Source organism: Lactuca sativa, chromosome 2, assembly GCF_002870075.4.
Source record: "Lactuca sativa cultivar Salinas chromosome 2, Lsat_Salinas_v11, whole genome shotgun sequence".
Taxonomy (NCBI): domain Eukaryota; kingdom Viridiplantae; phylum Streptophyta; class Magnoliopsida; order Asterales; family Asteraceae; genus Lactuca; species Lactuca sativa.
This window is the reverse complement of record NC_056624.2, coordinates 68,110,942-68,183,030: the sequence shown is the minus strand read 5'-3', so window position 1 is coordinate 68,183,030 and position 72,089 is coordinate 68,110,942. Positions and strand designations below refer to the sequence as shown.

Sequence of the window (72,089 nt, the reverse complement as noted above, 5' to 3'; positions counted from 1 at the left end):
TTTTGATGACTTTCGAGTTTTTAAAAGGTAAAAAGCTAAAAAGTATTCCTAATACATTTTAAAACCATCTTTTGACAAAAAATAACAAGTCAATAAATCTTTTTATGAAAAAGACTTTTCAAGTAAAAAAGTTTAGCCAAACATACCCGAAGTCATAACTTTTGAAAAGACTTATTTTTATTCAGGGCAAAAAGTTGTTTCGAAAAAACTTTTCCATTTACCATATATTCTGGACTTTTTTTTGACTTTTTGGAAAAGGTAACAATCCAAATTCCAAAAGTTATTTTAAAAGGAAAGTCAAACACCTCCTTGGGGTCAAAAGCGTTTTTTTTTTTTTTTTTTTTTAAGACAAAATTAGACAAAACCGTAAGAATGGTCCATGTGGTATGTTCAAAATTGCCACTTTGGGCCAAACATGTTTGGACTAGCACCAATGGTCCACAAGTTTCTATTTTGTTGCCGCTATGGTCCAATTTACTTTAATTTTCTTTGTAATGATGATTTTACCCTTGGATTTTATTTTTTTAGTTTTATTTATTTATTAAATACTTTTATAATTAAAATCTCTCTCTCTCTCTCACACACACACACTCCCTCTCTCTCTCTCTCTCTCACCACGTCGTTTTTTTCAAACAAAAAATGAAAAAAAAAAATTAGTCCATGAACACTACTACTACAGAAATCAGAAATCCATGAACACCACTTCAGAAATCAAAACTCATATTCATAGTTACAATTTTCAGAAAAATAGAATATCACCACCACCATAGAAGATTTGAACCATATTCAGGGGAAATAAATCGATATCTTGCCTTTAAACACGGACAGACACATACACGAACATATCTCGTTTCATCTTCTGATCTCCAAGATGATATGATGAGGTTGTGACATCCCCAAAATCACGGCCAGAAAAGACTATTTTCATTTATGCTTTTAAAATAATTTAAGAGTAATCCTTTTGATTTAAAAGAGTTGCGGAATTTGTTCCCAAAAACAAAACGTGATAAAATCATATTTACCAAAGCATTTCATAAAGAAATGTATTTTCATTATATAATCGAAACTCGGGATGTCATGTTTCGATATAGACCATAAAGCATAAACGATAACATTACAAGTCATTCAACAAATATATACATATATAGACTTGTAAACAAAACAACTTGATGATTCATCCATCTTATGCCCTTGCGCCACTTCCTGTAATACAAATAAACTGAGTGGGTCAGGCTTGGGAGCCTGGTGAACATATAGGGTTTTCAACCCACAATAAATAATTATCTTTAATTAACCAACCAACAATAACAATAACCCAATTACCCATTCTCGTTATCCTCACTTTACATCTCTAAAACAACATCTATTATAAGGGACCTAATCTAGGAATTTCATCGGTATGGCCTTTACCGCGAGGGGTTTCCTCAGCGATAAAAGTCCTAAGGCAACCATGAGGGGGATAGAGTACACCGGTGAACACATTGTTCACAACACCTACAGGTTATGAGCCTGCTAGCGTTCCATAGGACTGTCTAGAAAGAGTCCGTGGTCGTTATCCATACTCCGCTGAATAACTAGATCAACAACAACAACAACGAGACCTCTCATCTGTTTATCACACATCAACTATATACCAATGTTCTACCCAACATTTTAGTAGATAAAAATATATATATTTTTGATGCAGGCCCTAGTGTGGAGGATCGGGCCCTTGCGTTCCTAGAGGCCCACGATCGTGTGACTAAAGGGGCTTCACGAAAATGGCCATAACTTTGGCTACGAATCTCCGTTTTGGGCCTACAACCAGTCAAATCGAAGCTTGGAGCAAGGAGCACGTCTAGATAAGTACCCGAAGGGGACTTACCCATTTTTGAGTCCATAAATCGCTTTCTAAATGGAGTTATGAGCAATTTTTGTTATTTTTCCTTAATTTTGGGTTTTGTTTTTGGGTTTGTATTTGGCCCATGGACTTTTAGGGTTTCATTTTAATTTCCTCCTAAATTAACTGTTTTTGATGTAATTTGGATGGTCAATCATCAATTTTATGAACTTTCAATTTTCTCCCAAATTCTGTGTGTTAACCCAGATTTTGAAGCCAATCCCACGGTATTCGTAGAATCAACGTGGTTTTGAAGAGATTGTCCTGGCTATTCTTTTAGAATCAACAGGTTCATTCTTGGTTATCTTTGTGTTGTTTTTTTGCGCTGCATCAGTTGGTATCAGAGCCGAATTCCTTGTTCAAAATGCCTCCGAGGAGAAACAGGACGCCCGCTAATGTTCATGAGCAAGAACTAGAAGAACGTATTATGGCACGAATGGAGGAGAGGATGGATCAAATGGTTGACCAACTGACTGATAGGATGGTCGAACTGATGAATCGAGGAGGGCAAAGGTCTCGAACACATTCTCAAGTGGAAGATGGTGAATTTGGGAACCCGTTCGGCGGCAGTGACGGTTCATATTCTGAAGATGATCTAGAAAGGCGGCCAAGGCGTGATCATAGAGGTGACAATAGGCGTTGGGAGGCCGGAATGAGAATTGATATCCCAGAATTCGACGGGGTCAGTTTGAATCCAGAGGGGTTCATCGACTGGTTGGCTACTGTTGAGGAAGTTTTTGAGTTCAAAGAAGTCCCTGAAAACAAAAGAGTGTCATTGATTGCTACCAGGCTACGTGGTAGGGCATCTGCATGGTGGCAACAACTGAAACTGACACGAGACAGGCTCGGAAAGTCAAAGGTCGTGACTTGGAGGAAGATGAAGAAGTGTTTACGATCCAACTTCCTACCCCATAATTTTCAAAGGTTGATGTACCAACGGTTGCAAAATCTGAAACAGGGTGCCAAATCAGTTGACGATTACACAACTGAGTTCTACCAATTGATTGCCCGAAACGATATCCAGGAGACAGAGGAACAACTCGTTGCTCGATATATTGGGGGTCTACGGGTCCAAATCATGGACTCTGTAAATATGTTTGACCCGGTATCTATTTCTGAAGCGCACCAACGGGCGTTGGCTTTTGAGAAACAAAGTCGTCGGGTGGGCGGTTCGTCTTCAACTGCCAATATTGGAGGAAGTCCCGGGACGGGTGGTATGGTACCCCGTGTTGTTCCTAATCAACAAAGACCGACATCTAACAGTGTTGGACCAAACCCTAGGACAACTGTTAGTAGCAGCTTGAAGTGTTTTAGTTGTGGGGAGACAGGTCACCGACAATCAGAGTGCAAGAAGGTCGGAAAACGTCATTTGTTTGCTGAGCAAGATGATTGGCAAAATGATGATGCCGGTGAAAATTACGAAGATCCCCCTATCTATGACGAAGAGCATCAATGCGAGGAGGAAGTTGTAACTGGAGATGTGGGGGTAAATTTGGTGGTAAGGCGGTCTTGTTTTACACCAAAAGTTGTTGGTGATGATTGGCTCAAACACAACATCTTTCAGTCGACATGTACTATTTTGGGAAAGGTTTGTACTTTTGTTATTGATTCAGGAAGTTGTGATAACCTTATATCTGAAGAAGCAGTTCAAAAGTTGGCTTTGAAAACAGAAAATCGCCCTAAGCCTTACAAGCTACAGTGGCTTAAGAAGGGTGGCGAGGTCACTGTATCTAAACGAGCCCTTGTTCATTTTTCTGTTGGTACCACGTATAAAGATGATGTGTGGTGTGATGTGGTTGCTATGGATGCATGTCATTTATTGTTGGGCAGACCTTGGGAGTATGATCGTAACATAGATCATAACGGGCGGACTAACACTTACAGTTTCTTGTTTGGTGGTGTGAAGATAACATTGGTTCCCAGTAAGCCAAATGAGCCAGTTCCGAGAACTTCGGGTACTCTACTAACCCTTAATCAGTTTGAAGACGAGTTGGAGGCGGAAGGTGAAATTTTTGTGTTGCTCGGGAAGGAAGTCGCTAAGGAGGTTGAAATTCCTGAGGCTATGGTCCCTCTGCTCAAGGAATTCGCTGATGTTTTCCCTAATGAATTACCTGATGGTTTGCCACCTTTACGTGATATCCAACATCATATTGATTTACAACCTGGAGCTCAGTTGCCTAATAGGCCACATTACAGAATGAGTCCCGGAGAGCATGAGGAGTTGCGACGACAGGTGGAGGATTTGATTTCAAAAGGTCATGTTCGAGAGAGCATGAGCCCGTGTGCTGTTCCTGCTTTGTTGACTCCTAAAAAGGATGGTACTTGGCGTATGTGTGTTGATAGTCGCGCCATCAACAAGATCACGGTGAGGTATAGATTTCCAATTCCTCGACTTGATGACCTACTTGACCAGATTAGTGGTGCCTCTATCTTTACGAAACTGGACTTGAAGAGCGGGTACTATCAGATTCGACTTAGGCCTGGGGATGAGTGGAAGACTGCCTTCAAGACTCGTGAAGGATTGTATGAGTGGTTGGTGATGCCTTTCGGTTTATCAAACGCTCCTAGTACATTTATGCGTGTGATGAACCAGTTGTTCAGGCCCTTTATTGGTAAATTTGTAGTCGTTTATTTTGATGACATACTTATTTACAGTGCTACTTTTGGTGAGCATGTCAACCATGTGAGGCAGGTTTTGACTGTACTTCGACGGGATAGTTTGTACGCAGCTATGAAGAAATGTGTGTTTATGGTTCCTAAAGTCTTGTTCTTGGGGTACGTTGTTTCTGGGGAAGGAATACAGGTGGACGAGTCTAAAGTAGAAGCTGTCAGACAATGGCCAAGTCCAACTACCATCACTGAAGTTTGAAGCTTTCATGGCCTTGCTTCATTCTATAGGAGGTTTATTCCAAACTTTAGTTCTATTATGGCACCGGTGACTGATTGTATGAAAGGGAAGACCTTTACTTGGACCGAAGCAGCAGAATCAGCTTTCCAATTAGTAAAAGAGAAGCTTACTACATCACCGATTCTTGTATTGCCAGACTTTTCTCAAGTGTTTGAATTACACACGGATGCTTCCAAGGTTGGGATTGGAGCAGTTCTAAGTCAAGGAGGACGACCGGTTGCCTATTTTAGTGAGAAGTTGACGGGGCCAAAGCTGCGTTATAGCACTTATGATGTTGAGTTCTATGCAGTCGTCCAAGCTGTAAAGCATTGGCGCCATTATCTATTTCATAAGGAATTTGTTTTGTTCACAGATCATGATTCATTAAGACATATTCGCAGTCAAGATAAGGTGTCACACAAACATGGGAGGTGGATGTCGTTCTTGGAAAAATTCACTTTCGTGGTTAAACACAAGTCTGGGATGTCAAATCGGGTGGCTGATGCATTGAGTCGGAGGAGTAATTTGCTAGTTTCCATGAGGGTTGGTGTGCCGGGGATGGATGTCCTCATGGAGCAGCTAACGGTTGATCCTTATTTTTCTGTTGTTCTGCAGGGTATACAATCTGGACAGATGTCTGATTTTCTACTGCATGAAGGTTTTCTTTTCAAAGGCAATCAATTGTGCATCCCTGATTCAAGTCTCCGCCTTCAAATCATTAGGGAGCTGCATGGTGAAGGGCATGTCGGCCGAGATCGCACTTTACAGTTGGTACAATCATCTTATTTTTGGCCTACAATGCGCAAAGAGGTGGATAGATATGTTAAACGGTGTCGAATCTGTCAGGTGTCAAAGGGCACATCTACCAATGCAGGACTCTATATGCCTTTGCCTATTCCATCACAACCTTGGGTAGACATCAGTATGGATTTTGTGTTGGGTTTACCACGTACTCAACGGGGAAATGATTCAATATTTGTGGTTGTTGATCGTTTTTCTAAGATGGTGCACTTTATTCCATGCAAAAAGACGACGGATGCAGTTAATGTGGCCCAGTTATTCTTTCGAGACGTCTACCGTTTGCATGGATTACCGTCTTCTATTGTATCAGATCGAGACACTAGGTTTTTGAGTCATTTTTGGCGTAGCCTATGGAAAATGGTGAACACTCAGCTCAATTTTAGTAGTGCATATCATCCTCAAACGGATGGCCAAACAGAGGTTGTCAATCGATCCCTTGGTAATATTTTGCGGTGTTTAGTGGGTGATCATGTGAAGACCTGGGATCAGAAGCTTTGTCAAGCTGAGTTTGCTCATAATCATGCTATCAACCGAAGTACTGGATATAGTCCATTCCAGGTGGTCTATTCTGTTCAGCCACGGGGACCACTTGATTTGATGTCACTGCCTGTTTCTAGGGTAGTTCCAAAGAAAGTGCAGGATTTTGTTGGAGGACTACATGATGTTCATAGGGCTGTTCATGACAACTTGGTCCGAGCTAACTCCAAGTACAAGCAAGATGCAGATAAAAAACGCAGACAAGTTGATTTTGAAGTAGGTGACTTTGTTTGGGCTGTTTTGACTAAAGATCGTTTTTCGATTGGTGAGTACAACAAGCTATCAGCTAAGAAGATTGGACCAGTGGAGATTGTGGAGAAGATTAATTCTAATGCTTACCGTCTACAGTTGCCAAGCCACATTCGTTGTTCCGATGTATTCAATGTAAAGCATTTGCTTCCTTATTATGGGGATTCTTCTGATGATGACCATGGTGCACATTCGAGGTCGAATTTTGTCTACCCGGGAGGGGATGATGCAGGCCCTAGTGTGGAGGATCGGGCCCTTGCGTTCCTAGAGGCCCACGATCGTGTGACTAAAGGGGCTTCACGAAAATGGCCATAACTTTGGCTACGAATCTCCGTTTTGGGCCTACAACCAGTCAAATCGAAGCTTGGAGCAAGGAGCACGTCTAGATAAGTACCCGAAGGGGACTTACCCATTTTTGAGTCCATAAATCGCTTTCTAAATGGAGTTATGAGCAATTTTTGTTATTTTTCCTTAATTTTTGGGTTTTGTTTTTGGGTTTGTATTTGGCCCATGGACTTTTAGGGTTTCATTTTAATTTCCTCCTAAATTAACTGTTTTTGATGTCATTTGGATGGTCAATCATCAATTTTATGAACTTTCAATTTTCTCCCAAATTCTGTGTGTTAACCCAGATTTTGAAGCCAATCCCACGGTATTCGTAGAATCAACGTGGTTTTGAAGAGATTGTCCTGGCTATTCTTTTAGAATCAACAGGTTCATTCTTGGTTATCTTTGTGTTGTTTTTTTGCGCTGCATCAATTTTATACATAGTTTAAAACCTGTATAGCATGTTCATCCAATACATATTCCACATAACAGATGAGGCACATACACATAACACGTATCTCATAGAGAATATATCATATCTATGAGTTAGAAGAAAGTGAATATACATTCACACATATAATCAACAAAATATACACATAACACGTATTTTGTACCAAATACTTCATAATTATGTGATAGAAGAAAGTAACTACACACTCACTTGATCAGAAGATGATCGGACGAAGTCGTATTCTTCGGTAGATCTGGAAGATCTTCACAAAAACCGGGCTCCTCGTGGGCAGAGCTTTGGCTCGGGAATCTCACTTCTCGGGATCTTCGGGGCTTCGGGACTTGCTTCGGGGTTCGGGAATGATACCGGGGCTTCAGGATATTTCTTGCACGAAAAACGGTGCAAAAACGCGAGAGAAAGGGAAGAAATGAGCAAAGAACTCGGCTGCCCTCGACATCCTTTTATAGGGGGCTGAAACCCGAATTACGCTGGGAGTAATTCTATGTTACGTTGGGCGTTAGGGGATAAGACCGCTGACTCCCCTCCCTTTGGATAATATCCGAGATTTAAATTTAAATTTAATATTTTATTTATTTAATAAACTTCAAAAATTCATGTCTCCCTCATACGAACTTCATTTTCGATGTTCTTTATATCCCCGCGTAGGTGAGACTACACTCTACAACTTTCGTTTAGACTCAGTCGGCTAATTTGGAATTTATTTTTTTATTATTTATTTTTAGTAGGCCGGGACAGGAAAACTCAGTTATAAATTCATAACTTCTTCATCCGACGTCTGTTTTTGCCTATCTTTTTATCGTTTCACTACATTTAATGAGATCTTCGATTCTCGTTTAGATTGTTTCGGCTAAAATCCGCTCGGTCTTAAATCGAGTATTCGGGCTGCATACTGCTAAGTCGAAACTTAGAAAAATCATAACTTCCTCATACGAAGTCAGATTTGGGCGTTCTTTTTATGCACGCTCTCGGTTTAACGAACTCTACGACTTTCATTTAGATCACTAAGGATAAATATCTCTCTAACATAAATTTCACTTTTTACGTCATTCAGCGTTGCCGGTTCTGTCGTGAAACTTCGACAAATCATAACTTCTTCGTTATAACTCGGATTTCGGCATTATTTATATATTTGGAAACCTCATTTCAACTACTACAACATTATCTATAGATATCGAGCTTATCTAAAATTTCATTTTGATGCTTATTTTTATTCTTAATTCAATTAAGTCACACAGTTAAGCACAAAACACATAATACTCAAATAATACACTTATATTATTTGAAAACGGGTTACAAAGGTTAACCTAGACTATTATATCAACATTAATGACAAGCCCAGAAACACAGGCATTAAAATTCTCTCCACCTTAGAATGATTCCGTCCCCGGAATCACACATCAACAAACAAATGCGGGTAGCCACTCATCATGTCACTCTCCGTCTCCCAGGTGAGATTTGGCCCATTCGTGTGTTTCCATCAGACAAGCATTAACTCGACCATCTTGCGTCGCAACTTCTTAGTCTTTCGGTCAACGATTGCCTCTGGTTCTTCAATCAACCTTTTGTTCTCATCGATTCTCAACTCCGAAAGTGGAATCATGTCGGGAACTTCTCCCGTGAACTTCCTCAAATAACACACATGGAAAGTGTTATGAATTCCATTAAGTTCTTCTAGTAGTTCGAGCTTGTAAGCTTGGTTCCCAATCCTCTGAAGAACTTTAAACGGTCCAATAAACCTTGGACTTAATTTTCCCCTTTTTCCAAATCTTATAAGTCCCTTCCACGGCGAGACTTTAAGAAAAACCGAATCTCCAACTTCAAAAGTCATCGGTCTTTGCTTGTTGTCAGCATAGCTCTTTTGACGATCCTGAGCTGCTAACATTCTCTCCCTAATTATTTTCAACTTTTTAGTAGTTTGATGAACTATCTCGGGTCCCATAAACTTCTTTTCCCCAGCCTCAAGCCAACAAGACGGCGTACGACACTTCTGTCCGTACAAAGCTTGATAAGGTGCCATCTTTATGATCGAGTGGAAACTATTATTGTAGGAAAATTCTACCAAAGGTAAATGTTCATCCCAATTACCTTGGAATTCCAGGGTACATGCTCTCAACATATCTTCAACTGTTTGTATCGTCCGTTCCCTCTGACCATCAGTTTGTGGATGGTAAGTTGTACTTAAACACAACTTGGTACCCAATTCCTCCTGTAGACTTTTCCAAAATCGCGAGGTGAAGCCTCACAATTTCCTTCACATAAGAATTCGCAAGCTTTTCCATGGACCATTTCTCCTTGGCTGCTATGAAATGTGCACTCTTAGTGAATCGATCAACGACCACCCAAATCATGTCGTGACCACTTTTTGTTTTGGGTAGTTTAGTGACAAAATCCATAGCAATGTCTTCCCACTTACCCATAGGCACATGCAATGGTTCTAAACTCCCGTACGGTTTCTGATGTTGTGTCTTTACTCTCGCACAAGTCACACACTCAGCCACATACTTTGCAACATCAAGCTTCATCGTCAGCCACCAGTAGTAGGGTTTCAAGTCCCTATACATTTTAGTGCTACCAGGATGAATCGAGTACATGGTCTTGTGAGATTCTTCCATCAGAAGATCTCTGATTCCTCCTAACTTAGGTACTCAAATTCGATCTTGGAACACCTTCAGTCCATGACTGTTTATACCGAACACCAACGTTTTGCCCAAACATTCCTCCTTTCGGTCATTCTGCTTAGAAGCTTCCTCTTAAGCTTTCTTTATACTTTCCACAATTGTAGAGACAACTTCAATTCTCAACGCTCTTGGCCTTTTCCTTTCAAGATTGACTTTCCGACTAAGAGCATCAGCAACAACATTAGCTTTACCGGGATGGTAAAGTATCTCATAGTCATAGTCTTTAAGTAATTCTAGCCAGCGTCGCTGTCTCATGTTCAATTCTTTCTGACTAAAGAGATATTGGAGACTCTTATGATCAGTGAAAAGTTGCACTTCGTGTCATAGAGGTAATGCCTCCATATTTTCAAAGCGAAAACTATCGCTACCAACTCCAAATCATGAGTCGGGTAGTTCTTTTCATGCTCTTTCAGCTGTCGAGATGCATATGCGATCACCTTTTCCCTTTGGGTCAAAACACAACCCAATCCAACCCCAGACGCATCGCTATAAACAGCGCAGTCTTCAACTCCATTGGGTAGAGAAAGAATCGGTGCCTCACATAGCTTTTTCTTTAGCTTCTCGAATGCTTCTTTATGCTTATCATTCTAAGCATAAGCAGATCCTTTGTGGGTTAAAGCTGTTAATGGACTAGCGATCGAAGAAAAGCCCTAGATAAACCTTCGGTAATATCCGGCTAATCCCCAAAAGCTTTGATCTCCGTGGGACTTTTTCGGTTGTTCCCACTTTATCACAGCTTCGATCTTCGCTGCATCAACCATTATACCTTCCTGGTTGACCACGTGACCCAAGAATTGGACTTCTCTAATCCAAAAATCACATTTGGAGAACTTAGCATATAGCTTCTCCTTTTTCAAGACTTCTAACACTTCTCGCAAGTGTCTGCCATGCTCCTCTTGGCTTTTCGAGTAAATCAGAATGTCATCTATGAACACTATCACGGATTTATCAAGGAACGGATTACAAACCCTATTCATCAAATCCATGAATGCTGCTGGAGCATTGGTTAGTCCAAACAACATAACCAAGAACTCGTAGTGTCCATATCGTGTTCCGAATGCAGTCTTCTCTATATCCTGCTCTTTCACCTTCAACTGATGATATCTTGACCTTAGGTCGATCTTTGAAAAATAATTTGAACCTTGTAGTTAATCGAATATGTCATCAATCCTCAGCAACGTATATCTATTCTTTATTGTTTCCTTATTCAGCTCTCTATAATCGATGCACATTCTCATACTTCCATCTTTCTTCTTCACGAATAACACCGAAGCTCCCCAGGGTGATGAACTAGGTCTAATGAAACCTTTGTCCAATAACTCCTGAAGTTGCATCATCGGCTCCTTCATCTCTGTCGGTGCTAATCGGTATGATGCTTTCGCTATTGGCATGGTTCCTGGTAACAAGTCTATTCGGAACTCCACTTGTCTATCAGGTGGTAATCCAGGAAGATCTTCTGGAAATACTTCTAGATAATCACACACCACGGGAATATTCTGCATCACCTTCTTCTCCTTCTTAACATCGATCACGAATGCTAAGTATGATGTACACCCCTTGGTCAAACACTTTCTGGCTTTCATTAGAGAAATGATTCCAGAATTTACTATGCGTTTGTCTCCATACACTATAAACGATTCCTTCTCAGGCGGGTTTAGTTTCACTATTTTCTTCTTGCATAAAATCTCGGCATCGTTGGTGCTAAGCCAATCCATTCCCAAAACGATGTCGAAACCATTAAGTTCGATAGGCAATAATTCCTCGTGGAACTTATTCCCATTTAAATGAATTAAGATGTTTTTCATGCGATAGCTAACAGGTACAAACTTGCCACTAGCAACTTCAACTAATAAAGCATCATCTAGTCTAACAATAGGCAAAACTAGTTTTCTACCAAATCCATGCGATATAAAGGAGTAGTTGGCTCCAGAGTCAAATAAAATTTTGACATGCAATTCGTTAACGAGAAAGGTACCTGAAGCGACATCAGCTTCTTCTTTGGCAGCTTCCAGTGTCATCTGGAATGCTCTCGCTTTTGGCTTTGGTGGAATATTGGGTCTTGCTGCTTCCTTCTTCTTAGGGCAGTCCCTCGACATGTGACCCTCCTCACCGCAACCATAGCAAACTTTCTTGGTAAGTGTGCATTCGTTGGCATAGTGCCCTAGCTTTCCACATTTAAAACATGTGGCCACCACTTCACACTTCCCATGATGCTTCTTCTTACATTTTTCGCACCATTTTGCTTCCCCTCCTCCTCCTCTCGAACTAGACTTCGAGAAATTGTTTTTCTTGTTGGACCTTGAAGCTCCATCGAACTTCCTCTTTTCACCAACCTCTATCCTTTCCAGACCCTTTTCCTTCTATTGGGCCTCCACATTCTTAGCTGTTCGAACAACTATTTTCAGAGTAGTTGCCATCTTGACTGTCGGACCAAAGTCGGCAGGCAGTCCATTAGCGAACCTCTCGATCTTGGAGTGTTCTGTTGGTACTAGGTACGGAAATAACTTCATTTTCTCAGTGAATGCAGTAGCATAGCCATCTACACTCATCTTCCTCTTCTTTAAGTTTTGGAACTCATTGTTCAGATTAATCAGATCTATCTCTGAACAATATTGCACCCTTAGTTGTTCCAAGAACTCCTCCCATGACATTTTCAGGGCTTCTCCTCGTGGCACAGTTTCTGCCAACAACTTCCACCAGCTCAAGACTCCAGTCTTTAGTTGTCTAACTGCAAAGACAGTCTTCTGTTTGTTGCTACAGTCGCAACTTTCAAATACCATCTCCATTTCGGGGATCCAATCCATAATTTCAACAGGCTTTGGGCTTCTAGAAAGGCTTGGCGGTTTGGCACCCAATAAATTCTTATACTTTTGCCCATCCTTGTTGTTTCTCCGTTCTGGATCATTCCTTCGTTCTTCTTGAGTCCCAACATGACTCACAATGCGACTATTGTTCCCTTCCTCCGATTGCTCGGGAATCAATTCGGGTTCCACAATGGGTATGATAGGTTCGTCCCTATTTCCATGCAACATCTGTCGCATTTCATCCCTTTGTTCGGCTAACATAGCCCGAATCATGGCTTGCACTCCAGCCATGGTGATCTGTTCTGGTGCAACGGCTTCAACAACAACTGGTTCAATCACAGGTGGTTGGTTCCTGTTTTCATTTGCGTTTCCAACACCGCTTCTTGTTCTTGCCATTCTTGATCTATACACCGAATAAGGTGAAATTAGATCTTCATTCGTGATAGATATTACGATCTTCCATATCACTCCGAAACGATTACGTGCTAGTTCTAATATCGTCGTCATACACTTAGAATCCTAAACACATAAACCTTCAGATCCGGTAGGCAACAAACCGTAGATCCAAACAAATAATATCATATATGGCAATGAACTAGTGCTCGTGTCTGAAACATAATAGATACACACCTCAAAATCTTCGCTAAGCATTTTAAGTTTAAGTCTAGAAATCCTACAAATTCCTAGTTCGCTTAAACTAATGCTCTGATACCAATTGTGACATCCCTAAAATCACGGCCATAAAAGACCGTTTTCATTTATGCTTCTAAAATAATTTCAGAGTAAATCCTTTTGATTTAAAAGAGTTGCGGAATTTGTTCCCAAAAACAAAACGTGATAAAATCATATTTACCAAAGCATTTCATAAAGAAATGTATTTTCATTATATAATCGAAACTCGGGATGTCATGTTCCGATACAGACCATAAAGCATAAACGATAACATTACAAGTCATTCAACAAATATATACATATACAGACTTGTAAACAAAACAACTTGATGATTCATCCATCTTATGCCCTTGTGCCACTTCCTGTAATACAAATAAACTGAGTGGGTCATGCTTGGGAGCCTGGTGATCATATAGGGTTCTCAACCCACAATAAATAATTATCTTTAATTCACCAACCAACAATAACAATACCTCAATTACCCATTCCCGTTATCCTCACTTTACGTCTCTAAAACAACATCTATTATAAGGGACCTAATCTAGGAATTTCATAGGGATGGCCTTTACCGCGAGGGGTTTCCTCAGCAATAAAAGTCCTAAGGCAACCATGAAGGGGATAGAGTACACCAGTGAACACATCATTCACAACACCTACAGGTTATGAGCCTGCTAGCGTTCCATAGGACTGTCTAGAAAGAGTCCGTGGTCGTTATCCATACTCCGCTGAATAACTAGATCAACAACAACAACAACGAGGCCTCTCATCTGTTTATCACACATCAACTATATACCAATGTTCTACCCAACATTTTAGTAGATAAAAATATATATATTTTATACATAGTTTAAAACCTGTATAGCATGTTCATTCAATACATATTCCACATAACAGGTGAGGCACATACACATAACACGTATCTCATAGAGAATATATCATATCTATGAGTTAGAAGAAAGTGAATATACATTCACACATATAATCAACAAAATATACACATAGCACGTATTTTGTACCAAATACTTCATAATTATGCAATAGAAGAAAGTAACTACACACTCACTTGATCAGAAGATGATCGGACAGCACTACAGCTTGTAGAAGTAGTATTCTTCGGTAGATCTGGAAGATCTTCACAAAAACCGGGCTCCTCGCGGGCAGAGCTTCGACTCAGGAAGCACACTTCTCGGGATCTTCTGGGCTTCGGGACTTGTTTCGGGGTTCGGGAATGATACCAGGGCTTCGGGATATTTCTTGCACGAAAAACGATGCAAAAACGCGAGAGAAAGGGAAGAAATGAACAAAGAACTTGGCTGCCCTCGACATCCTTTTATAGGGGGCTGAAACCCGAATTACGGTGGGCGTAATGGGGATAAGACCGCTGACTCCCCCCGTTTGGATAATATCCGAAATTTAAATTTAAATTTAATATTTTATTTATTTAATAAACTTCAAAAATTCATATCTCCCTCTTACGAACTCCGTTTTCAACGTCCTTTATATCCCCGCGTAGGTGAGACTACGCTCTACAACTTTCGTTTAGACTTCGTCGGCTAATTTTGAATTTATTTTTTATTATTTATTTTTAGTAGGCTGGGACAGGAAAACTCAGTTATAAATTCATAACTTCTTCATCCGACGTCTGTTTTCGCCTATCTTTTTATCGTTTCACTACATTTAACGAGATCTTAGATTCTCGTTTAGATTGCTTCGGCTAAAATCCGCCCGGTCTTAAATCGAGTATTCGGGCTGCATATTGCTAAGTCAAAACTTAGAAAAATCATAACTTCCTCATACGAAGTCAGATTTGGGCGTTCCTTTTATGCACACTCTTGGTTTACCGAACTCTACGACTTTCGTTTAGATCACTAAGGTTAAATATCGCTCTAACATAAATTTCACTTTTTACGTCATTCAGTGTTGCCGGTTCTGTCGCGAAACTTCGACAGGTCATTACTTCTTCGTTATAACTCGGATTTCGGCATTCTTTATATATTCGGAAACCTCATTTCAACTACTACAACATTATCCATAGATATCGAGCTTATCTAATATTTCATTTTGACGCTTATTTTTATTATTAATTTAATGAAGTCACATAGTTAAGCACAAAACACATAATACTCAAATAATACACTTCTATTATTTCAAAACGGGTTATAAAGGTTAACCTAGACTATTATATCAACATTAATGACAACCCCAGAAACACAGACGTTACAGAGGTAGAGAGATAGATTTCGATTTAGGGTTTTGTCCTCCGTCGGTTTGTCTTCTCTAAACCACGACGTCGATCTAGAAGATGAAATGATGATAAAATCACATACTTCTGCATAGATTCATCCAAATCGATCTCGAAGAGGAACCACCATCTATCTAACCCTTTTCGAATCTGCCTATTAAAGCAAACACTACCACAAACACCTATCCCTTCACCTCAGGTATCTCCTCTCAATTTCTAGTCGCCAAATGCCCCATATGAATACCCTAGCCGCCAAGAAACCCTAACTTTATATGTCGATCACCTATCTATCATCAGCGACTGTCGAAGTTCAAAGGGAGGGTAGAAACGATTGAAGTGGGTGTTTGGGGTGGTGCCCCTGACCAGAGGGAGGTGGAGGGGGATTCTAGGCCGACGACAGCTGCCAGTTTTTTCTTCTTTGGATGGTGGTAAGCAAGAAACGAGAGAGAGAGAGAGAGAGAGAGAGAGAGAGAGAGAGAACGTTGATGATATGGGATGATCTATTTTTTTTGTTGGATATGGAGATGCTCTTTGAGGGTGGCTCTTAAGAACAATAGTGAAACACAAAGATGGAAAAGGGATGGGGAAGACGGTGGGTGGGGAGAGAGGGAGAGAGAGAGAGAGAGAGTATTTTCTTTCTTCTTTTTTTATTTTTGTAATAAAAAAAGTTGGAAAAAAATACAAAGGGCAAAATCGTCATTTTGTAAAAAATAAAACCAAAATGGACCAAAGTGGCAACAAAATGGAAACTTTTGGACCATTAGTGCTAGTCCAAACCTGTTTGGCCCAAAGTGACAATTTTAGACATGCCACAGGGACCATTCTTACAATTTTGTCACAAAATTACAAAAATTGTCCGTGTGGTATGCTAAAACTAACAAACTATTCGAATGGGTGATCCAAAAGTTTGATTTTGTTGCAAGTTTGGTCCAAAAAATTTTAAACTTTTTAAAATGATGGATTTGCCCCTTATTGTTTTATTTATTATTTTCATTTATCACAATAATATAAACCAATTTAAAATCAAACAAAAGCAATCTCTCTCTCTCTCTCTCTCTCTTTATATATATATATATATATATATATATATATATATATATATATATATATATATATATATATATATATATATATCGTACTTCCGGTTCTAAAGAAATAGTTTGGGTTGACTGCATTGTACACACCATATGGATTCCGCTTTTGAGGCATACTCCGATTATTATGATGTTTGATATACTTATTTTTCACAGGGTTGTACGAGCAATGCTTTTGGAATACTATCTTATTTAAATTAAAATTGAAATTTTTGGATCATCTTTTTGGTACGTTTCAAACCCATCTATTTCAAGATTACCCAACAATCTACATGTTCCTCATCTGAATTTCAACTATTCAAGTCAATACTAGAATCTTCATCATCCACTTCCATATCCAGGCTCCAAACCGTCGATTACTTAACACGATCATTAATGATGATTCCATTTACATTCACTTTACAAACATCTGTAATCATAGATTGAATCTTGGTTTTAATCGCCACTCTCCCGTAAGAAATATAATTCGTTTATCATCCTCCACAAAAAATAATCTGCTCCCATATAGCAACAATCCTCTTAAATGTATTAAGGGAATATGCATTTAATAGGAGACCATCAATATCCAACCACATAATTCTCTTATCAGGAATGAAGTTCTTCGTGATCGGTTGTATTTGAGAAAAATACCTTTTACAATCCTTGTTTCTCTTAATATTCATGTAGAATTCAATCCAAACCCACATACCACCAATATACTTGCATTCAACATCACCAAATCCTTCCTTTTTCAATACCTTATATAATCGAGGTATCAAATCTAACTCCCGAAACTTAGCCAAAACAACACACTCCACATCCTAAACCATTAAAAGACCATGCTCTAGCAAAGATAATGATTTTAGGAGCTTAGCTACCAGTACATTTTGTATAGTACTATATTTTCCGTTTACCATAGTTAAATAAGACTTAAGATAATCCTTATTATGAATTAGATGAGGTTTTTTTTTTCTTTTCCAGATCTTGTAGGTCTAGTTTATAATTCTGTTGTTTACGACTATTCTTGCCTCACATTACATCCTTGTTTTTAACCAAATCTTGCCCTAGAAGCAAAGAAGCAAACAGATCAAATTCCCAAACCAAACCGTATTCATGTACGCCACTACATGTTTGAATGGTTTGGTTTTGAAAAATTTAATGAATGCAAATCTATGCCCAGTCTTAGATAGCTTACAAGCAACATATACATCCGCCACCACTGTATGTCGATCACACAACTACCAAAGATCATTGACCGCCATTAACTCTAGGAAATTCGATACATACACATTCACCGATACAACATCCAAGTTTATAAAATTTGAAATTGGAATTGTGTGATTAGAACGATCATCTAGCCGTTCTTACAATTTTTTCTACCCTAATCTCCATTGTCGTCCCTCCATAACCGTCTCCGTCACCTTTCACTTCCATGGAAACTGATAAGGCTAACGTCGATTAAAGGATCGTCGACTGGCTGTATTTAGTGACGACGAGGTCAAATTTTAGTGACGACGATTATAATATTGATCATGAAATTTGTAGGATTATCAAATTTTAGTGACGGTTTATTATATGACGACTTAGGCTGTATTTAGCGCGCCACAACTAGCTGATAAGCTAGCTTATTTTTTGAGCTTTTTTATGTTGTCGTGTTTGGTAAGCCAAAAAGTAGCTTATTAGCTAGCTTTTTGAAAAGCTACTTAGGCTATGTTTGACGTATTAACTGAAAAGCTAGATTTTAGCTGAAAAGCTAGTTGATAGCCGAAAAGTTAGCTGTTAAATAAAAAGCTAGTTGATAGCTAAAAAGTTAGCTGATAAAAAATAACGTTTGGTAAAATTAGCTGAAAAGCTAGCTGGATTTATATAAAATTACATAAAAAGACATGTAAGAGTATGCATTTCTATAGTTAATTAAGGGGTGTATTTGAAAATTTTTAGAAAAGCTATTAATATGGCTTATAAGCTACTTTTTGACTTACCAAACATGACAACATAAAAAAGCTCGAAAAATAAGCTAGCTTACCAGTTAGCTGTGGCGCGCCAAACACAGCTTTAGACTAGCTTTTTAGAAATACACCCCTCAATTAATTATAGAAACACGTACTCCTAAATGTCATTTTATGTAATTTTATATATTTCAGCTAGTTTTACCAAACGTTATTTTTTATCAGCTAGTTTTTTATTTAACAGGTAGCTTTTCAGCTATTACGTCAAACATAGCTTATATTTTTAATGACAATATTTTAAGTCGTCACAAAAAAAATTATCAATAACATTTTATTTTATTTTATTTATTTTTTTTTTTTTTTGTAGTGGGGTTCAGTACAAAAGCTTTTTAAGATGTTAATGATTATTAAAAATTCAAAATAATTACCTACTCGAATTGTTAGTGGCTAATTTCTATTTATAAATTAATTATGCAAAACCCATTGATAAGAGCTCAAAGTTGAAGAGTAAAATTACAGAAGGTCCATGGTTCAAAACCTAGCAAACCACAAATCTAAAATATTGCTTGTATTCCCTAATTAATTTCTCATATGAGCCTTAGGGTAGATTGATGTATATTGTTCAGATTGTATTGTTTACCATTTAAACAAGAATAATAATTATGAGTGTTAGGTGATACGAGCTTTTATTAGATGCCATTATTTGTTTAGATAATTTAAATGATAGTATAATTGTATGCAGTAATTCAATATTGGAGGCTAATTTTTATTTAAATTATGAGGGGCAGGTGATATAGAGCTTTTAACTAATGTTTCATTATTAATTGAAATAGTCTAAATATAATATTTTATAAAACAAAGAAGTAGTCTTCCTTGGTTTTGGTTACATATAAAAAACTTAGTCTGTTATGAAAAGTTTAATAATAGTCAGATTTTTAAAATTACAATCACCCCCTTTCACATTACAGATACTCGTTATATATGCCTTATGACTTTGACTTTCTTCACAACTCACAATTCATCCTAAAAATCTTACTTTGCAAAACAGGCGATCGAAAGAGAAGACACAGGTATTTATTTTTATTTTTTTTTTAAATATTGTTTATGTTATATATATGCGCGCATGTATACAATCCATTAATTTGTTTGCTGGTCAATAGGATACCTTTGTATGTGTATCACATCCCTTTTTCCATTCTTTTCTACTTGAGCAAACCTTTTTTTTTTCGTTCAGATCTATAACTGTTGGATTATTTATATATTGTATGTTGGTCTAGCCGGAAATTTGTAACATATTGAAATTTATGTTCTTGGCCGATTGGTGAGTGGATTATGTGATTTGGTCGAACAATATTTTGCTAGGTGATATTTTATAACTTTAGATCAGCCAAATTTTGGTGTATAGTGAAATTTGCTTATCCTTAGAGGCGTATCTTAAGGCTGGTATGTTTGGGGTTCGAGATAAAAGAAAAAGATCCATTTTTGAGCCAAATTTTGGCATGCCAAACAATGAATAAATAACTTAGTTACAATATTAAAATCAACATCATTACAAAGTGTCTATAGTGTTCCAGACTGGATTGCTCTACACATTTCATAACTGTCTTTGTATTCCAGAATACGAAATTCATTCCTGAGTTCTATGAAGAAAGTTGTAATTAACCTAACTAGTTATCTAATGTATTGGGATGCTAATAATACTAAATAACTACCTACCTAAACACTCGATATGAATTAATACTACATTCCGAACATTTTCTCTGTAATCCTGACATTTCTTCGCATTCCAGACTATAATATTTTGGTTAATACTAAATATAAAAAAAATACAAGTAAAGGAACAAAAAACTTACCCGTAAACTGATGTAAGACCAATAGACACGCAAGGAACCCAACAAATAATGTTGAGAATTATATGTCAATTAATTGCGAATAATTAATCCAATTATTATTAATGTTATTACCAAGTTTCGTCCAGAAACTAGACCAATCTATTCCTTCTTGATTAGATCTGATTGTAAGAAAGGTAGAAGAAGAATGTCCTTTTATTAGACGAAAGTAAATGCGAGACAATAAGGTAAAACCAACATGTTATAACGGCTGATCTTGAACGTGGAATGACGACACGGATCAGACTCCTGTCCTTAAAGTTTTTTACTTCGCTTCTATCGACTGTAAGCAACAAAGTAAAACCCTAGGATTTAATGCAGTCTTATCGGTTTTCCAACAGCAATGGAAAACGATAAATGTAAAGTGAATACTCAGAAAGTTGGAAGAAATCACCAGGAGAGGGAGAGAGCTTCGAAATTCATGTGTGGAATACAACTCCAAGGCAGTTGTATTTATAGGTGTCAAAACCCTAGAAGGCAGTAAAAGGGCCCTCATAGGCCGGCCTTTAGAAACCCTAGGGCGACGACTTGCTCTCCAAGAAAGTTGTTTTATGAGCCTTTCTAGAATATCATACCACCTTATCCACGAAGTTAACATTGGTTAACCGTTTGATCAAATTGGTCAAACCAACTTGACCCAAACTCGTCAAAAATAAAAGCTCCTCATCTCCCAGGGACCAATGCGTCGTGCGAAGTGCCAATTACGCCTAAATCACGCCATTTAGTGCACTGCGACATCGGCTAGGCTAGGCTAGGCGCGTGCATGGGGTTGGCCCTTTCCTTTGAACCACTAAAGCCTTTGAAGGCCTATCAAGAGAAATGGTTTATAAGCTCACAAAAGGTTTCTTCCCCCACCAATGTGGGATAGGGGAAACTTACCAACGTGCAACATTTCCTCTTTAATTTCCAACAACCTCCTACCAAGTTGGAAAGTTTCCTTTAACTCATACATATGATGTCACTTGGGTGTCATGATTATGAAACCATAGTTTAGTGAAAACAATAAAGAAGTGACCAATTCAATAGTATCCTTATTGGTTTAAACCATGAACCTTGTGACCTCTCCGGTTTACCCCCACATATCACATGCCGACTTTGCGTTCTCCCTGAGTACTAATATGGCCATGCGTTATAAATCCTTTTAATGACCCTTTAGAAGATGAACAACTAATCTTCAATTGAGGCGGCACCACCTCTGGATTATATAGGCAAAGTTTTACAACATCTTCATTTCTTAGATGTGTCCAAAACTTTGTTAAGAGCCTTGACTCAACCCCGTTCTCAGCAACGATGTACCATCGTACCTTGCATGGATCTATCATTAATGATAGTACCTTCTATCGTTAGTGGCTTCATTGTTACCCTTTAAACTTGAGAATTAGGAGCACTAATTTCAAGTTAGGTTTCCATCAGTAAGCGATTCTATTGTGGTTTTAGACCTATGAATCTTGTGGTAGATGCAACCAAATCTCTTATCAGAGGTTTGCAGTGGCGGACCGTAAGAGGGGCTGGGGGAGGCCATCCCCCCCCCCCCCCCCCCCCCCTACATTTTGAGCTTGCTAATACCCAGCTATGCATAATATATTTATAAAGTCACACAACAATCAACAAATTAACTAATTTGGCCCCTAGTTTTTCGGTCAAAGAAAAAACTTAAGTATTAACAAAAAGTCTAAACAAAATAACCATGAACTATCCAAAAAAATCTGAAAATCGTTGCTAAAAATAAGAGAGATCTTGTTTCATTAGGAAAAGGAAAATTAAAAACCAAAATCCTATAAAAACTAATCCAAATTCTAATCATATTTACACAATTCTTGACTCAAACCTTGAGTTTAAGAAAACCAAGAAATTTATAGCTCCCAGTCGATTACCTTCTTCGCATGATTTCCTTCAATTATTGCTCTCTGCCGGAGTTTAACAAAACCTGAGATTAAAAACATCTGATTTCCATCTGCCTGCCTTCCATGTCCTTCTTCGGTTTCTCTCCATAAGAAGCTGAAAAGAGTACTCTCTTTTTTCCTCTTTCTCTTCTCCCACCAAAAGTATGATATTATCTATGAATTAATAGATATGGAATATCTTTAGATATTATCTTGCAGACTTTGTAAAGTGTGATATAGGCAATAGGGTAGACTTGTAGAAGTTTTATTATTTATTTAATGTTCACTGACAAATTATACTATACTATTTGGTATCGTAAAAATGTAAAAGGAATTAGAAACATCAAAATATGTATCTATTTATTGGTATAAACTAAGAGTAAGTGTTAAAATCAAATTTGTATATGTTCTTTATTTATAACATGAGCCTTAGTTTTTGTAAAAAAAAAAAGTTAAGAATAAAATATAAGATAGACTGGTAGAGTTTTTGAATGATTTTTGGTTTTGTTATTTGAAACAAGACTTAAAATCCATTTTGATTGGCAATACATCGATAAGTTATATTTTTTGAGTGCAAAATTTTGAATAATTTTTTTTTGTCTATATTGTTATGTTTTAAAAATTTGATTCCGACCCCCTACTTATTGTGTATCTGTTCTGCCCCTGGAGGTTTGGTAAACGTATCTACCAAGTTCCTACTTGTCTTAACATAAACAACTTTGATGGTATGACTTTCAGGTAGTTCTCTCACAAAATTGTGTCTTAGACCTACATGTCTCGACTTCCCATTACATTCCGCATTATATAATTTATACAGTGTGGCCTCACAGTTACAGTACATGGGTATAGATGGCATTGGAATATCCCATAAACGGATAAACATCCAACTCATCGGGATCGGATGTAATATTTTCTTTGCAAAGTTTCTACGAAATTTGAAGATATTTCGGTGTAGATTCTAGAATGACATAGGTAGTGGCCATTCATTCCGGAACCCGGTTTACTCAACTCTCGTATTTCGGACTAGTCGGTCATTTTGTAATAAAAAAGAAGCAAATCTACAATTCAGTAGATGGCCATAAACATTTAACTAGTTTACTTAATTTCCACATTTTTCTAATACAAATATACAATTGAAATGTTGATATCCTATTACGAACTAACAAACAAAGTTACAATTCAGTAGATGTAACACAATGGATGTCCGATTAGGTAGGCTAATGTGGAGTTTTTTTCCCAAAAGGTAGGGGTGAACATGGTTTGGTTTTATGCTAAAACCAAAACTGAACCTAAAAGTTCGGTTTTTTATTTTGGAAAAACCAAATTGTCGGTTTTTTTTTTCGGTTATTCGGTTTTTTAATTAATACATTATTAGACTCGGCTATGAATTTTAAAAGCTCATACTTATTTTATACATACTCCAATACAAATATTAGTATGTCTCACCCAATTAAACAAAATATAAATTATTGTAGAATAAAAAAAAGATGGTGCCTATTTTTTTGATGTTCGTTTTCATTTATAAATAGTCATCGTGGGACGGTTAAGTTAACTATTTTCTTTAATTTTATAGTATCAAAAAAATCTTCACTTATGAATCTCACAATTGATGTAAGATGTATGCGATTTGAATTTTTTTTTTATACTTGTAACCTTGTAACATCTCCTATCATATATGCGTTTCTCCTACACCAAAGAATATTTGTTCTTATTCATTATGGATTACTTTATTAATGGTGTGATACTTATATATAAAACGACACCATTTTATGTATTTGGGTCGGATTGGTTTCTAGTTGTAGAAAAACCAAACCACGCCTAAAAAAACTGGTTTTTATAAAAACAAAAACCAAGCATCGGTTTTTTAAATGGTTATGTTTTTTCGGTACGGTTTTTCTATTTTTTTTCGGTTTTTGGTTTGATTTCAGCTTTTTTCACACCCCTCCCAAAAGGTTGTATCTGCAATAAATATTTACCAACTAATGGTATTGTAATTTTTATTTACTTAATAAGTCTGGTAATTAAAAAAAGAAAAAAAAAATCTAATTACCCTCTTCGCCCCACATGCTTTCTCCTCCGATCTCTTTCACGTCGTATTCCTCACACATGAGCTTTTACGTCTTTGGTTTCTGAAAATTAAACTACTCATCGGTTTCTCCCTCTCTTACCGATCATACCTGCTCATCGTCTTTTCCTCGATCATGTCCCTCTCTATAAGATCATGTCCCTCTCCATTGATATGTCACTTACCGCCTCATTCACTGATTCACAACGATTTCTCAAAACCTATATGTATTTTCGATATCTCCTCTAAAAATCTTCAAATTTGATATTTTCTTGGCTATTTGACTTCAACGGAAGCCTTGTGTCTAGCAAGTTGCTCCATATCATTTGTGAAGATTTGACGCATTCAAAATTCTTTAGAACTCTGATTTAACATTAAAAATTTGTGGGAATTTTGATGTTAAGTTGTTGTAGCATTGAAAATCATTATGAACCAAGAACTTGTTGCTTTTACCAACGACACCTTTACTGATGTTTTTACTTCTTGAAGTTCTTTAATCAAGTTTTTATATTCAGCATCATCTTTGTTTTGTAAATTTACTGGTTTCTTCTAGGTTTGAAATAATCGACACTACTTCATGATCTACTAAATACTAACCATAATCTGTTAGTCGTTAGTCCATGGAAGTGTGATTGTTTGTGCAAGCAATCGAATCATTACTTTTGTTCATCCACATGTACAACAATACAACATTACGCAGCTAAATACTAGATCAAAGTAACCTAAAAATTCTTCATTTTTATATAATTAAGAACATGGTTGATTCAATGTATCATTCTTCAGCCAAGAACACCAACACCTTGATCCATATTCTACCCTATTTTTCATATTATGCCGGCATACAAACATGCCTTTTGTACATGCATTGTACAATTCATCATTTTTAAGAACATGGTTAATATTCCCTTGGATTTGAGTGTTCGTATGAGGGAAATAGGTGAGGAGTGTGGGTTGTTATGGGGTGTGGTGTGCAAAAATGCAAATGGGTCCTATATAGTAGGAGATAAAAAGTCATTTAATATAAAACTACAATATTTTGGTAATTAAATTTCGAAGCACTCGTAATTGGTAAATACTTTTCAAAAGTCCATCCCCTCGGTACAAAACTCGGTTAATGCGTTGGAAGTACTTTTGAGCTAAATGATAATCATGTAATCACATTTAATGTTTAAACGCCTCATTAATTAGTATTGATTATTATTTTAAAATGAAATAAAAAATCTTAATGTCTAGTGTCGACATTATCCATTTCACCCGTACATGAAAAGTTACACGTGTCTACACAATTCATTTCAAAATTTTACCCAACCTTGCTATTAATAATCCTCTTTGTCACATGTCACTCTATCATTAACTTGGATACATGTTATTTTTTGGTATTTTTAAATAAATGTTTTTTCCATTTTTCATTTTTTTATAATTAATACATCATATTTACACCTCAATTAATAATTGTCTTAATTATAAATAATCAATAAATTACAATATTACTATTCATATAGTATTTAATATATTTCCTTTTGAATTCAAATTTTAAATATCAAGTCTAAATAAATTTTTGTTTAAACCTTAATATTTAATTTTTTGTTTTATCCAACCGGTATAATATACGAGTCTCACATCTAATTAATAATACATTAGATTCATTCAAGATGTGCATATGTGTGTTATGAGGCGGTGGCATGATCACAGTACTGCAGTCAAAATCTATTTTGATAATGTAGATAACAATTGTTTATTCAGGTTTGCCCAAAAATGTTTTACATAACTAGATATATTATATAAATGGAAGGAAAACAATTAAGCAGAAATATAAAAAAAGAAAAGAAAAAAGTCCATTTTAATAGAGAATTACTTGATTCATATCCTCCGTCTGAGTATAATATGTTTATTACCATACATAACCTTTTTGGTTACAATTCGACTTTCCCTGGTGGATTCTTTCCATTTATAAAGTATATATCTCTCTCCACCATCTCATTCACTATCTCCTTTTCTCAACAGTGAAAATGGCTGAAGCCTTAGTTATTATTGTCGCTGGGGGGATATTGAAAAAAGTGTTGTCTATAGCTGCTGGCGAACTGGTCATTTCTTGGGGTTACGATGAAAAGCTGACCACCCTCCACAGAACATTGGACCTGATTTGTGCCAAGTTGAGTGATGCTGAGAGAAAAAAGGGAACGGAGGTTGTGATGATGTGGCTGAAGCAGCTAAAAGTTGTAGTGGGTGAAGCTGATGATGTGTTGGACGAGGTTCATTTCGAAATGCTGAGGCGGGAGATAAAGAAACGTGATCGGGTGGCAAAAACTGTGCCATCTCTTCCAAGCTTAAAAAAACTTTCATTTCGCTGGGAAATTGGTCATAAAATCAAAAACATCAATAAAAGGTTGCTTGATATCAATACACAGGCAAACGGTTTAGGACTACAAAACGAACACCCTGGTGCCACCCCTTTTACAGATCGTCTCTATCGGGAGTCTGTTCCATATCCAGAAAAATTCAAAACTGTTGGGAGGGATGATGATGTACTACGTATCATACAGATTTTAACCCAATCAAGAACCGAAGAAAAACTTACAATTGTTCCCATAGTGGGAATGGGCGGGATTGGGAAGACAACTTTGGCTAAGTCGGTCTACAATAGTAAAAACATAAAGCAATATTTTGATATTAAAGCTTGGTTGTGTGTGTCGGTTAAGGTTGACATCAACACACTTCTCGCAAAGATCTATGAATCTCTTGCCGGAAAGAAACCTGAGTCGGACTCTATGGTCAATTTAATTAAAAGTCTAGAAGAGAAGTTGGGATCAAAAAGATATTTGCTTGTTCTTGATGACGTTTGGGTTGAAGAGAGAGCATATTGGGAAGCATTTGAGAGTTGTATGCTAAATGTAAACTCCCAAAATGGAAGTGGCATTCTTGTCACTACACGGAAACTTGAAATCGGAACTACTGGAATGAAGGCTGATGCATGTCTTTTAAAAGGTCTTTCTGATGATCACTGTTGGGACATCTTTAGAGAAAGAGCATTTGTGACAGGCTCATCACCCTCTCCAGAACTGGAGGAGATAGGCCGTGAGATTGTAAAAAGATGTGGTGGTTTACCATTGCTATTAAATGTAACAGGTGGCATGTTGGCAAATTACAATGATGATAAAGAAAAGTGGTTCTCCATAAAAAATAGCAAGGTTTGGGATCTAGAAGAAGAAAGGGATAGAGTTCAAAAGAGTTTGGAACTGAGCTTTGATAATCTCCCCAATTCTATTGTGAAGCAATGCTTTGTATATTGTTCCATATTTAAGAAAGATAAGGTTATTAAAAGGGAAGAACTGGTCCGGCTTTGGATGGCTTTAGGATTGATTCAAGCAGATGAGGAAAGAAACAAGGAGATGGAAGCTGTGGGAAATGAGATTTTTCAAGTTTTGGTCAGCAATTCGTTGTTCCAAGATGTTGAAAGGGATGAGTATGGTCGCGTTGATCATTGTAGCATGCATGATATGGTGCATGATTTGTCATTATCACTTTCAAAACATGAAAGCTTGTGTTTGGTGGATGCTACAAATGATGATATTGCATGTATACCTCAGTTTAAACATCTCTCTTTTTACCAAGAACAGAATGAGTACGATGAATTGAAAGCCAATGTTTCTATGTTCATTGAAAGGAATACAGTGGCTAGAACTTTGCATACATTGTTTATCAAAGTTGAAGTAGAGAAGAAACTTTCATTTCAACGATTAAAGTGCATACGCATTCTAAAACTCAAGGGAGATAGTATTGAGAAGTTAGACGATTCAATTGGAGGGTTGGTGCATCTCAGGTATCTTAATTTATCATCTACAGAGATACGTGTTCTTCCTAAATCTATTGGTAAATTGTACCACTTGCAAACTCTGAAGTTGCCTGATCGCATTGAGCAGTTTCCAGAAACCATGAGAAATTTGATAAGCCTGCGGTATCTGAAGTGTGACGAAAACATTCCCGCAAGTATTTTGGGACAATTGACTTCACTTCGAACATTAACGCCTTCCTTCAGGGTGCTTAAAAGGAAGGGACATAGTATTCAAGAGCTACGCCATTTGAATAACCTCAGTGGAAGCCTCTTTATTTCACATCTAGAGAACATCGGTAGCAAGGAGGAAGCTAGCAAGGCAGATTTATCTAGCAAGAAAAATTTACACAATATTCATTTCAAATGGAGTGAAGACGATCAAGGCGCCAACCGAATTGACATGGATGTATTGGAAGGCTTGCAACCCCCTAGAGATGTAAAAACATTGACAATTAAGAATTTTTCTGGTGATAATTTTCCAGATTGGGTAATGAAGATGGTGATCTACATCGAAGGGAAATGGACGCCCCTTGATAAGTTGATGGATATCACATTATCTAACTGTAGAAGCTGCCTCTCTCTTCCAACGCTTGAGCACCTACCACATCTTCGGCATCTGTCGTTGGAGAATATGGACAGCTTGACATGCTTAAGGACTTCCGTTGGTAGTGGAATAATAAAGCCTTTGTCTCCAACATTGACATCACTCCTACTATATCGCATGAGAAAATTGGAAAAGTGGATAGATGGAGCACCCAACAGCTCAGAAATGATATCTCCTGTCCTTCGGAGCTTGTACATTCGTGAGTGCCCAAAAATTATTCACTTGGATGAATGCCATCCCCATCCTCTTTTTTCCTTACAGATTAGAGGCTGCGAAGGACTGGCGTCCATTAAGAGTATACAAGGCCTCACATCTCTCGTATCTTTACATATTTCCATGTGTCCTAGTCTTTTAGAAATAACCAATTTGCCCAAACAGTGTCATTCTTTGAAGACTTTGTACATTACGCATTGCCTCAAACTGACTTCCTTGCCTCACAAACTGTTTGACTGTTATGCATTCTTAAATGAGTTGGAACTTGGTCTGTTCTCGAAGGAGCTCGATTCTTTTCCAAGTCTCCAAGGCATCGAGAAGTTAAGAAACCACCTTCACTCTTTGTATTTGGGAGGTTGGGATCATTGGGAGTCAATTCCAGACGAAATACAACACCTCACATCACTGACTTTGTTACGCATAAATAGATTCGGATTACAAGAACTGCCCATGTGGTTAACCAACATGTCATCTATTCGAGACATGATTTTCTATAATTGCAAGGGGCTAGATGAAGAAAAGGTTAAGCGGGGAGCACCGCGAGAAGCAAATGGTGTCACTTGTCAGATTAGATAATTTGACTGTAAGTAGAGATGTTAATTAGTTATTTGGTACACTCCGCTTGTAATCAGGATCTAATTTTGATTTTGAAAAATATCCAATTTGGTTGTCAAAAGTCATGACTTGAACTTATTGTGATAAAGGTACTATTAACGTTGCTCAAGAAATATATCAATTATATTATTTTTTTAATTCTATCAATTACCACTAACTATAATGATGCATGATAAGGAAAAAACGACGAACCTTGAAATCCTTAGCCTCTGTCCAATCCCGACCCCAATCACAACCGCTGCCTCCCCAATCCTGGTCCCAGCCACCTCCAGAGCCACAACTGCAGCAACAGCAACATTTGCAGCCCAACCCAAACAATAACAACAGAAAATTGGTTTTCTTTATGATGTTAATTTTACCTGTTTTTATGTCATCAGTCTTTTTTTGAATGTGGTAATGCTTTGCAACAGCAAATTGATCAGGGATGTAGTGATGAACCCTCTCTTTTTTATGAACACCAAGTGTTCGACAAAATTCCCCAATGAAAAGATATCCACAGATTCTATGCCCCCATTGTAGTGTTGAGGATATACATATTCTTTGAGTTTTCCTTAAAAGTCATTGCATTCATTTTCCTTCTCATTATCATTAGATTACTTATCATTTTGTGTTCATCATGATGATTGTGAACATTAGATTACTTTTCATACATAGTTTTAGTCTCTATAAATTTACTATGTCCATATGGCATCCGTATAGATACAAATACATATGTGCACAGATACATACATGATAATGTCTTTCTACATTCAGTAAATCTTTTTAATTTAATGTTACAAAGATGAATTCAACACATATGTGTTTATTGCGTCATAGAGTAAGGATTTGAAGGTGGCTGTGGCCTTGTGAGTGATGCTACTTGTATTGTTGATAAACAACAATGGTCTCAGTTTTATAATCAACCATGGTTAGTTTTTTGTTTTCTTTTTGGTAATCAGGTTTGAAATTTGGCTTTGACATTTTGTAATTGTTAGAAATATAATGTAACAGATAACCACTATAAAACACGATTTAAGACATTAAACATGCTATATTGATGCTTTCTACAACTCATCAACTTGATCCAATCTTCCAACTTCAAATGAAAAGATGGTGTTGGGTTATCTTCCATTCATAAAGTTGATTTCAACCATGTTGATAAACTAACCACAGAACCTTAATGCTCTAAACCATTTGATCAGTTTATTACATATGTCTTTCCAAATGTAGATTGATAAAATAAGGTGACCAATAGTTCTCGATTGCTAATTTCTTAGCATGAACACATACTGGAATAGACATGTCCTGTTTTCCACCTCCCACCTTGAGGTAAGCAAATGTAGTTTGTTCATCCGGATAATTAGGCAATTAATAGCAATCTATTTTCTATTTAAACCCACAATAACAATAAGATGAGATGAGTAGAAAAAGTAGGCGTATGTAAAATAACATTAATAGAAAGCAGGATGCTATAAAATGACAAATGAAAAGTACGCTAATATAAAATGACATAAACATAATATTTTAGTCAATTAATAGAAACCTTCTATCTATTTAAAGGCACAATAGTTATAAGATGGCATATATGGAAAGTAGGATGCTATAAAATGACATAAATGAAAAGTACATTGCTATCTAATAACATAAATAAAATATTTTACTCGATTTATACATAGGAACCTAATTTCTGTTTAAAGCCGACACTAGCCATAAAAGGCATAAACAGAAAGAACACTGTTATAAAATGACATAAATGAAGAGTACACTGCTATAAAAAGTGAAAAGCATAATATTTTAGTCCATGTATAGAAACCTACTTTCTATTTAAAGTAATAGTAGATATAAGATGACATAAAAAGAAAATAGGCATCTATAAAATGACATTAACATCCTCCTTAATAAATGAAGGTTTTCTTGCCACATGTCAATCTCTCATGAGTTTTGGCACTTGTCATTTTGTGGTATTTTTGAAATAAATATTATCCACTTGTCAATTTTTGGTTTGTTTCAATTTTTAAAATTAAATTCATATACTTATATATCTAAACTATTAAATATCATATTAAATTGCAATAAATACGTTTTCCTTTCTTATTTTAAAGTTGTACATTAAAAAATATTTTCCTTTTACATTTTCATTTAATTTTTAATCTTTTTTTAAATCAACCCATGTAATACACGGGTCTCACACCTAGTTTACAATAAAGTAAAACATCAAAAAAATGAAGGGGAAAAAATGTGTATCTATCTAATGCGGTTTATTTTGATTCACATATATAATTGAATATTTCAGTAAAAAAGCTTATTTCAAACAGTTATCAACCCTTTGTTTTTGAAAAAAATTATATTAGACGGATTCAAAAGATGTAATCTGCATGAGTTACACAAATTTTGGCAAAAACTACTAATTTCATAATTAATTACTTGTGTTTGTGTTGGATGAAGCTTGCATGTAAAATGATTACAACGTATAAATAAATTTTAGGCCAGACAATATTTTAAAATGTTGATTAATTAATTATAGATAAAATTACTTAAATGGTCCTCATGGTTTCCAAAGTTCATACATATCGTCCCTACCTTTTTTTATGAAGATGGTCCATGTGGTTTCAATTTCTTACTATAAAATGACTACTTTACCCTTTTGAATATTTATTATTATTTTCTTTTATTTATTTCTGATTTATATAAATAATAAAAATAGGGCCCCACCATCCCCATACCCTTGTACCCATCCCACCCTCCACCCTTCATCATCCTCTTTCCGGTCACAACACTATCAAACATCATCTTCAAAATTCGAGTCCAAATCTTAGAGGCAACCGAGTTTCATCCTCAATGTGTATGAAGATCTTCCAATACTTCACAAGATCAATGATCATGAACAAAAAGAAAAAAAAAACTACACACCAACACAATGTGAAATACAGAGCCACCATTTGTTTGCGGAGGGAAGAAATATTCAAACTGATAAACAAATCCAAAAGAAATGCTTGTATGTTCCATATGGAGAAGCCACATAATAAATATCATCAATAGTTTCTGACTCAGTTTCTCGTTTTTAGGCAAGGAACAATATCTAGATAGGTAAAACTTAAATAAAATGAAACATGTACAAACCTATACAAAGAGAACCTCGAGGGAATAGCTGTTGTGACTAATCGTTTAAACATCAACCAGACCAAAACTTGTTATTGTTGTTAGGCTTCAAAAGAGAGTACATCATATCCACTGACATTAGGCTTCAATATCAAAACCTTCACCTTCAAACCTGCAAATGATTTCAAAATCTTATTTATTTTCATTTCTGTTTACTTCTATTTCATATTTCTTCGTGTCAACAAAAGAATGTAGTTGATGGGGTTGATTTTCTTTGTGGTATTCGGTCGTGAGTCTAGTGAGGATGTAACGAGAAAGTGCATGAGAAAAGTGGTGGTTACTGGTGGAGGGTGGCAGGGATGAAGTGGGGTTGAGGGAGGTATGGCGACGAGCATGAAGACGAACTGAGATGATCGGGTTAAGGATAGTTTTAATGGATTTTTATTTTTTTAATTAATTAAAATTATAACATAAAAAAAAAACCAATAAAAAGGGGTAAAACAACAATTTTGGAGCAAATTTGTAATAAAATGAAACGGACCAACTACACTAGAAAGTAAAACGACACAGATCATGCTTATCAAGCAAAACAGGTTAGAGACAATATATGCGAATTTTGGATTTCACAGGGACCATTTATGTACTTTTCTCTTAGTTATATTCTCATTGACACAATTATTACAAAAATTTCCATGTTCCATATAAGAAAAATGTATTCCACCCATCTAAAGAAACGTAGGGATTAAAATGGAAAGATATATTTACATATCATATTACAGCATAGAGGCATATCAAAAGGACAAAAGGTAAATGAAAATAAAACAGTTACAAAGATCAATTCTAGTTTGCATATGAAACATTATATATTAATTATTAAAACATAAAATATAATGATATATTAATATTTTAGATAAGTAATAATGACAGAAGGTAAAAACAAAAGAAAAGAAAAGAAAAATAGCAAAGTGTATGTTCTAAACTTGCAACTTAGGAAAGGCATAACTTAGTAGACACCTTCAATTCTGATTCGATACCATTTTCCACTACACACATGAATCTCCATTTCCATTCATCGGGTCTCTCTTTGTTCAACCATCTCATAGATTCTTATTGTTTTCTTTCTTTCTTCCACCATTCATCCCCTCTTCCAATCTCTTCTAAACAGTGAAAATGGCTGAAGCATTAGTCACTATTGCTGCTGAGGGAATATTGAAAAAGGTGTTGTCTATTGCTGCGGGTGAACTCGCCATTGCATGGGGTTATGAAGAAAAGCTGACCAGCCTTCACAGAACATTAGACCTGATTCGTGCCAAGTTACGTGATGCGGAGCAAAAAAAGGAATCAGAGGTTGTGATGGTGTGGCTGAAGCAGCTAAAAGATGTAGTGGGTGAAGCTGATGATGTGTTGGATGAGGTTGATTATGAAATGCTGAGGCGTCAAATAAAGAAACAAGATCGGATAACAAGAAAGGTAATGTGCCTTCCAAGCTTGAAAAGGTTCTCCTTTCGTTATAAAATAGGTCATAAAATCCAAAACATCAATGAAAAGTTACTTAAGATCAATACAGAAGCAAACAGTTTAGGACTACAAAATGAACACCCTGCAGGCCCTGTTCTAGATCGTCTCTATTGGAGAGAGACTGTTCCAAATCAAGAAGAATTTAAAATTGTTGGGAGGGATAATGATAAACTCCATATCATTGAACTTTTAACCCAATCAAGAAAAGAAGAAAAACTTAGCATTGTTCCCATTGTGGGAATGGGCGGGATTGGGAAGACCACTTTGGCTAAGTCGGTCTACAATGATAAAAAGATCGAGCAACATTTTGATGTTAAAGCATGGTTGTGTGTGTCCGTTAAGGTTGACATCAATACACTTCTTGCCAAGATCTACGAATCTCTTGACAAAAAGAAACCAACCTCGGACTTAAGGACCAATTTAATTGGAAGTCTTAACGAGCAATTGGCAACAAAAAGATATTTGCTCGTCTTAGATGACGTTTGGGTCGAAGAAAGGCCATACTGGGAAGAGTTTAGGAGTTGTATGCTAAATGTAAGCTCACAAAATGGAAGTGGCATTCTTGTCACTACACGGAAGCTTGAAATCGGAACTCATGATATGCACTTGGATTCATGCCTTTTAAAAGGTCTTTCCGATGATCATTGTTGGAACATCTTCAGAGAAAGAGCGTTTGTGTCAGGCACATCACCCTCTCTAGAACTGGAGGAGATAGGCCATGAGATTGTAAAAAAATGTGGTGGTTTACCATTGCTTTTAAATGTAATAGGTGGCATGTTGGCACATTACAGTGACATAGAGAAGTGGTTGGCCATCAAAAATAGCAAAGTTTGGGATATGGAAGAAGAAAGGGATAGAGTTCAAAAGAGTTTGGAACTGAGCTTTGATAATCTCCCCAATTCTATCGCCAAGCAATGTTTTATATATTGTTCCATCTTTAAGAAAGATACGGTCATGGAAAGGGAAGAATTGGTCCGGCTTTGGATGGCTTTAGGGTTGGTTCAAGCGGATGAGGAAAGAAACAAGGAGATGGAGGATGTGGGGAATGATATTTTTCAAATTTTGGTCAGCAATTCGTTGTTCCAAGATGTTGAAAGGGATGAGTATGGTCACATCACTCGTTGTAGCATGCATGATCTGGTGCATGATCTTTCATTATCACTTTCAAAACATGAAAGCCTATGTCTGGAGGATGCGACAAATGATGGTATTGCATGTATGCCTCAGGTTAAACATCTCGCCTTTTACCAAAAACAGAACATTAAATTGGTAGCAGAGGTTTCTATGTTCATTGAAAGGAATACAGAGGCTAGAACTTTGCATACATTGTTCATCGAAGGTGAAGTTGATATGAAATTTCCATTTCAACGATTAAAGTGCATACGAATCCTAAAACTCAAATGTTATTTAATACAGGAGTTAGACGATTCAATTGGAAGGTTGGTGCATCTCAGGTATCTGGATTTGGCATATACGAGAATCCGTGTTCTTCCTGAATCTATTGGTAAATTATACCACTTGCAAACTCTAAAGTTGTCTGACGACATTGAGCAGTTTCCAGAAGCCATGAGAAATTTGATAAGCCTACGATATTTCCAGTGTGACAAAAACATTCCTGCCAATATCGTAGGACAACTGACTTCTCTTCAAACTTTGCCTTGCTTCATAGTGCTTAGAAGGAAGAGACATGGTATAGAAGAGCTACGCCATTTGAATAACCTTAGTGGAAGGCTTTGTATCTCCAAACTAGAGAATGTTAGGAGCAAAGAGGATGCTGTCAAGGCAGACTTATCCAGAAAGAAAAATTTATACGAGATCGAATTGGAATGGAGTCGGGACCGTGGAGGTGCCAACAAAAACGAGAAGGATGTATTGGAAGGCTTGCAACCCCCTAGAGATGTAAAAGAATTGGAAATTACAAGATTTTATGGTGATAATTTTCCAGAATGGGTAATGAAGATGGCAATCGATATCGAAGGGAAATGGACGCCCCTTGACAAGCTCGTGTCAATCACATTATATGACTGTAGGAGCATCCTCTCTCTTCCGACGCTTGAGCACCTACCACATCTTCAGAATCTTCTGTTAATACAAATGGATAGCTTGACATGCTTAAGGAGTTCCGATGTTACCGGGTCAACGAAACCTTTGTCTCTATCATTGAGATCACTCGGACTGTATTTTTTGGAAAGATTGGAAAAGTGGATAGACGGAGAACCCAACAGCTCAAAAACGATATCACCTGTCCTCGAGAAGTTGGATATTTATGTTTGCCCAAAGATTATTTGCTTAGATGAATACCATCCCCATCCTCTTGTTTCCTTACGCATATCTCAGTGCACAGGTCTGGTGTCCATTAAGAGCATACAAGGCCTCACATCTCTTGAATGTTTAGAAATTTTCATGTGTCCCAGTCTTTCAGATATAACCAATTTACCTAACCAGTGTCATTCTTTGAAGACTTTGTCTATTAACAATTATGACAAACTGACTTCCTTGCCTCACGAAATGTTCAACTGTTTTGCCTTCTTAAATGAGTTGACACTTGGTCCGTTCTCAAAGGAGCTCGATTCTTTCCCGAGTCTCCAAGGCATCGAGAAGTTAAGTAACCACCTTCAGTCGTTAGAATTGAGAGGTTGGGATCATTGGGAGTTAATGCCAGAAGAACTACAACACCTCACCTCACTGACTTTGTTATGCATAAATAGATTCGGAATAAAAGAACTGCCCATGTGGTTAACACGAATGTCATCTCTCCGACATTTGAGGTTCAATAATTGCAAGGGGCTAAATAAAGAAACAGTTAGACGGGGAGCGCCACGGGAAGCAACTGATGTTAGACTAAATTATGGAAGTGTTAATTAATTAGTTATTTGAGTGTGTTTGTGTATATATAGATATTTTGTTTAAATCAGATCATTCCTCCTCTTGGCTCTTGCTTAATATTAAACTCTCTTCTAGTTTTCTCCTCCCTTGTGATCCAATTGTACCCACACATTTGTCTTGTCAAGTATAAGAGACAAGTACAAAACACGGGTAAAAGAACATTATATAAATGTAATACTAAATATCCCAAAACTCTTCTCTCACTTATAACTTACAGCTACCGATTTTTAATCCAGTTGGTCGACCAATTTTGGCAACTTTCCGTTGTGCTCATCATTCTTTCATAATTCATCATTTGACCAATTCATTGCATGATGGCTCTCGTCCATTGTAACTGACATCTACTATACTACTAATTTGTTGTTTTGAAATATACCCTGCAATGCAATCTTACAAAATGATTTGATATCCATGTTATTTGTGTTATTAACTTGGAAAGGTTTATGCAACTCAATTGATGTCCGGTATTATTAGTTCTATTGGTCATAAAGCTAAAGTTTAAGCTCTTGGCCTGTTAATCTAAAAAATTTGAGGGCCACAGAATAAAGCAGAGGGACTGATGCTGTCAAGTGCTAAAAGTTGGAGGTGGCTGAGGATATCAGAAGTTATTAAAAAGCTGTTCCCATATCGATGTGTACAGTTGATGGTCGTATTCTATGCTTCGTTATCTGTTACTATAAAAGAAGTGTACAATATAGATAAAAAATTAATTAGATATCTTTCTCATATTTATTGTTTCTATACAAACATAATCATATCTTGATTAGAAGCAATGTTTAAATTTGTTATTACATGGTCTCATCTCGGCCAACCTGGCAATATGATATTAATTAGGTTGTGGTTTCCTTCTTTAATCTTACAACTCCAGCCTTCTGCAATATCACAAATTATAACAATTGCTATAAGTAAAATGTAATATGATCTACAAACGAATAAAAGCAATGAGTGATTTACTATAATTTTACCATTTTTAACAACCAAAAACAATAGCATAAATTTGCATCAATATGAAAAATGGCTACACAGATAGGCAAAAAAAATCCATTTTTGCTGCATACATTGGAAAAAAGATGCAACTTCACTACAAAAATAAGTGTTTTGCCATCATATTAAAATGGTTACAGAAAAAATCATCCCAAATAGGCATGAATGAAAGTCATTTCAATCTTTATAACTGCAAGCTGAAAGTTAAGTTATCTTTATCTTTGCCAACATGATCTTGATCCTATCAAAGTCATTTCACTTCTTCTGGACAATTAACTTTTTTCTGCAAGAACTGCTCACGCACTTGTTCTTAACATCTGCAATTAATCAATATTCAGGTATCTAACAACCCACAAGAACCTATCAATAAAAAAAAAAGGATCAATGAACTAAATTAATCAAAAAAGAGAACATCATAAAAAGCATTCTAGACACAGCTTCTTCGATATAAACATACCCATTTACCACACATTTAACAAGATCAAGTGTCCTTGGAAATGTGTTGAGCAACATAATTTGTTATTTCCCAAACATTTCTCAAGTATCCTCCTGCTAACTTGAACATGGTAAAGATCAATGAACTAAATTAATCTAGCTCTGTGAAATTCAATATGACGGAATTTTGCAATAGCCGGCCTAAAATGAAACATATCTCTTTTTTTGGAAAGAAGGTTCTCCCCTAACAAGGCTGTTCAAGCCTAAAAATGAAACATGGTTAGTACAAATTTGCTCCCTATGAGTCCTAATTTAACCCTTAGCTCAACAAATACAAAATCGAACATAATACTGTAGTTGGGGCTTCTGAAATCACACAAGACAGAGATATGCATGTATATTAAGTAAGAAGGAAATCCAGTAAGCATATTCTAAAAAATCACGTCATTAGAAATATCCTCACTCTAAATCACGAAATCAGATTTGCAGAGATCAGTCACGACATCCAAATGTCAAGTGAAATTGGGAACAGGGAGAAAGGTGTTAAATGATTCTCGACGAAATCTGTAGATGAAAAGGAACGATAGCACTAACACATTTTTTTCGATGTACGGATGCCTTATCTGCATTGATATAGATGTCATTTGATTTCAGTACCCCTTCTTTTAGAGGCAGCTCTCATTTTGCGAGTCTGTGGACTAACCTTCAACAAATCAAAACCAAATTCATAACGAAAATCTAGAACTAGAATATAAAATCACAAATTGGTTGACGGAGGTGAACACATCACCGATGATGAGAAGGAAGCACCGGCGGTAGGGTCGCCTAAATCGCCTGAGAGCTAGGGCTCGGAAGGTTAAGAGGGTGTTTGCATTACTTACTTATTCGACTTAATTTTTAAAATGTTTTTAAATGTTTGTTCTGTTTGGCAAGAAGAAAAATGACATTTTTTAGAAATCTGGAATCGTAGATTTTTTATATTTTTGGTTTATTGGTTTTTATCGCCTAAAAGTTAATACAAACATATTTTAAAAACTGTTTTTGGGAAAAATTATGTCATATTTTTTTTTTTTTTTTTTTTTTTTTTTGAAAATTAACTTTTTACTCTCAAGCACCGTCTAAGTGGAACCAAAGAAGTGGGAGTTGTCCTCATTTTCGAAAAAAAATAGAAAATTTAATTTTAAAATTCAAAAAATACTTTGAGTAAAGGTTTTATAGTTTGATACAGTCTTACATAAAGGGACAATGAATTTAATTTTTGAGTAATTAAGTAGATTTCATAACACACGTTTAATCATCATTTTTAAAAATTAACTTGGACTATTCATTACATTGTTCAAAGTTGCACGCTTCAAACTCGATAGTTTAAATTTATATATTTTATCACTTATCAAACATGAAGGGACTATAATGCCTCTTTTAATTTTATTTTTTTCAGTTATTAAACATTTTTTATTACTTTTAATTATTAAAAATATTTTTCTATATCGTTGAAAATACTTGATCACCACTACCACTAATTTACACCACTGGAAAACCCACTACAACCACTTAAAGCAGATTCGACTAAAAAACCTTACTAGCACCGACTACAAATTCCTAAATTAAAAACTATTGTGGATTCATGCACAACCCTTCTATCCTCCCTACATACTACATATTTGGCTTCACCACCACCCATTGTTTCTGACCATGTATTCATCGAAAAACCAACATATAGAAAAACCCCCTACTCGATATTGTAGTACGTTATCTACCGCCAGAAAACTTGCAACTGAAATCTATTTATGCATTGAGAAAGACCAACATTGTGGTTGAAATCCTATGTTTTTTCCACCCATCACCGAAGATCCGACACCTTTGTATTTTTTTTCTTCAAGGAAGATTCTGGATCTTACCTTTTTTTGGTAGAGATCTAATACCGGTGGAAAAAATCAAGCAAAAATCGATCCATTGTTGATGGTGCAGAAATGGAATGGTGATGGATTAATGATTAAGGCAATTTAGTTTTGTAAGATATATATGGAAAATGAGATAAGTACAAGGTCGTTCCAAATATATTTTGGGTCCAGGACGAGAGAAAACAATAGACCCATAAAAAACACAAATGTCATCAAGCTTTTTATAATAAATCAATAATTAAAAGAAAATTATTTGTATTATCTTTTAAATATAACAATTTCCATAAAAAATTTGGGCCCCTTTAAAAGATGGGTCCTGGACGGTCGTCCCTATCGCCCACCCTCTAGGATGGGCTTGGATAAGTGGCGGTGATGCTGACGACAACAAAGAATGGATCTAAATTAGATGGAGGAGGGCTTTACGATATCGTTGGATCTGCATATAGCATATTAAAGCAACGTTGGTGGCGGTTGGAGAGGTCTAGTGTTGCCGAAAAATGCTTGAAAGAGAAATAGAAGAGAGAATGGTGGCCCGATAAATAGAGAAGAAGAGGGCAGGGTGAGAGTGTTGGAGATAAAGATGGGAAAGGGAAGGGGTGGGTGGGACTAAAAGTGTAATTTACTCTTATTTTTTATAATAAAAAGTTCAATAACTAAAAAATAAATATAAAAGAAATCAAAAAAGAAATAAATAAGGGCAAAATTGTCTTTTTAAGTCCGGGGATGTAAGCGGGTAACTTTTAAACAAACAAGGAACAGTCCGAATTAAATTTTGAAAATAGGAACCAAACGTACCTTTTGAAAATAGGAACCAATCGTTTGTAAGTAATATAAACAAAATTATATCCTAAGAAAATTAATATAAATAAATGAATATAAAAATAAATTTTATAAGAGACCAAACATATAATTTTTAAATATACTAAAGGACCAAAATCATAAATTACAAAATACAATAATTAAACTTTAAAGTTATAAACATAAAAACCATTAGATAAAATTTACTTAAAGGAAAAAATATGAATATTAAAACGTGCTATTTTCATAAATAAATTCTGTATTTCTAAATAAAAAGTTATTTTAAAACTTGTATTATATAATATCAAAATAGTAAGTTGATTAAAATTTAAATATATATGCTTTAGAAATAACAACAGTAAATACTTTTCTCAAACTCAGTGAGTGTGTGTGTGTGTGTGTATATATATATATATATATATATATATATATATATATATATATATATATATATATTATACTTTATAAAACATTTTTAGTCAAATGCTGAATTTTAAGTCGTATAAGCCCTTATGCAATATATACAACAACTTTATGCATCGAATCTCATTTAGTCAAAAGTTGAATCTATACTCTCACTTTTATCTATTAGAAATTTTCACCTAACTCACGTTCATCAAACTAAATCTGTTAAAATGAAGACTTATTCCAATATGTTCCTTGAATTGGTCTCCGCTCTCATCTTCAAATTGAATCGGTCAAAATGAACCATTATTCCTTGTTGATTTCCACAGCTCGATTCTTATTCGGTGAATACGTAAAAAGGGGATTTGAGTTTTAAATACCACGCTTCCCTTTATCCCATCTACCCTCTCTTTCTTTCTCTCTCTCTCTCTCTCTCTCTCTCTCTATATATATATATATATATATATATATATATATATATATATATATATATATATATATATATATTTCACACTCCTTTCCATTTCAAATGTTGAAATTGTTCCTCCTCTCTAGAACGATCCCATTTCTCTTTACCATCTCTGCTTTTTTGTAACCCTAAATAGCTGTCAACCAAGTCAAAGTACATGAAGTTGCCTATCGATATGAAGTTGTAGGTTTTTTGTGAGACTAAATAAAATTGAAGGTAAAATCCAGGTTTGAAAATATAAAGAACTAATTTTGGACTTTATGTGCATATTAAGTCTTTGATATCGATTTTCATCGTCTCCACAACAATTTAGGGGTTTGGGTGTGACTACCTCTGCCAAAGAACATGGATTTAGACTATCATCGCACCACCGCCTTCACGACACACCCAAAGCCCTAACATCCACCTCCTTGCATTGTTCACAACAAAGAAAATAACTAATAAGTACTTGATTTTGTGTTTGCTTACTGATTTTTTGTTCTTTTAATAAAAGAGTCACAACGCCTTCAAGCCTAATTGTCTCACCTTCACCACCTCTCTCTTTCTCTCTTTCTCTCTCTCTCTCTCTCTCTCTCTTTCTCTCTCTCTCTCTCTCACATTACTCCGTGTCACTGTGTTTAGGTGTTCCTCATGAAGGACGATATTAGAGAGACAATATAGAGAGCTTTGTCGTTTTTTTCAAGAAGGAATAAAGGATGATCAACCTCTCTCTCTCTCTCTCTCTCTCCCTCTATCTCTCTCTCATTACTCCATGCCAGTGTGTTTAGGTGTTCCTCATGAAGGACGATATTAGAGAGACAATATAGAGAGCTTTGTCATTTTTTTCAAGAAGGAATAAAGGATGATCAACGTTTGTGGAGCTCAGGAAGGATGGAATTGAGTAAGATCTACTTCTATGTGTCTATTTTGTGTTATTATTCCAATTTTTGGTATAATCATCGTCTTTTGCTGGTTCACAGGTTTAAACTCCACATGATTCTTTTCTAGAAGTAAGACAAGGTTTATTTTTCACATTACTGGTGGGAGCTTTTCTTTATTAATACTATTTTCTTGGATATATTTGCATATGAAAAGAGAAAAACAAATATGCTTAATATTTTAATTATGTATAGGAAGTCTTTGTATGTGCCTAAAGTAGAAAGTGTGTGACTATATATGTGTTAAGTGCGTGCACGTGAATGTTCATATGTGATTGTGTGTGTATGTGATTCTGTGATTTGTATTTTGTTATATGTTCGATTGTCTGTGTTGTTATAGTTTCTATTTATGGTTCCAGGTTATCTCAACATCCAAAACAAGAGGATATCTTACTACAACTAAATTTTACTCTAGGCAGGGCAGGTATTTTCATATGAGTGTGTTTTTTATATTTTGTAGATTTGTGTATTTGTATTTTATATATTCCTATCAATCTGTGGGTGTGGGTATGTAAGTGATTTTAAATTTGTTTTTGTACATATAAATCTATATATGTGTGTATTTCTTTGATCTTTTTAGAGATGCAGATATCTAATGGGTTACATTTCATGTTTTCAAATCTGGACCAATGAATGATGGTTAAAGACAAATTGATCTTTATGTTGTAAAAACAAAGTCAATGGAAACAAACCGCTATGCCTTTGAGATCAAACATGTTATTTTTCTATTATATTTTTTTTATTGAAATATTAAAAAGTTATGATATTTTATAATCATATAGAAAGTAAAACCATGCATATTGGAGCTATGTTATCAAAAGGGAAAAGATGTTTTACATGTTTTGTTGTTGTTATTGTTGGAATAGTGTTTAAGGCTGTAACTATATTTGACAAGTATTTGACCCGGTTGAACATGGTTCTTTTGGGTTGCCTTCACCATAGCAACTTGACAAGATGATTTATAATGAGAGAAGAAATATTGTACTATGAGAATAATACAAGGAATAATAATATTTTCATTTGATTAATATAAGTCATAAATTAATTAGGAATTAATTTGGTGACTTAAAGAGGTTCATTGAATAAAGGGGCATAAACTGTCAAATGTGTGATAGTTGTATTTTGGGCTATGAATCTTTATGGATGTGAGGGTGGACGATTTTAGGGTTTGGAGAAACCTAGAAATCGTCCAAGGCCTAGTCTATAGGGATTATTGGATTGCTTAGGGCCGAAGTTATTCAATTACGGTTTAAGGTGTAACCCTAGTAGCTCATAGTATATATAGACCCATTGGGTGGAGGAAATCGACACTCATGCAATACAAGAAACCCTAGGGCCGATTTTCTCACCCTCCCCTCTCTCTATTATCATCCTCTTGCTAGTTGGTGTTTGTAAGCTATTAGAGGAGTGACAATTGTGACTCTAAGCTCCAAAGACAAGAAGATTCAAGCAAGCAACTCAAGATATTCCTTTAGATCTGATTTCATATGTTATGATTTGAATATGTATACTAGATCTATCAATAAAAGTAATGGATACATTGCATGTTCAATTAGAGAAACCTAGATCCAAGCATTAGGGTTTGCGTGTGCACATAGGAAAGTTCTTATGGCTTAAACCCATCAGTGGTATCAGAGCCTGGTTGGTTTCTGTTGAATTGATGCATTGGTTGATTGCTTGTTGATTGCAAAATTCGATTTTTGTACATCTGCCTGATGAACTCGGCGAGTTCCATAGTGGACTCAGCGAGTACGCCTCAACTCGATGAGTCCATTGTGGTACTCGGTCAGTTCGAGCTTCAGATAGAGCTAGTTTCGGGATTTCTTGCTGTTTTTCTTATGGAAACTTGCCTTAATCTTTATGGGTCAGTAAAATTCGAATTTTAACATATATGTGAGTATATTCTTGACCTAAAAAAAGATTTTTACCAATTAGTTGAATAATGATTTCCTTATATGATATTAATTGATTACTTTTATTAAATTGGTGAATTGTTTTGCAAGAAACATTTAAATAAATCAAATATGTATAATTATGAGATTAAATGGTTAATTTAAATTATTTGTTATTTGATCCCTTATGTTTTGAAAAGTTTAAAACTAATCCTCAAGTTTTGAAATTTGGTTTTGTGATTAAAAGTTTAATTTGGACAACTTAAATTTCAAACCCTAGAATTTTACAAAGTTTAAAATTCAACCCTATTCTAATATAATATTACAAGAATAATATATATATATATATATATATATATATATATATATATATATATGTATGTATGTATAATTAAAATGCTAGTCTTACCGTTAGTAGGCCTCATTCACGAAGCCGGTCTATAAGGTGGGTATAAGGTTGCTGCCTATAAAATGGCGCTTAATGGGTGTACACTCACACCCACCGCTTGCTTGACCGGTGGAGGGTCGTTAGCCGAAAGGGTAGGATGGGGAAACCCTATCTCCTCATTAAAAGTATAATGTTAAAATACAAAGTAACTACATGTTTTTCAAATTCCCAATCCTAGTTACTTTAGGAAAAGTGAATTGATGCAAACCCATGAAATTACACTTTGCACCCTTGCTAAGAAGTTAGTGGAGCGTGTGTGGTTTACCGGCACACTAATTGGTTCTAAGCAAAGGTGGCAAAAGGTGATTCATTGTTTATCATAGTTCGGTGGAGCGTGTGTGGTTTACTGGCACATCAATATGTGATAGTAACAATGAAGGCACCGTCTAGATTTGCATGGTTATTCACACCCACTTTGTGTTTCTCGGCATCCCAGTCACAAACGAGAGGGGCATATCGAGATTTAAACATGCCATTGAAAAGTTCAATGAATCTCATCAATATCTAGGAATTCTAAATGCATTTAAAACTGAAGGTTATGTTTTCATGATGGAGAATTAGTGAATCGTCATTCACTTACCTTCAAATTGTTTGCACGTTGGATTACGACATCCCTTTTCTAATGTGTAAATAATGTTGTTGGATCCTAGCCCAAATTTTTCATATTGGGTGATAATTAGGGATTCAATTCTAATCAAACTTTGTCCTTTTCTTTTTGTAGATGTCGAACGCAAACAATGCTGCTGCTAGCTCATTCACGTTAATGAGCCTTTGCCAAAAAGTGACTTTCGATGGAACGAAATTTAGCGAATGGATAAGATACATTCGCACGATTGCTCGCTACGAGGACAAGGAGTATTTCCTTGACGAGAAGCTTGAAAAAGTCAATCCAGAAATCGATACTCCGGCTGAAATGACTGTCTTTGAGACTCTTGAGCGTGATGCAATGAAAGTTCATTGCATCATGATATCCACAATGAATGTCGAATTCCAAAAGTCCTATGAGGACATGTATCCGTACAAGATGCATCAAGACTTATTGGAGAGATACCATAAAAACGCGAGCAAGAACGTTACAAGATCTTCACTAACATGATCACTATTAAAATGGGAAATGGGGAATCTCTAACCGTACACTTGAAAAAGATGCAAAGGTATGTTGATCGTCTTCGAAAGTTGAATGTCGACTTTGGGGAATACTTGGCTATCGACATGGTCCTTCACTCCTTTCCTCCGTGTTACAACCAATTTAGGATGACCTACCACATGAACAAGGAAGAGGTCACACTAAGCAAGCTCCAAGGGCTCCTAAGGGTTGCTGAGAGCAACCTTAAGGACAAGTCTGTTGCACAAACTCCCAATCCACTTGCTGCTCCTGTTTTGGCTGTAGGGCAGGGAAGGGGCAAAAAGAGGAAGGCTCTGTCAAAGATCCACCACAAGGGAAAATCCCGAGATGGTTCCTCTTCTAGTGGGACCAAGATTGATCCTACTAAACCCAACCCTAACCCGAAGGAGGCAGAGTGCCACCATTGCCACAAAATAGGGCATTGGAAGAGAAGTTGCCCAGAATATCTGCAAGCCATCAAGGATGGAAAGATCAAGCCATCATTCGTAGGTATTTACACAATTAAATCTAATGATTCATCTCATGCTATTTCTTGGGTTCTTGATACCGGGTGTGGTTACCACATTTGTTCTGAATTGCAGGGACTAAAAAGAAATAGGGATGTGGAGCATGGAAGAATAAATCTAATCATGGGAAACAAAAGATCGTCGCCTGTCACCAAGATTGGAGTGTATTCTTTAGTGCTTAGTAATGGATTAAGGTTAGATTTGAATAATTGTTGCTACTCGCTAGATATGGCAAGAAACATCATTTCATTTCATGGTTTGTTTAGATAAGGATTTAGATATTCATTTAATAATGAGAATGGTTCGATTTATGCTTATCTAAATGGTGTTTTATATTTTGAAGTAATGCCTTGTAATGGAATTTATGAGACTATTATGATTATAGATAACCTAGGAAATGATGTTTTATGCATGGATTCTTCCAATAGTATGGATAAAGCATGTTTGTGGCATTGTCATCTTCGACATGTCAACAAGAAGCTCATAGCCCAACTCCAAAATGATGGAGTGTTGGAGTCATTCGACCTTAGGGAAGATGACACGTGTGAGTCTTGTTTGCTTGGAAAGATGACCAAGTCACCCTTCATTGGTACTTGTGAAAGGGGTGAGGGTTTATTGGATCTCATACATACCGATGTATGTGGACCCTTTAGATCCACCACAAAGGATGCGAACCGCTTCTATGTGACTTTCATTGATTATTATAGTAGATATGGGTATATTTACTTAATCAAGCACAAGTCAGAAACGTTTCAAAAGTTCAAAGAATTCAGACGTGAAGTGGAGAATCAATTGGGCAGGAAAATCAAGATGCTTCGATCAGATCGAGGAGGAGAGTACCTAAGTCTTGAATTCCACAACTATCTCAAAGAATGCGTAATAGTTTCGCAATTAACGCCACCTAGGACACCGGAGTTGAATGGTGTGGCAGAAAGGCGAAATCGAACCTTGTTAGACATGGTTCGTTCTATGATGAGTCGTGCTTCACTACTTATCTCATTCTGGGGGTATGCCTTAGAGACTTCCGCCCATATCCTTAACCGAGTCCCTACTAAGAAGGTTGCCAAAACACCTCACGAGATGTGGACAGGGAAAGCTCCCTCGTTGGCACATATCAAGGTTTGGGGTTGCGAGGCTTTTGTAAGACGAGATACTCACGACAAGCTTGAACCTCGTAGTGAGCAATGTATTTTCATCAGCTACCCACAGAAATCCTTTGGATATCTCTTCTATAGACCGAATGACAATGTTGTCTTCGTTGCAAGGAGAGAGGTTTTCCGATAGCGAGAACTCATAAACTAAGGAGACAGTGGGAGGCAGATTAAACTTGAAGAGATTCAAGAATCGAGTGATGAAGGAACCTCTACCGCTGGCACTCAACCCGAGGAGGAAACTCTGGTTGAACCAATTGACGAGTCCTTACCTCTTAGACGTTCCGAAAGAGTTAGAGTTCAACCCGAGTTTTATGGTTTTCATATTACTACTGAAGGGGACACGTATATTAGTGATGGTACACTAATAAATTTAGATGAACCTAATAGCTATAAGGAAGCCATGGCGGGCCCAAGGTCTGCAAAATGGAAAGAGGCAATGAACAACGAGATTCAATCCATGTATGACAACCAAGTTTGGAATTTGGTTGATAATGTACTCGGACGTAAGACCGTTGGGTGCAAATGGATCTTCAAGAAGAAGACCGACGTGGATGGAAATGTACACACATATAAAGCGTGATTGGTTGCGAAGGGCTTTTCTCAAACTCCCGGAGTTGACTATGATGAGACCTTCTCACCAGTTGTAAAGATAAAGTCTATTAGGGTGATGCTAGATATTACCACATTTCATGATTATGAGATATGGCAAATGGATGGCAAGATCGCTTTTTTTAATGGGAAGTTGGCTGAGGATGTTTACATGGCTCAGCCGGAAGGTGTTGTTAATCCGAAGCATCCAAATAGAGTGTGCAATCTTGAGAAGTCCATTTATGGGCTTAAGCAAGCATCTTGCAGATGGAATCTTTGCTTTGATGAGAAAGTCAAAGAGTTTGGATTTGTACGAAGCAAAGATGAATCATGTGTATAAGTCAAAGCCAGTGGGAGTTTAGTTAGCTTCCTCGTTTTGTATGTCGATGACATACTACTCATAGGAAACGACATCCCGACACTACAGGAGGTTAAGTCCTGGATTGGGAAGTGCTTCGCTATGAAGGACCTTGGAGAGGATTCCTATATCTTTGGAATAAGGATAATGAGAGAATGAAGTAAGAGACTAATAGGACTTAGTCAGAACACTTACTTAGATAAAGTACTGAAACATTTTAGTATGGAAAATTCGAAGAAGGGAGAATTACCTATACAAAGTAATGCCAAGTTGAGTAAGACTCAAAGTCCGAGTACCGAAGCCGAGATAGCAGAGATGAGCCGAGTACATTACGCCTGCGCAGTTGTCTCAATCATGTATGCTATGACTTGTACTCGCCCTGATGTAGCCTTTGCTTTGAGCATGGTTAGTAGATATCAAGGGAACCCTGGCAGAGCCCATTGGATTGTGGTTAAGAATATCCTTAAGTACCTTCAGAGGACCAAGGAATGGTTTTTAGTCCTCGGAGGGAGTGATGACTTAAAGGTGCGAGGGTATAGTGACGCCAGCTTCCAGACCGACAGGGATAACTACCGTTCGTAGTCGGGCTGGGTCTTTACCCTGAATGGAGGAGCAGTAACTTGGAAAAGTTCCAAGCAGGAAACCGTAGCTGATTCAACGTGCGAATCAGAGTACATTGTAACAAGAGTAGCATCGAAGGAGACAATATGGTTGAAGAACTTCATTGGTGATCTTGGAGTTGTACCTGCCAAAAAGGAGCCTGTGGAAATTTTTTGTGATAATGAAGGAGCGGTTGCCTTGACCAAGGAACCGAGGGATCATGGTAGATCTTCCCATATCAACAGAAAATATCACTTTATTAGACATCGAGTAGAAGAAGGAAATCTCGTGGTTAAGAGGATATCATCAGAAGATTACCCAGCAGATCCGCTTACGAAGGGACTGAGTAAGGTTAAGCACTTGCAGCATGCTAGGAGTATTGGGCTGAAGGATGATATTAGTTTAGATTAGATAGTTTTAGAAACTTGTAATAGACAAATGTAATTGACATTTGATGATTAAATAAAGGAATATTATTTATAAGTAAAGTTACTGTCTTATGTTAATTGTTTAACTATTGTTTCACTTTGCATGTTTTGACTTCCTGAATAATTGAGTTATTAAGAATAATTGAATTATTCGAATGGTCCACAATCGTTCATATGTTGGAAGTAGATATGAAAGAAGATTGTCATGAATTGGTATGTAGATTGTCTAAATTGTATTAGAAATAGCAAAGGTTTTCTGCAACGTTCATGAGTGCTTATGAACTGGTTTTGAGCATTGCAACAAACCCGCGTTTGCTGGAATCACTTTAAGATATAAGTGATCGCAAGATGATAATATCATATGGTCTTAAAACCTAGATATATGGTTTGTTATTTGTTAATTGGTTGTACATTGATTATGCAAAACCGCATCAGTAAATTGATGTTATAAAACGCATTGTTGTGTATGATTGATTGGCGAATAAGTAAATGCATATTAGTCGAAGTTTATCTGTTACTTTTATCCTAAGAAGGTAAAAGTAATATCTCGGCCGCTCGATGATTTGATTTGACTTATGTGCCGAGCCCGGTCAGAACTAAATTGATGTGTTCGATTAAGTTCTATGTCGAATAAATCTGAGATCGAGAAACAAAACGCTGGACTATCATTGTGTCCGCATGATATCTGAACAGAGGACTGTACGATCCCTTATCTAAAGGACATGACTGATAAGATAAGATTTTGACAGCGTCTTTGAGAGCCACGATTGCTAATCGGATTATGCTTATGTATATAGTTACTGATCTTATCCAAGTGGGAAACTGTTGGAATAGTGTCTAAGGCTGTAACTATATTTGGCAAGTATTTGACCCGGTTGAACATGGTCCTTTTGGGTTACCTTCACCATAGCAACTTAACAGGATGATTTATAATGAAAGAAGAAATATTGTATAATGCGAATAATACAAGGAATAATAATATTGTCATTTGATTATTATAAGTCATAAATTAATTAGGAATTAATTTGGTGACTTGAAGAGGTTAATTGAATAAAGGGGCATAAACTGTCAAATGTGTGATAGTTGTATTTTCGGCTATGAATCTTTATGGATGTGAGGGTGGACGATTTTAGGGCTTGGAGAAACCTAGAAATTGTCCAAGGCCTAGTCTATAGGGATTATTGGATTGCTTAGGGCCTAAGTTATTCAATTAGGGTTTAAAGTGTAACCCTAGTAGCTCATAGTATATATAGACCTATTGGTGTCACACCCCAAAACCGATAACGACGGAATACGTTTCGGGGTGGATGACGTAGTGTACAGTATCATCACAATTTTATAATAGTAAAAGCAAGGAATATACAACCACTTCATTTACATAGTAAGTGTATTTACAAGTGTGTTTTGTAAAGTTTGACAAACACCAAAAGTAAACAAAAATAAGAGATGGGTCTTGCATCCTCCATCTTCTCCAAAAATGCTGTGGCTGTACCTGTCTATCTTTGACCTGAAGATACAAGTTATTTTGAAAAGAATATCAGCATAAAGCTTGTGAGTTCATAAGAGTTTTAGTGTGAGTACTTGTATAAAAAGCATTAGAGTCATTAGTATGAAAAACTGAAGTTTGAAATCATAAATAGTGGTAAAACCTAGAAAATCCCATATTTTCTAGAACTGTATAGTAAATGAAAATCTTTAAGAAATAGGTTGTTTCTATCTTTGAATGCCGTTTATCATAGAAGTGTAATAGTAACTCACCATTAAGTAATGTAATATAGTGAGTTATTCTTGGAGTATATAATAGTGGTGCAGCATCCTTTAGTATTAGATACTTATTTACTTCGGGATATTACTTCATCTTTCTTTTAGTATTTTATTGCGGTTATAGTGTCTTTCTTGTATGTTCCTAATAGTGTGAGTAATAGCGGACCCCCATGACTTTCCCAGTCATGCATAGTGTAGTGGAGTAAAAGCATCCTTGGGCCTGAGCGGCTCGGACTGAAGTTATCAGTCGGGATGTAATAGCGTCTGCCCCATATAGATCTATACATATAGTGTCGTTTTCCTATCGGAAAACTTCGGGCATAGTGTATAGCGTATAGAGTATCCCGTAGTGGATTAGTGAATTATCTCATGATTAGTGCATTCTCTTGTATTATAGTGTAGTAATCTTTCGTATAACTTGTATTGTATTCTCTTATTAGTGTATTGCTTCATAATAGAGAGAATTATAGTAGTGTAGACTAATAGTGGAAACAAGGGATAGAGTCCTTAACTATACCTATTATAGTTAATTTAGTGTGTGTGGTTCTAATCAAGTTAGTGATTCAGGTAATTAATGAAATGAGAAGTACTCATAATCCGTACTAATATACAAGATATATAATTAAGAAATCAATGACAGTCAGATGGATAACCACTACCCTAAGCCCACAATCAAACAAGAAACAGGAAATAAGGAGAGCTATCAGTCCTAAGTCCTTCAAGTCTTACTTATATAAGTATATTAGTATGATTACATTCTTATAAAGAGTTTTATTAGACAAAAGTATTGTACGAAAGGAACATTTAAAACTTGTTTGTTAATTCAAGATAGTTTTGAAAACAATTGATTTATTTAAAAAGCATAGTGATAAATCACATGTGATTTGAACTACAGGTTGTGAATCACATGTGATTAACTCTGAATTCTGAAAAATAGTCTTGTATAACTTTTCATAAACATGTATATTCAACTTGTATCGCCCCCCTAAAACATATAAAACATTTGAAAGGTTCATTTAAGGGGTATGAACTCACCTGAAATCGCGGAAATCGGGTGAATCGGGTAAATCGGGTAAAAGTGTCGATTGAGCGTTTGGTACCCAATAACCACTTGAGCACCTCCTAGGACCCTAATGTCATATGAAATATGTATTTTACAAGAAGTTAATCATCTTATGCTTTTCATTATAGTATTTGGACATTCTAGCATCGTTTTCCGGGTTTTAAGGCGTAGAAGGGGTTCCCGGGAGTGGTACAAAGTCATGAATGATTTACGGGAGGGTTCACGAGCTCACTCCTTTGGAGTTTATGGCCCAAAAGCCATCCTTTAGGAGTTTACAGCCGTAAACCCCTTAGGCTTGGCCGTAAACTCTTGTGGCGCTCCAAAGTGTGTGTTTAAGGTCTTATTTCACTTCCTTAATTTAGTGGTATGTGTCTTGGACTATTATAAGGGATAAAACATCATAATTTGTGACATTTTTGGGGAGTTTACGGCCAAGACTTGTTCTTGGGCCGTAAACTCAAGTAAACCCTTCAAGATGTATGTTTTAATGGTACAACAAAGTCTCATACACCTTAGATAAATCCTAGAAGGCCCTATAGTGAGTTTGGGACAATTTGGCATACATTTTTGGGGAGTATATGGCCCAAGAACATCCTTGGCCGTAAACTCTTCATTTTGTGCTCAAATGTGAAGTTTAATGGTACAACACACTTCCAAAGGCCTTAGCTAAAATCCTTACATGCATTTGAGGGGTTTTGGGACTTATTTAACACAAAAATATGGGTGTTTACGGCCCAAGCTTAGCCTTGGACGTAAACTCCTCTTTTTGCTTTCAAATGATGTTGTTTGATGCATTTAAGCCTTCCTTGTTGTCAAGTCTAAATTGCCAAACACCCTAGATGAGTTTTTGGGACATTAAACAAGTGTTTTTGGGGTGTTTGAGGTGTTTACGGCCTAAGCATATGCTTGGGCCGTAAACTCCTTTTTACATGTCAAATCCTTGTGTTTTAGTGTCCAAAGTCCCCTAGGTTTATGCCTTAACTAGTCCGTAAGCTTAAAGGAAGGAAAAACAAAGCTTTTGGCATGATTTTGGGGGTTTACGGCCTATGAAGCTTCTTAGGCCGTAAACTCCTTTTTGGTCCTTGATTCTCATGATTTTGGACTCTAAAAGCAGTAAAGTATGTTTAGATTAAGTTAGGGGATGAATCCTTACGTTTGGAAGTCGGAAATTCGCGGATTTGGAGTCGATTTCGGGTCTAGAGAGAGAAAGTAGTGAGAGAGAGGTGAAAGTGTGGTAAAAGAGTTCAATTGTAGTGTTCAAGCGTTTTTATATGTCTCGGGTATTGTACCCGATACACGGCTACCCGATGCTAAAGTTTAACGGGGTTAAAACTTTTTACCCGGGTGAAGTGGTTGAAATAGTAATACAACTCTATTAGGTTAAACTAGGTTAACACGTACGAATTATATTACTTATAATGATATTAGAACATGCATATAATTAGATATTCGGATATTGACGTTTCCAAATATTACATAAAATAACGTATGTTGGCGCATTCCGTTAGTGAAAATGGGATTTGTAATGGGAATAGATTTGGGGTTGTCACATCATCCCCCCGTTAGGGGAATTTCGTCCCGAAATTTAGAATACAACAGACACGTTACTACAATATTACTAAGTAAAGAGATGGGGATATTTGAGTTTCATTTGATCCTCACGCTCCCAAGTGAATTCCGGTCCTCGCTTGGCGTTCCACCGAACCTTCACAATTGGGATACAGCTTTGCTTCGTTCGTTTTACTTCTCGATCCATAATCTCAACGGGCTCTTCCACGAAGTTGAGGCTCTCATTGACCTCAATCTCGTCAAGGGGAATCACGAGTGTCTCTTCTGACAGGCATTTCTTCAAGTTAGAGACGTGAAAGGTAGGGTGTATGTTGTTTAGTTCGTGAGGTAGGTTGAGTTTATAAGCTACGGGGCCGATTCTAGCGAGAATCTCAAAAGGCCCTATGTACCTTGGGTTCAACTTTCCACGCTTTCCAAAGCGTATCGTGCCCTTCCAGGGTGAGACCTTCAACAGGACTCGATCTCCCACCTGGAATTCCAAGGGTTTTCTTCGTTTGTCGGCGTAGCTTTTCTGTCGATCCCTAGCGGCTTTTAGTCGTTCGCGTATCTGTACAATCTTCTAGGTCGTTTCTCGAATGATCTCCGGACCAGTGAGAGAGCTATCAGGAACTCTTCCTTTAGCTAGTTGAGTGTCACCCACCTCAGCCCAGCACAGAGGGGATCTACACTTGCGGCCATAGAGGGCTTCGAATGGGGCAGCCTTGAGGCTCGTATGATAACTATTATTATAAGAAAATTCCACAAGAGGTAAGTGTGTGTCCCATGACTTACCGAAGTCAATTACACAAGCTCGGAGCATATCCTCTAAGGTTTGAATCGTCCTCTCACTCTGTCCGTCGGTCTGCGGATGGTAGGCTGTACTCATGTCCAGCCTCGTCCCTAGTGCTTCTTGCAATGATTGCCAGAACCTAGAGGTGAATCTACTATCTCTGTCCGAGATAATAGATATAGGGACGCCATGTAGTCATACTATTTCTTTAACGTATGTTCTAGTGAGTTTCTCCATCTTGTCCGTTTCCTTGATGGGTAGGAAATGTGCGGACTTAGTCAACCTATCGACAATGACCCAAATAGTATCTAATCCACCCGTTGTCTTGGGAAGTTTGGTTATAAAGTCCATTGTGATACGCTCCCACTTCCATTCTGGTATTTCAGGTTGTTGAGGAGTCCTGAAGGCTTTTGATATTCGACCTTGACCTTCGCGCAAGTAAGGCACTTACTCACAAAAGTGGCGATCTCCGCTTTCATGTTTGGCCACCAGTATAGCTTTTTGAGATCCAGATACATCTTATCTGAACCTGGGTGGATGGAGTAGCGAGTGTTATGCGCTTCCCTCATAACCAAATCTCTAAGACCTCCATGGCGTGGCGTCCAGATTTGGTCCATGACGTAGTAGGCTCCGTCACCCTTAACCTCCAGATTTTTATCCATTCCACGCAGAGATTCTCCCAACACGTTCTCGGCCTTTAAGGCTTCCAGCTGAGCCTTTTTGATCTGTGTGGAGAGGTGCAAATGGATAGTCATCGTCAACGATTTGGTCCTTCGACCAGCATACTCCTTCCTGCTCAGTGCATCTGCTACTACATTGGCTTTTCCCGGGTGATATCTAATTTCACAGTCGTAATCGTTAAGTAGCTCGACCCATCGACGCTGCCTCATGTTGAGTTCTTTTTGGTTCATTATGTGTTGAAGGCTTTTATGATCAGTGTACACCACACTCTTCGTCCCATATAAGTAGTGTCTCCAGATTTTTAGTGCAAAGACAACCGCTCCTAACTCGAGGTCGTGCGTGGTGTAGTTCGCCTCATGGGTCTTTAGCTGTCTCGAGGCATATGCGATAACCTTACCCCGTTGCATCAAGACATAACCGAGCCCCTGATTGGATGCATCACAGTATACAACAAAATCTTCTATCCCTTCGGGAAGGGATAATACTGGTGCGGTGCATAGGGCTCACTTCAGGGTTTGGAATGCCTTCTCCTGTCTTTCTTCCCAGTCGAACTGTACTCCTTTCTGTGTCAGCATAGTGAGAGGCTTCGCAATCCGAGAAAAGTTTTGAATGAATCTACGGTAGTAGCCAGCGAGGCCTAGAAATTGACGAATCTCCGTAGGCGTCTTCGGTGCTGACTAGTTCTCAATTGCCTTAATCTTGGAGGGATCCACATGAATTCCTTCTTCACTAACCACGTGACCTAAGAATTCAACTCTTCGGATCCAGAACTCACACTTAGAGAACTTTGCATATAACTTTTCGGATCGCAACGTTTCCAAGACTCGTCATAAGTGATCCTTGTGTTCTTCCTCGTTCCGAGAGTAAACGAGGATATCGTCAATGAAGACGATGACGAACTGATCCAGGTATGGACGACACACTCTATTCATCAAATCCATGAATGCGGGGGCATTGGTCAGTCCAAAGGGCATCACTACGAACTCAAAGTGTCCGTAGCGGGTTCGGAAAGCTGTCTTCGGAACATCTTCCTCAAGTACTCGTAACTGATGATACCCAGATCTAAGGTCAATCTTGGAGAAGTAACTTGCTCCTTGTAGTTGATCAAACAGATCGTCGATACGAGGGAGGGGGTAGCGATTTTTAACCGTGAGTTTATTGAGTTCTCTATAATTGATGCACATCCGAAACGATCCGTCTTTCTTTTTCACGAACAAGACCGGAGCTCCCCAAGGTGAGAAACTCGGTCTTATAAAGCCCTTGCTGAGCAGTTCGTTGATTTGGCCAGATAATTCTTGCATTTCGGCGGGCGCTAAACGGTAGGGCGACTTAGCTACAGGGGTAGCTCCTGGAATTAGGTCGATTCTGAACTCAACCTGACGTTTGGGAGGTAGGCCGGGAAGATCCTCCGGAAAGACATCAGGGAAATCGCATACTACGGGAATGTCTTTTGGATCTTTCAATTTCTGGTTAGTGTCGACGACATGGGCAAGAAAGACGCGATACTCCTTGCGTAAGTATTTTTGAGCCTGAACACTAGAGATGATACGAAGGCTCGTACTCGGCTTATCTCCATATATCAAGAGGGTTTCGTGATTTGGAAGGTTCAGACGAATGGCTTTGTCGGAACATAGGATATCGGCGCAATGGAGACTCAACCAATCCATACCAACAATGACATCGAAACTTTTGATTGAGAATGGCATAAGATCGATTGGGAATGAGTGATCGTCTAACATGAGAGTGCACCCTATGTAGATTTCGCTAGAGCTCTCTGTTTTCCCATTAGCCATTTCTACGACGAATGTTTCTTTTAGTGGTTGAGGGGTTTGTTTAAGTAAGTGTTTAAAGTTATGATTTACGAAGCTTCTTTCTGCACTACTATCAAATAAGACACAGGCATAGGAGTTGTTGAGAAGCAACGTACCCGTGACTACCGTGGGATCTGCTACCGCTTCATTGTGACTGATGGCGAGTAGCCTTCCAGTTCCTCCAGCATTTGTGGTCTTTGGACAGTTCCTCTTAAAATGACCCGCCTCTCCACAGCCATAACAAGTTGGGGTCACTCCCGTACCAGGAACCCGCGTGATAGGTTTGGGAGGGGCCTTACAAAATCGGACAGTATGGCCCTTTCGATCGTAGTTGGAACACTGCAGTTCACGGCAGGGGCCGTTGTGGTGGAAAGGGCACTTAGGACACTTGGGCAAGTTTCCACTGTAAGCTTTTGGCAGGGCTGGAGCAGCTGGAGTAGTCGGGGTGGTGGCAGCATGGACCGCCACAATTTTTTGGTCCTTTGAGGAGGTTTGAGTTTTCTTGCCCTTCATCTTATCCCATCGCTTCCTCTTTCTGTCAGATGAAGCGGGCGGTGCAGTAGTTGTTGTGGTTGCTGTCGCTGGAGTGGAGGAGATTTCGTGGTTGATCAGACTCTAGGCCAATTCCTTGGCGCTATCAAAAGTTGTAGGGCGTGAAGCTAGAACATTTCCTCGATACGGGGGCACTAAACCCCAGATGTACCGTTCAATCTTCTTGTTCTCCGAAGGGATCATATTGGGGCACATAGCTGCCAAGTCGCAAAACCTGGCCGTATAAGCCATTATATCGGCCCCTTCATCTTGAGGTTCCAGAGTTCTTCCTAAAGTTTCTGAATTTCGCCCCTAGGGCAGTACTCTCCTCTCATGAGGTCCTTCAGAGTGTCCCAACCCATAGCATTGGCTGTGACCAAGGAAAGTGAACTAACATGGCCGTTCCACCATGTCAAGGCCCTGTTAATAAGGGTAGCAGTAGCGAACTTGATTTTGCTCTCCTCGGGACAAGAGCACATCTCAAACACCGCTTCGGTTCTTTCGAACCATCGGGATAATGCCAGAATTCCTCCAGTACCGTCGAAGAAGGTAGGTTTACAGTTCATGAAATCCTTATAAGTACATCCCTGCACTCGATGATGGACTTCACCGAACCTGGAGTTACCACCGCTCGCATCCCCAGAATTCATTTGGGCCATGGCTACTGTCACGGCCGCAGTCACCGCTGTTTGGAATAGCACCGGATCAATCTGTGGAGGAGGGGGTGGTGGAGTAGGGGTTTGAGTTGCAGGCCTTCCTCTGGCGGGATGCTTTCGTGGAGGCATCCTTTACTGGAAGAATTTTAGAAATGATAGCAATAGTAAGAGCCTATTGCGAATATAAATAGAGTGTTTCGTGGACTAAATCAACATAATCCAAGATCAAGATGAGAGTTATAGCAATAGAGAAATTAACTGCCAATATATTGGTATTCATGATGCAACACAAGTTCATGAAAATTTGACCTAGTAATAGGTCTTACATCATACTCTAGAGAAAGGGTTTGGCAGTTTAGAGGTTTGACTAGAGTACTTTCAAGTTAGGAATGTTTACAGGTAATAGATCTACGGAACATAGAGTGAATAGGTTAATCCATTAAACAAAAGATTGAGGTAACTAGACGTCCTCTACTGGCGACGGTTACTTGTCGGGTGAATCCTCAGTTCTGCTATCTGACGCATAACTTCTTGAAGGCGTCGATCATGAGTCCTTTGGCGTACACGGAGTTCTCCAACTTCGGCTCGGGATGCAGCCAACTGGTGCTGCAGAGCCTCGTTAGTCCTCCTAGTCCTGTCCATGGCTTCTTCGAGTTGGCGGATGCGAACTGTGTTGAGATTTGAGTTGGCATCCACTTCTACAACTCGACCTATTGCAGCTTGACCTTGCTCGACATTCCTGGCAATCCTTCGGATCATGATGGGCAGAACCTGATCCGCTGATCCTCCTTCGTTTATGTTGTAGAAACTTCGGTCTCCATTGTAAGGCATGGGCTGACCCTGCTCTTCACTCCATCTGTGCAAGGATATGGCCCACATAGGAGTGGGGCCCTGAAATGTCGGACGGGGGTTGGGGTTCGGAACTCCAGGGGGTAGGTTATTAACTTCTGGCTCGGAGTCGGAGTTATCCGGAAAGCCTTCTGCTCGGTGGTCATCCAAGGGGATTGGGTGATCATCGTCCGACTCTTCACTGAGCCATCCCCCATTACCCTGGTTTGGGTAGTACGGGTCGCCTGGAGGGTGAAAGCCAGCCATGGTATCTATGCGAGAAAAGGGGAAAAGAAAGTTAATAGGCGTACTAACCTAAATTACTTATAAGACGGTCGTCACGAGTTGGACCAATACTTGCATAATGCATACTAATTACATGTGATTGGGGTAGGATAGTCCGTCGAATAAGTGACCCTAACTCTAAATCCACAACCAAACAAGGAACAGGAGGTAAAGCAAAGATCACAGATTCTAAGTCTATAACGCCCTAGTCACATGTAACCGGGAAGTATCCATTTAGCAACTATTGCTCCATCAGTAACGCCCCTTTTTAGTTTTCACAGATGTATGTTTTTAGAGGTACAAAATACTCCTATAGTATTCTAATGTTAACGTTATTGTGGTAGTGTTGGTAAGTTTTAGACTTGTTACAATACCACAACCAAACTTAGGCACATGCTAGTCACTCCCAGGAAAACGTAGTTGATCAGGCTACATCCCCCTAAATGTGACTATATATCTCTAAGCTCAATTGTGCTATCCAACAATCTTAATACTTTTGTTTGGTTCTAGGACGATACTGACTTCTGTGTTTTATAGTGATGTGTGTATATATACTTAGTTAAATCTTTTAGATACTTAACAGTATATATTCTTGGTCAGAGTGTTTTAGTCCCGAAGTGTTTATAGTTCGTATATCTTTTATAGGTTGATATACTTGATTCACTATAAACAATGCTCTGATACCAATCTGTCACACCCCAAAACCGATAACGGCGGAATACGTTTCGGGGTGGATGACGTAGTGTACACTATCATCACAATTTTATAATAGTAAAAGCAAGGAATATACAACCACTTCATTTACATAGTAAGTGTATTTACAAGTGTGTTTTGTAAAGTTTGACAAACACCAAAAGTAAACAAAAATAAGAGATGGGTCTTGCATCCTCCATCTTCTCCAAAAATGCTGCGGCTGTACCTGTCTATCTTTGACCTGAAGATACAAGTTATTTTGAAAAGAATATCAGCATAAAGCTGGTGAGTTCATAAGAGTTTTAGTGTGAGTACTTGTATAAAAAGCATTAGAGTCATTAGTATGAAAAACTGAAGTTTGAAATCATAAATAGTGGTAAAACCTAGAAAATCCCATATTTTCCAGAACTGTATAGTAAATGAAAATCTTTAAGAAATAGGTTGTTTCTATCTTTGAATGCCGTTTATCATAGAAGTGTAATAGTAACTCACCATTAAGTAATGTAATATAGTGAGTTATTCTTGGAGTATATAATAGTGGTGCAGCATCCTTTAGTATTAGATACTTATTTACTTCGGGATATTACTTCATCTTTCTTTTAGTATTTTAGTGCGGTTATAGTGTCTTTCTTGTATGTTCCCAATAGTGTGAGTAATAGCGGACCCCCATGACTTTCCCAGTAATGCATAGTGTAGTGGAGTAAAAGCATCCCTGGGCCTGAGCGGCTCGGACTGAAGTTATCAGTCGGGATGTAATAGCGTCTGCCCCGTATAGATCTATACATATAGTGTCGTTTTCCTATCGGAAAACTTCGGGCATAGTGTATAGCGTATAGAGTATCCCGTAGTGGATTAGTGAATTATCTCATGATTAGTGCATTCTCTTGTATTATAGTGTAGTAATCTATCGTATAACTTGTATTGTATTCTCTTATTAGTGTATTGCTTCATAATAGAGAGAATTATAGTAGTGTAGATTAATAGTGGAAACAAGGGATAGAGTCCTTAACTATACCTATTATAGTTAATTTAGTGTGTGTGGTTCTAATCAAGTTAGTGATTCAGGTAATTAATGAAATGAGAAGTACTCATAATCCGTACTAATATACAAGATATATAATTAAGAAATCAATGACAGTCGGATGGATAACCACTACCCTAAGCCCACAATCAAACAAGAAACAGGAAATAAGGAGAGCTATCGGTCCTAAGTCCTTCAAGTCTTACTTATATAAGTATATTAGTATGATTACATTCTTATAAAGAGTTTTATTAGACAAAAGTATTGTACGAAAGGAACATTTAAAACTTGTTTGTTAATTCAAGATAGTTTTGAAAACAATTGATTTATTTAAAAAGCATAGTGATAAATCACATGTGATTTGAACTACAGGTTGTGAATCACATGTGATTAACTCTGAATTCTGAAAAATAGTCTTGTATAACTTTTCATAAACATGTATATTCAACTTGTATCGCCCCCCTAAAACATATAAAACATTTGAAAGGTTCATTTAAGGGGTATGAACTCACCTGAAATCGCGGAAATCGGGTGAATCGGGTAAATCGGGTAAAAGTGTCGATTGAGCGTTTGGTACCCAATAACCACTTGAGCACCTCCTAGGACCCTAATGTCATATGAAATATGTATTTTACAAGAAGTTAATCATCTTATGCTTTTCATTATAGTATTTGGACATTCTAGCATCGTTTTCCGGGTTTTAAGGCCTAGAAGGGGTTCCCGGGAGTGGTACAAAGTCATGAATGATTTACGGGAGGGTTCACGAGCTCACTCCTTTGGAGTTTATGGCCCAAAAGCCATCCTTTGGGAGTTTACAGCCGTAAACCCCTTAGGCTTGGCCGTAAACTCTTGTGGCGCTCCAAAGTGTGTGTTTAAGGTCTTATTTCACTTCCTTAATTTAGTGGTATGTGTCTTGGACTATTATAAGGGATAAAACATCATAATTTGTGACATTTTTGGGGAGTTTACGGCCAAGACTTGTTCTTGGGCCGTAAACTCAAGTAAACCCTTCAAGATGTATGTTTTAATGGTACAACAAAGTCTCATACACCTTAGATAAATCCTAGAAGGCCCTATAGTGAGTTTGGGACAATTTGGCATACATTTTTGGGGAGTTTACGGCCCAAGAACATCCTTGGCCGTAAACTCTTCATTTTGTGCTCAAATGTGAAGTTTAATGGTACAACACACTTCCAAAGGCCTTAGCTAAAATCCTTACATGCATTTGAGGGGTTTTGGGACTTGTTTGACACAAAAATATGGGTGTTTACGGCCCAAGCTTAGCCTTGGCCATAAACTCCTCTTTTTGCCTTCAAATGATGTTGTTTTATGCATTTAAGCCTTCCTTGTTGTCAAGTCTAAATTGCCAAACACCCTAGATGAGTTTTTGGGACATTAAACAAGTGTTTTTGGGGTGTTTGAGGTGTTTACGGCCTAAGCTGATGCTTGGGCCCTAAACTCCTTTTTACATGTCAAATCCTTGTGTTTTAGTGTCCAAAGTCCCCTAGGTTTATGCCTTAACTAGTCCATAAGCTTAAAGGAAGGAAAAACAAAGCTTTTGGCATGATTTTGGGGGTTTACGGCCTATGAAGCTTCTTAGGCCGTAAACTCCTTTTTGGTCCTTGATTCTCATGATTTTAGACTCTAAAAGCAGTAAAGTATGTTTAGATTAAGTTAGGGGATGAATCCTTACGTTTGGAAGTCGGAAATTCGCGGATTTGGAGTCGATTTCGGGTCTAGAGAGAGAAAGTAGTGAGAGAGAGGTGAAAGTGTGGTAAAAGAGTTCAATTGTAGTGTTCAAGCGTTTTTATATGTCTCGGGTATTGTACCCGATACACGGCTACCCGATGCTAAAGTTTAACGGGGTTAAAACTTTTTACCCGGGTGAAGTGGTTGAAATAGTAATACAACTCTATTAGGTTAAACTAGGTTAACACGTACGAATTATATTACTTATAATGATATTAGAACATGCATATAATTAGATATTCGGATATTGACGTTTCCAAATATTACATAAAATAACGTATGTTGGCGCATTCCGTTAGTGAAAATGGGATTTGTAACGGGAATAGATTTGGGGTTGTCACATCATCCCCCCGTTAGGGGAATTTCGTCCCGAAATTTAGAATACAACAGACACGTTACTACAATATTACTAAGTAAAGAGATGGGGATATTTGAGTTTCATTTGATCCTCACGCTCCCAAGTGAATTCCGGTCCTCGCTTGGCGTTCCACCGAACCTTCACAATTGGGATACGGCTTTGCTTCGTTCGTTTTACTTCTCGATCCATAATCTCAACGGGCTCTTCCACGAAGTTGAGGCTCTCATTGACCTCAATCTCGTTAAGGGGAATCACAAGTGTCTCGTCTGACAGGCATTTCTTCAAGTTAGAGACGTGAAAGGTAGGGTGTATGTTGTTTAGTTCGTGAGGTAGGTTGAGTTTATAAGCTACGGGGCCGATTCTAGCGAGAATCTCAAAAGGCCCTATGTACCTTGGGTTCAACTTTCCACGCTTTCCAAAGCATATCGTGCCCTTCCAGGGTGAAACCTTCAACAGGACTCGATCTCCCACCTGGAATTCCAAGGGTTTTCTTCGTTTGTCGGCGTAGCTTTTCTGTCGATCCCTAGCGGCTTTTAGTCGTTCGCGTATCTGTACAATCTTCTCGGTCGTTTCTCGAATGATCTCCGGACTAGTGAGAGAGCTATCAGGAACTCTTCCTTTAGCTAGTTGAGTGTCACCCACCTCAGCCCAGCACAGAGGGGATCTACACTTGCGGCCGTAGAGGGCTTCGAATGGGGCAGCCTTGATGCTCGTATGATAACTATTATTATAAGAAAATTCCACAAGAGGTAAATGTGTGTCCCATGACTTACCGAAGTCAATTACACAAGCTCGCAACATATCCTCTAAGGTTTGAATCGTCCTCTCACTCTGTCCGTTGGTCTGCGGATGGTAGGCTGTACTCATGTCCAGCCTCGTCCCTAGTGCTTCTTGCAACGATTGCCGGAACCTAGAGGTGAATCTACTATCTCTGTCCGAGATAATAGATATAGGGACGCCATGTAGTCGTACTATTTCTTTAACGTATGTTCTAGTGAGTTTCTCCATCTTGTCCGTTTCCTTGATGGGTAGGAAATGTGCGGACTTAGTCAACCTATCGACAATGACCCAAATAGTATCTAATCCACCCGTTGTCTTGGGAAGTTTGGTTATAAAGTCCATTGTGATACGCTCCCACTTCCATTCTGGTATTTCAGGTTGTTGAAGGAGTCCTGAAGGCTTTTGATATTCGACCTTGACCTTCGCGCAAGTAAGGCACTTACTCACAAAAGTGGCGATCTCCGCTTTCATGTTTGGCCACCAGTATAGCTTTTTGAGATCCAGATACATCTTATCTGAACCTGGGTGGATGGAGTAGCGAGTGTTATGCGCTTCCCTCATAACCAAATCTCTAAGACCTCCATGGCGTGGCGTCCAGATTTGGTCCATGACGTAGTAGGCTCCGTCACCCTTAACCTCCAGATTTTTATCCATTCCACGCAGAGATTCTCCCAACACGTTCTCGGCCTTTAAGGCTTCCAGCTGAGCCTTTTTGATCTGTGTGGAGAGGTGCAAATGGATAGTCATCGTCAACGATTTGGTCCTTCGACCAGCATACTCCTTCCTGCTCAGTGCATCTGCTACTACATTGGCTTTTCCCGGGTGATATCTAATTTCACAGTCGTAATCGTTAAGTAGCTCGACCCATCGATGCTGCCTCATGTTGAGTTCTTTTTGGTTCATTATGTGTTGAAGGCTTTTATGATCAGTGTACACCACACTCTTCGTCCCATATAAGTAGTGTCTCCAGATTTTTACTGCAAAGACAACCGCTCCTAACTCGAGGTCGTGCGTGGTGTAGTTCGCCTCATGGGTCTTTAGTTGTCTCGAGGCATATGCGATAACCTTACCCCGTTGCATCAAGACATAACCGAGCCCCTGATTGGATGCATCACAGTATACAACAAAATCTTCTGTCCCTTCGGGAAGGGATAATACTGGTGCGGTGCATAGGGCTCGCTTCAGGGTTTGGAATGCCTTCTCCTGTCTTTCTTCTCAGTCGAACGGTACTCCTTTCTGTGTCAGCATAGTGAGAGGCTTCGCAATCCGAGAAAAGTTTTGAATGAATCTACGGTAGTAGCCAACGAGGCCTAGAAATTGACGAATCTCCGTAGGCGTCTTTGGTGCTGACCAGTTCTCAATAGCTTTAATCTTGAAGGGATCCACATGAATTCCTTCTTCACTAACCACGTGACCTAAGAATTCAACTCTTCGGATCCAGAACTCGCACTTAGAGAACTTTGCATATAACTTTTCAGATCGCAACGTTTCCAAGACTCGTCGTAAGTGATCCTTGTGTTCTTCCTCGTTCCGAGAGTAAACGAGGATATCGTCAATGAAGACGAGGACGAACTGATCCAGGTATGGACGACACACTCTATTCATCAAATCCATGAATACTGCGGGGGCGTTGGTCAGTCCAAAGGGCATCACTACGAACTCAAAGTGTCCGTAGCGGGTTCGGAAAGCTGTCTTCGGAACATCTTCCTCAAGTACTCGTAACTGATGATACCCAGATCTAAGGTCAATCTTGGAGAAGTAACTTGCTCCTTGTAGTTGATCAAACAGATCGTCGATACGAGGGAGGGGGTAGCGATTTTTAACCGTGAGTTTATTGAGTTCTCTATAATCGATGCACATCCGAAACGATCCGTCTTTCTTTTTCACGAACAAGACCGGAGCTCCCCAAGGTGAGAAACTCAGTCTTATAAAGCCCTTGCTGAGCAGTTCGTTGAGTTGGCCGGATAATTCTTGCATTTCGGCGGGCGCTAAACGGTAGGGCGACTTAGCTACGGGGGTAGCTCCTGGAATTAGGTCGATTCTGAACTCAACCTGACGTTTGGGAGGTAGGCCGGGAAGATCCTCCGGAAAGACATCAGGGAAATCGCATACTACGGGAATGTCTTTTGGATATTTCGATTTCTGGTTAGTGTCGATGACATGGGCAAGAAAGGCGTGATACTCCTTGCGTAAGTATTTCTGAGCCTGAACACTAGAGATGATACGAAGGCTCGTACTCGGCTTATCTCCATATATCAAGAGGGTTTCGTTATTTGGAAGGTTCAGACGAATGGCTTTGTCGGAACATAGGATATCGGCGCAATGGAGACTCAACCAATCCATACCAACAATGACATCGAAACTTTTGATTGAGACTGGCATAAGATCGATTGGGAATGAGTGATCGTCTAACATGAGAGTGCACCCTATGTAGATTTCGCTAGAGCTCTCTGTTTTCCCATTAGCCATTTCTACGACGAATGTTTCTTTTAGTGGTTGAGGGGTTTGTTTGAGTAAGTGTTTAAAGTTATGATTTACGAAGCTTCTTTCTGCACCACTATCAAATAAGACACAGGCATAGGAGTTGTTGAGAAGAAACGTACCCGTGACTACCGTGGGATCTGCTACCGCTTCATTGTGACCGATAGCGAGTAGCCTTCTAGTTCCTCCAACATTTGTGGTCTTTGGATAGTTCCTCTTAAAATGACCCGCCTCTCCACAGCCATAACAAGTTGGGGTCACTCCCGTACCAGGAACCTGCGTGATAGGTTTGGGAGGGGCCTTACAAAATCGGACAGTATGGCCCTTTCGACCGCAGTTGGAACACTGCAGTTCACGGCAGGGGCCGTTATGGTGGAAAGGGCACTTTGGACACTTGGGCAAGTTTCCACTGTAAGCTTTTGGCAGGGCTGGAGCAGCTGGAGTAGTCGGGGTGGTGGCAGCATGGACCGCCACAATTTTTTGGTCCTTTGAGGAGGTTTGAGTTTTCTTGCCCTTCATCTTATCCCATCGCTTCCTCATTCTGTCAAATGAAGCGGGCGGTGCAGTAGTTGTTGTGGTTGCTGTCGCTGGAGTGGAGGAGATTTCATGGTTGATCAGACTCTGGGCCAATTCCTTGGCGCTATCAAAAGTTGTAGGGCGTGAAGCTAGAACATTTCCTCGATATGGGGGCACTAAACCCCAGATGTACCGTTCAATCTTCTTGTTCTCCGAAGGGATCATATTGGGGCACATAGCTGCCAAGTCGCAAAACCTGGCCGTATAAGCCGTTATATCGGTCCCCTCCATCTTGAGGTTCCAGAGTTCTTCCTCAAGTTTCTGAATTTCGCCCCTAGGGCAGTACTCTCCTCTCATGAGGTCCTTCAGAGTGTCCCAGCCCATAGCATTGGCTGTGACCAAGGAAAGTGAACTAACATGGCCGTTCCACCATGTCAAGGCCCTGTTGGTAAGGGTAGCAGTAGCGAACTTGATTTTGCTCTCCTCGGGACAAGAGCACATCTCAAACACCGCTTCGGTTCTTTCGAACCATCGGGATAATGCTAGAATTCCTCCAGTACCGTCGAAGAAGGTAGGTTTACAGTTCATGAAATCCTTATAAGTACATCCCTGCACTCGATGATGGACTTCACCGAACCTGGAGTTACCACCGCTCGCATCCCCAGAATTCATTTGGGCCATGGCTGCTGTCACGGCCGCAGTCACCGCTGTTTGGAATAGCACCGAATCGATCTGTGGAGGAGGGGGTGGTGGAGTATGGGTTTGAGTTGCAGGCCTTCCTCTGGCGGGACGCTTTCGTGGAGGCATCCTTTACTGGAAGAATTTTAGAAATGATAGCAATAGTAAGAGCCTATTGCGAATATAAATAGAGTGTTTTGTGGACTAAATCAACATAATCCAAGATCAAGATGAGAGTTATAGCAATAGAGAAATTAACTGCCAATATATTGGTATTCATGATGCAACACAAGTTCATGAAAATTTGACCTAGTAATAGGTCTTACATCATACCATAGAGAAAGGGTTTGGCAGTTTAGAGGTTTGACTAGAGTACTTTCAAGTTAGGAATGTTTACAGGTAATAGATCTACGGAACATAGAGTGAATAGGTTAATCCATTAAACAAAAGATTGAGGTAACTAGACGTCCTCTACTGGCGACGGTTACTTGTCGGGTGAATCCTCAGTTCTGCTAGCTGACGCATAACTTCTTGAAGGCGTCGATCATGAGTCCTTTGGCGTACACGGAGTTCTCCAACTTCGGCTCGGGATGCAGCCAGCTGGTGCTGCAGAGCCTCGTTAGTCCTCCTTGTCCTGTCCATGGCTTCTTCGAGTTGGCGGATGCGAACTGTGTTGAGATTTGAGTTGGCATCCACTTCTACAACTCGACCTATTGCAGCTTGACCTTGCTTGACATTCCTGGCAATCCTTCGGATCATGATGGGCAGAACCTGATCCGCTGATCCTCCTTCGTTTATGTTGTAGAAACTTCGGTCTCCATTGTAAGGCATGGGCTGACCCTGCTCTTCACTCCATCTGTGCAAGGATATGGCCCACATAGGAGTGGGGCCCTGAAATGTCGGACGGGGGTTGGGGTTCGGAACTCCAGGGGGTAGGTTATTAACTTCTGGCTCGGAGTCGGAGTTATCCGGAAAGCCTTCTGCTCGGTGGTCATCCAAGGGGATTGGGTGATCATCGTCCGACTCTTCACTGAGCCATCCCCCATTACCCTGGTTTGGGTAGTACGGGTCGCCTGGAGGGTGGAAGCCAGCCATGGTATCTATGCGAGAAAAGGGGAAAAGAAAGTTAATAGGCGTACTAACCTAAATTACTTATTAGACGGTCGTCACGAGTTGGACCAATACTTGCATAATGCATACTAATTACATGTGATTGGGGCAGGATAGTCCGTCGAATAAGTGACCCTAACTCTAAATCCACAACCAAACAAGGAACAGGAGGTAAAGCAAAGATCACAGATTCTAAGTCTATAACGCCCTAGTCACATGTTACCGGGAAGTATCCATTTAGAAACTATTGCTCCATCAGTAACGACCCTTTTTAGTTCTCACATATGTATGTTTTTAGAGGTACAAAATACTCCTATAGTATTCTAATGTTAACGTTATTGTGGTAGTGTTGGTAAGTTTTAGACTTGTTACAATACCACAACCAAACTTAGGCACATGCTAGTCACTCCCAGGAAAACGTAGTTGATCAGGCTACATCCCCCTAAATGTGACTATATGTCTCTAAGCTCAATTGTGCTATCCATTAATCTTAATACTTTTGTTTGGTTCTAGGACGATACTGACTTCTGTGTTTTATAGTGATGTGTGTATATATACTTAGTTAAATCTTTTAGATACTTAACAGTATATATTCTTGGTCAGAGTGTTTTAGTCCCGAAGTGTTTATAGTTCGTATATCTTTTATAGGTTGATATACTTGATTCACTATAAACAATGCTCTGATACCAATCTGTCACACCCCAAAACCGATAACGGCGGAATACGTTTCGGGGTGGATGACGTAGTGTACAGTATCATCACAATTTTATAATAGTAAAAGCAAGGAATATACAACCACTTCATTTACATAGTAAGTGTATTTACAAGTGTGTTTTGTAAAGTTTGACAAACACCAAAAGTAAACAAAAATAAGAGATGGGTCTTGCATCCTCCATCTTCTCCAAAAATGCTGCGGCTGTACCTATCTATCTTTGACCTGAAGATACAAGTTATTTTGAAAAGAATATCAGCATAAAGCTGGTGAGTTCATAAGAGTTTTTGTGTGAGTACTTGTATAAAAAGCATTAGAGTCATTAGTATGAAAAACTGAAGTTTGAAATCATAAATAGTGGTAAAACCTAGAAAATCCCATATTTTCCAGAACTGTATAGTAAATGAAAATCTTTAAGAAATAGGTTGTTTCTATCTTTGAATGCCGTTTATCATAGAAGTGTAATAGTAACTCACCATTAAGTAATGTAATATAGTGAGTTATTCTTGGAGTATATAATAGTGGTGCAGCATCCTTTAGTATTAGATACTTATTTACTTCGGGATATTACTTCATCTTTCTTTTAGTATTTTAGTGCGGTTATAGTGTCTTTCTTGTATGTTCCCAATAGTGTGAGTAATAGCGGACCCCCATGACTTTCCCAGTCATGCATAGTGTAGTGGAGTAAAAGCATCCCTGGGCCTGAGCGGCTCGGACTGAAGTTATCAGTCGGATGGATAACCACTACCCTAAGCCCACAATCAAACAAGAAACAGGAAATAAGGAGAGCTATCGGTCCTAAGTCCTTCAAGTCTTACTTATATAAGTATATTAGTATGATTACATTCTTATAAAGAGTATTATTAGACAAAAGTATTGTACGAAAGGAACATTTAAAACTTTTTTGTTAATTCAAGATAGTTTTGAAAACAATTGATTTATTTAAAAAGCATAGTGATAAATCACATGTGATTTGAACTACAAGTTGTGAATCACATGTGATTAACTCTGAAATCTGAAAAATAGTCTTGTATAACTTTTCATAAACATGTATATTCAACTTGTATCTCCCCCCTAAAACATATAAAACATTTGAAAGGTTCATTTAAGGGGTATGAACTCACCTGAAATCGCGGAAATCGGGTGAATCGGGTAAATCGGGTAAAAGTGTCGATTGAGCGTTTGGTACCCAATAACCAATTGAGCACCTCCTAGGACCCTAATGTCATATGAAATATGTATTTTACAAGAAGTTAATCATCTTATGCTTTTCATTATAGTATTTGGACATTCTAGCATCGTTTTCCGGGTTTTAAGGCCTAGAAGGGGTTCCCGGGAGCGGTACAAAGTCATGAATGATTTACGGGAGGGTTAACGAGCTCACTCCTTTGGAGTTTATGGCCCAAAAGCCATCCTTTGGGAGTTTACGGCCGTAAAATCCTTAGGCTTGGCCGTAAACTCTTGTGGCACTCCAAAGTGTATGTTTAAGGTCTTATTTCACTTCCTTAATTTAGTGGTATGTGTCTTGGACTATTATAAGGGATAAAACATCATAATTTGTGACATTTTTGGGGAGTTTACGGCCAAGACTTGTTCTTGGGCCATAAACTCAAGTAAACCCTTCAAGATGTATGTTTTAATGGTACAACAAAGTCTCATACACCTTAGATAAATCCTAGAAGGCCCTATAGTGAGTTTGGGACAATTTGGCATACATTTTTGGGGATTTTACGGCCCAAGAACATCCTTGGCCATAAACTCTTCATTTTGTGCTCAAATGTGAAGTTTAATGGTACAACACACTTCCAAAGGCCTTAGCTAAAATCCTTACATGCATTTGAGGGGTTTTGGGACTTGTTTGACACAAAAATA

At 38.1% G+C, this 72,089-nt stretch overlaps 2 protein-coding genes and 1 long non-coding RNA gene across 3 annotated transcripts; 2 read left to right on the top strand and 1 right to left on the bottom strand.

Annotated features, from left to right (window-relative positions):
- Window positions 1-26,416: 26,416 nt before the first annotated feature.
- Window positions 26,417-29,632, top strand: LOC111875924 (putative disease resistance protein RGA1). Its single transcript, XM_023872450.1, has one exon. The coding sequence runs from the start codon at window positions 26,417-26,419 to the stop codon at window positions 29,630-29,632; it is 3,216 nt and encodes a 1,071-aa protein (XP_023728218.1).
- A 4,182-nt stretch (window positions 29,633-33,814) lies between these two features.
- LOC111875942 (putative disease resistance protein RGA1) lies at window positions 33,815-37,482 on the top strand. Its single transcript, XM_023872470.3, has one exon. It carries the CDS (start codon window positions 33,920-33,922, stop codon window positions 37,130-37,132), a length of 3,213 nt encoding a protein of 1,070 aa, XP_023728238.1. The 5' UTR covers window positions 33,815-33,919; the 3' UTR covers window positions 37,133-37,482.
- Window positions 37,483-38,086: 604 nt separating this feature from the next.
- LOC111875941 (uncharacterized) lies at window positions 38,087-39,505 on the bottom strand. Its single transcript, XR_008230181.1, has 2 exons — window positions 38,595-39,505; window positions 38,087-38,497 (listed from the first exon to the last, which is right to left on the bottom strand). It is a non-coding gene; the product is annotated as an uncharacterized LOC111875941 (long non-coding RNA).
- Window positions 39,506-72,089: the final 32,584 nt, after the last annotated feature.

Coding starts and splice junctions, on each gene's coding strand:
- LOC111875924 (XM_023872450.1), top strand. CDS start 26,417: ATGGCTGAAGCCTTAGTTATTATTGTCGCTGGGGGGATATTGAAAAAA.
- LOC111875942 (XM_023872470.3), top strand. CDS start 33,920: ATGGCTGAAGCATTAGTCACTATTGCTGCTGAGGGAATATTGAAAAAG.